Genomic DNA, 72,089 nt, shown 5'->3' with positions numbered 1-72,089 from the left:
CATCCCTTGTAGATTGTGAGCCTTCGCGGGCAGGGTCCTCACTCCTCCTGTACCAGTTGTAACTTGTATTGTTCAAGATTACTGTACTTGTTTTTATTATGTATACCCCTCCTCACATGTAAAGCGCCATGGAATAAATGGCGCTATAATAATAATAATAATAATAATAATAATAAATAATAATAATAATTATGGTAATGTTTTTCCATATTTTGCTTATGGCATTCACATAAATAAAAATATAAATTTATAGTATTGGTCAGTGTAATTATACCAGTGTATGGTGGTGGACAATTTATATAATTGTATTTACATTTTACTACTTTTGTACAAGAAAATGTTTAACTTTTGAGCAAAAAATATATTTTGTTTTTGCACCATGTTTCTATGAGCCATTACTTTTAGATGTTACCCTCAGGTAACAGTCTACCGCTGCAAAACATGCAGCCACGGGGACTCAAACATATTATCTGAGCATGCCCAAGAGACTCAGGCTGCTGTCACACTAGCATTATTTGGTCAGTATTTTACATCAGTATTTGTAAGCCAAAACCAGGAGTGGAACAATTAGAAGAAAAGTATAATAGAAACATATGCACCACTTCTGCATTTATCACCCACTCCTGGTTTTGGCTTACAAATACTGATGTAAAATACTGACCAAATACTGCTAGTGTGACGGCAGCCTCAGAAAATACCCGAGCATTCTCGGATAACACGTTATCCGAGCATGTTTGCTCATCACTGTTGCTAGATCCAAACCAAGTGCTTCCATACTGTTATATACTGTTTGTAACTACCAGCATTTCTCAGCATCTCAGATACCTGTCATGTCTTATGAAAAATCCTTACAGTTTGTTTTTATTTCACCACTACAATTAACAGTTTGGAAGTGTGACCATTAGGGTTGAGCGAAACGGGTCGAACATTTTCAAAAGTCGCCGACTTTTGGCTAAGTCGGGGTTTCATGAAACCCGATCCGACCCCTGTGCGGGGTCGGCCATGCGGTACGCGACTTTCGCGCCAAAGTCGCGTTTCAATGACGCGAAAAGCGCCATTTCTCAGCCAATGAAGGTAAACGCAGAGTGTGGGCAGCGTGATGACATAGGTCCTGGTCCCCACCATCTTAGAGAAGGGCATTGCAGTGATTGGCTTGCTGTCTGCGACGTCACAGGGGCTATAAAGAGGCGTTCCCGCCGACCGCCATCTTACTGCTGCTGATCTGAGCTTAGGGAGAGGTTGCTGCCGCTTTGTCAGAAGCAGGGATAGCGTTAGGCAGGGTCCATTAACCACAAAACCGCTTGTGCTGCAGCGATTTGCACTGTCCAACACCACCCTCGGTGTGCAGGGACAGTGGAAGTTTTTTTTTTTTTTTTTTTCCCCTCAGCGCTGTAGCTCATTGGGCTGCCCTAGAAGGCTCCCTGATAGCTGCATTGCTGTGTGTACGCCGCTGTGCAAACCAACTGCTTTTTTCAAAGCACAAATCCTCTTGTTCCTTCCTTTCTGCACAGCTATCTTTTTTGTTTGTCCACACTTTTTATTTCATTTGTGCATCAGTCCACTCCTTATTGCTGCCTGCCATACCTGGCTGAGATTACTGCAGGCAGGGAGATAGTAGCTGCCTGCCATACCTGGCTGAGATTACTGCAGGCAGGGAGATAGTAATTGTAGGACATTCCCTGTTTTTTTTTTTTTTTTTTTTTTGGTGGGAGATTAAGATTGGCAATTTGGCATTTCTGCTAGAGTGCCATCCCTGTGTGTGCCATCTCTCTCACATAGTGGGCCATAGAAAGCCTTTTCATTTTTCTGTATTTTTTTTTGTGGGGTGTATAAATTCTCCCTGATAAAAATACAGTGGGAGATTAATATTGGCCTTTGGGCTTGTGTGCCAGTCCTGAGTGTGCCATCTCTCTCACAAATAGTGGGCCATAGAAAGCCTATTTATTTTTTTTTTTGGTTTTATAAATTTTCCCAGAAAAAAAGGGAGATTAATATTGGCCTCTGGGCTTCTGTGCCAGTCCTGAGCGTGCCATCTGTGCCAGTCCTGAGCGTCCCATCTCTCTCACAAATAGTGGGCCATAGAAAGCCTATTTTATTTTTTTGGGGGGTTTTATAAATTCTCCCTGAAAAAAAGGGAGATTAATATTGGCCTCTGGGCTTGTGTGCCAGTCCTGAGCGTGCCATCTGTGCCAGCCCTGAGCGTGCCATCTCTCTCACAAATAGTGGGCCATAGAAAGCCTATTTAATTTTTTTTTTTGTTTTATAAATTTTCCCTGAAAAAAGGGAGATTAATATTGGCCTCTGGGCTTGTGTGCCAGTTGTGAGCGTGCCATCTGTGCCAGTCCTGAGCGTGCCATCTCTCTCACAAATAGTAGGCCATAGAAAGCCTATTTAAATATTTTTTTGGTTTTATAAATTCTCCCAGAAAAAAAGGGAGATTAATATTGGCCTCTGGGCTTGTGTGCCAGTCCTGAGCGTGCCATCTGTGCCAGCCAGCCCTGAGCGTGCCATCTCTCTCACAAATAGTGGGCCATAGAAAGCCTATTTAAATATTTTTTTGGTTTTATAAATTCTCCCAGAAAAAAAGGGAGATTAATATTGGCCTCTGGGCTTCTGTGCCAGTCCTGAGCGTGCCATCTGTGCCAGTCCTGAGCGTCCCATCTCTCTCACAAATAGTGGGCCATAGAAAGCCTATTTTATTTTTTTTTTTGTTTTATAAATTTTCCCTGAAAAAAGGGAGATTAATATTGGCCTCTGGGCTTGTGTGCCAGTTGTGAGCGTGCCATCTGTGCCAGTCCTGAGCGTGCCATCTCTCTCACAAATAGTGGGCCATAGAAAGCCTATTTAAATATTTTTTTGGTTTTATAAATTCTCCCAGAAAGAAAGGGAGATTAATATTGGCCTCTGGGCTTCTGTGCCAGTCCTGAGCGTGCCATCTGTGCCAGTCCTGAGCGTCCCATCTCTCTCACAAATAGTGGGCCATAGAAAGCCTATTTTATTTTTTTTTTTGTTTTATAAATTTTCCCTGAAAAAAGGGAGATTAATATTGGCCTCTGGGCTTGTGTGCCAGTTGTGAGCGTGCCATCTGTGCCAGTCCTGAGCGTGCCATCTCTCTCACAAATAGTGGGCCATAGAAAGCCTATTTAAATATTTTTTTGGTTTTATAAATTCTCCCAGAAAAAAAGGGAGATTAATATTGGCCTCTGGGCTTCTGTGCCAGTCCTGAGCGTGCCATCTGTGCCAGTCCTGAGCGTCCCATCTCTCTCACAAATAGTGGGCCATAGAAAGCCTATTTTATTTTTTTTTTTGTTTTATAAATTTTCCCTGAAAAAAGGGAGATTAATATTGGCCTCTGGGCTTGTGTGCCAGTTGTGAGCGTGCCATCTGTGCCAGTCCTGAGCGTGCCATCTCTCTCACAAATAGTGGGCCATAGAAAGCCTATTTAAATATTTTTTTGGTTTTATAAATTCTCCCAGAAAAAAAGGGAGATTAATATTGGCCTCTGGGCTTCTGTGCCAGTCCTGAGCGTGCCATCTGTGCCAGTCCTGAGCGTCCCATCTCTCTCACAAATAGTGGGCCATAGAAAGCCTATTTTATTTTTTTTTTGGGTTTCAGAAATTCTCCCTGGAAAAAAAAAGGGAGATTAATATTGCCCTTTGGGCTTGTGTGCCAGTACTAAGCGTTCCATCTCTCTCTCTCTCTCAGTCAGTGGGCCATAGAACGCATATTTTTGGTTTTATTTGTTTTCTAAATTCTCCCTGAAAAAATCATTTTATTTTATTTGGTTTCTAAATTCTTCCTGATAAAATCATATTTTTTTTATTATTTTTATTTCTAAAGTCTCCCTGAAAAAAAAAAAAAAACAACCAAAAAAACAGTGGGAGATTAATATTGGCCTTTCTGCTTGTGTGCCAGTCTTGACTCCTGGGTGTGCCATCTCTCTCTCTCTCTCTCTCTCTCTCTCTCTCTCTCTCTCCAATTGTGGTCCATAGAAAGCCTATATTTTTTTTCCTTGATTTGGGTTCTAAAATCTACCAGAGAAAATAACTACATCAATCATTGGTAGAAAAATATTGGCCTCTGGGTTTGTGTGCCACTCCTGACTCCTGTGTGCGTCATCTCTCAGTCAGTGGGCCATAGAACGCCTATTTTTGGTTTTATTTGTTTTCTAAATTCTCCCTGAAAAAATCATTTTATTTTATTTGGTTTCTAAATTCTTCCTGATAAAATCATATTTTTTTTATTATTTTTTTTTCTAAAGTCTCCCTGAAAAAAAAAAAAAAAAACAGTGGGAGATTAATATTGGCCTTTCTGCTTGTGTGCCAGTCTTGACTCCTGGGTGCGTCATCTCTCAGTCAGTGGGCCATAGAACGCCTATTTTTGGTTTTATTTGTTTTATAAATTCTCCCTGAAAAAATCATTTTATTTTATTTGGTTTCTAAATTCTTCCTGATAAAATCATATTTTTTTTATTATTTTTTTTTCTAAAGTCTCCCTGAAAAAAAAAAAAAAAAAACAACCAAAAAAAACAGTGGGAGATTAATATTGGCCTTTCTGCTTGTGTGCCAGTCTTGACTCCTGGGTGCGTCATCTCTCAGTCAGTGGGCCATAGAACGCCTATTTTTGGTTTTATTTGTTTTATAAATTCTCCCTGAAAAAATCATTTTATTTTATTTGGTTTCTAAATTCTTCCTGATAAAATCATATTTTTTTTATTATTTTTTTTTCTAAAGTCTCCCTGAAAAAAAAAAAAAAAAAAACAACCAAAAAAAACAGTGGGAGATTAATATTGGCCTTTCTGCTTGTGTGCCAGTCTTGACTCCTGGGTGTGCCATCTCTCTCTCTCTCTCTCTCTCTCTCTCTCTCTCTCTCTCTCCAATTGTGGTCCATAGAAAGCCTATATTTTTTTTCCTTGATTTGGGTTCTAAAATCTACCAGAGAAAATAACTACATCAATCATTGGTAGAAAAATATTGGCCTCTGGGTTTGTGTGCCACTCCTGACTCCTGTGTGCGTCATCTCTCAGTCAGTGGGCCATAGAACGCCTATTTTTGTTTTTATTTGTTTTATAAATTCTCCCTGAAAAAATCATTTTATTTTATTTGGTTTCTAAATTCTTCCTGATAAAATCATATTTTTTTTATTATTTTTTTTTCTAAAGTCTCCCTGAAAAAAAAAAAAAAAAAAAAAAAAACAGTGGGAGATTAATATTGGCCTTTCTGCTTGTGTGCCAGTCTTGACTCCTGGGTGTGCCATCTCTCTCTCTCTCTCTCTCCAATTGTGGTCCATAGAAAGCCTACATTTTTTTTCCTTGATTTGGGTTCCAAAATCTACCAGAGAAAATAACTCCATCAATCATTGGTAGAAAAATATTGGCCTCTGGGCTTGTGTGCCACTCCTGATTCCTGTGTGCGTCATCTCTCACTCAGTGGCCCATAGAAAGCATATAGTTTGTTACATTTGTTTTCTAAATTCTCCCTGCAAAAATCTATTTTTTTTTTTTTGGGGGGTTTCTAAAGTGTTCCTGAAAAAAATAAAAATAAAAAAAAAATAATAGTGTGACATTAATATTAACATTTGTGCTTCAGTGACAGTCCTGCGTGTGGGGCATCTCTCTAATTTGCAGCCACCAAAAAAAGAGTGTGTAACATTGGGCCTGATTTTCGCTGTGGTCTCACCAACCTGTAAAGGGGTAGCTAAATCATACTGAAGTTATAGCTCACCGTGTAAGTTGTGTGACTGCAACAAATAACGTTAGTTTGGTTACGTTTTTAAAACAATGAGGAAGTCTAGTGGAAGAGGTCGTGGCCGGGGGCGTTCATTGTCAGCTGGTAATGAGGGTAGTGGTAGTGGTGGAGCATCAGGTGGTCGTGGGGGAAAAAATATTGCACCTAAGTCTGGAGCTGTGGAGCCAGGTTCGTCGTCCGGCTACACAAGGCCTCGAACGCTCCCTTTTCTGGGATTAGGAAAACCGCTTTTAAAGCCGGAGCAGCAAGAGCAAGTTTTGGCTTATCTTGCTGACTCAGCCTCTAGCTCTTTTGCCTCATCTCGTGAAACTGGTAAAAGTAAAAGCAGCGCGTCGTTAGTGGATGTTCACGGTCAGGGACAAGTCACTTCCTTGTCCTCTTCAGCAAAAACAACAACAGAGAAGAATGCAGCAGGCGACACAACGGGTTACTCCATGGAGCTCTTTACACATACCGTCCCTGGCTTAGAAAGTGAAGCAGTTAACAGTCCATGCCCATTACAAATTGAATCTGACATGGAGTGCACTGACGCACAGCCACAGCCAGACTACTATGCTGGTCCTTTGACTCAGACCACAACATTGCCCTCGCAGGGTGCTGATCAAGAATCAGACCCTGATGAGACTATGTTGCCCCATCACGAACGCTATACCACCGAACGACACGGTGACACAGACGAAGTTGCGCAGGAGGTACAAGAAGAGTTATTAGATGACCCAGTTCTTGACCCCGATTGGCAGCCATTGGGGGAACAGGGTGCAGGCGGCAGCAGTTCTGAAGCAGAGGAGGAGGAGGGGCCGCAGCAGGCATCAACATCGCCACAGGTTCCATCTGCCGGGCCCGTATCTTGCCCAAAACGCGTGGCAAAGCCAAAACCTGGTGGAGGACAGCGTGGCCATCCGGTTAAAGCTCAGTCTGCAATGCCTGAAAAGGTATCCGATGCTAGAAAGAGTGCAGTCTGGCATTTTTTTAAACAACATCCAATTGATCAGCGCAAAGTCATCTGTCAAAAATGTTCTACTTCCTTAAGCAGAGGTCAGAATCTGAAAAGTCTCAATACTAGTTGCATGCATAGACATTTAACCACCATGCATTTGAAAGCTTGGACTAACTACCAAACGTCCCTTAAGGTTGTTGCACCCTCGGCCAATGAAGCTAGTCATCAACGCAACATCCCTTCCGGCAGTGTAGGACCACCATTTAGCGCACCACCTGCTGTATCTGTGCAGGTATCTTTGCCAGGCCAAAGCAGTCAGGGTCAGGGAATCACCAGTTTCGTAGTAGGAAACACTGCATCTAGGGCACCGGCGGCAACAATACCATCTCCCACCGTCTCTCAGTCTGCCATGTCCACCGGCACCCCCGCTAGTTCCACGATCTCCAGCTCTCCAGTCCAGCTCACCCTACATGAGACTATGGTTAGAAAAAGGAAATACTTAGCCTCGCATCCGCGTACACAGGGTTTGAACGCCCACATAGCTAGACTAATCTCGTTAGAGATGATGCCCTACCGGTTAGTTGAAAGCGAAGCTTTCAAAGACCTGATGGACTACGCTGTACCACGCTACGAGCTACCCAGTCGACACTTTTTTTCCAGAAAAGCCATCCCAGCCCTCCACCAGCATGTTAAAGAGCGCATCGTCCATGCACTCAGGCAATCTGTGAGCACAAAGGTGCACCTGACAACAGATGCATGGACCAGTAGGCATGGCCAGGGACGTTACGTGTCCATCACGGCACACTGGGTAAATGTGGTGGATTCAGGGTCCACAGGGGACAGCAAGTTTGGGACAGTTCTGCCTAGCCCACGGTCTAGTAAACAGTTGTCTGTAGCCGTTCGCACCCCCTCCTCCTCCTCCTCCTCGTCCTCCTGCAGAAGCAAGAGCTCGTCCACAGACCGCAGTCGCACAAACACTCCATCCGCACCTGCCACTGTTGCACACCAGGTCTCCCATTATGGGGCAGCTACTGGCATACGTCAGCAGGCTGTATTGGCTATGAAGTGTTTGGGCGACAATAGACACACCGCGGAAGTTCTGTCCGAGTTCTTGCAGCAAGAAACGCAGTCGTGGCTGGGCACTGTAGATCTTGAGGCAGGCAAGGTAGTGAGTGATAACGGAAGGAATTTCATGGCTGCCATCTCCCTTTCCCAACTGAAACACATTCCTTGCCTGGCTCACACCTTAAACCTGGTGGTGCAGTGCTTCCTGAAAAGTTATCCGGGGTTATCCGACCTGCTCCTCAAAGTGCGTGGACTTTGCGCACATATCCGCCGTTCGCCTGTACACTCCAGCCGTATGCAGACCTATCAGCGTTCTTTGAACCTTCCCCAGCATCGCCTAATCATAGACGTTGCAACAAGGTGGAACTCAACACTGCACATGCTTCAGAGACTGTGCGAACAGAGGCGGGCTGTTATGTTTTTGTGGGAGGATACACATACACGGGCAGGCAGTAGGATGGCAGACATGGAGTTGTCAGGTGTGCAGTGGTCGAAGATTCAAGACATGTGTCAAGTCCTTCAGTGTTTTGAGGAATGCACACGGCTGGTTAGTGCAGACAACGCCATAATAAGCATGAGCATCCCCCTAATGCGTCTGCTGATGCAAAGTTTGACGCACATAAAGGATCAGGCGTCTGCACCAGAGGAAGAGGAAAGCCTTGATGACAGTCAGCGATTGTCTGGTCAGGGCAGTGTACATGACGAGGTACCGGGCGAAGAGGAGGTGGAGGATGAGGAGGATGATGGGGATGAGTATATTTTTAATGAGGAAGCTTTCCCGGGGGCACGGGAAATTGGTGGCGTGGCAAGGCCGGGTTCTGGTTTTTTGAGGGACACAAGTGACGTAGATTTGCCTGCAACTGCCCCTCAACCAAGCACAACCGCAGATTTGACAACGGGAACTTTGGCCCACATGGCGGATTATGCCTTGCGTATCCTCAAAAGGGACACACGCATTACAAAAATGATGAACGATGACGATTACTGGTTGGCCTGCCTCCTTGATCCTCGCTATAAAGGCAAATTGCAAAATATTATGCCACATGAGAACTTGGAACTAATATTAGCAACAAAACAATCAACTCTTGTTGACCGTTTGCTTCTGGCATTCCCTGCACACAGCGCCCGTGATCGTTCTCACACGAGCTCCAGGGGCCAGCAGACCAGAGGTGTTAGAGGGGCAGAAATCAGAAGTGGCGTTGGACAGAGGGGTTTTCTGACCAGGTTGTGGAGTGATTTTTCTATGACCGCAGACAGGACAGGTACTGCAGCATCAATTCAAAGTGACAGGAGACAACATTTGTCCAGTATGGTTACAAACTATTTTTCATCCCTTATCGACGTTCTCCCTCAACCGTCATTCCCATTTGATTACTGGGCATCCAAATTAGACACCTGGCCAGAATTGGCAGAATATGCATTGCAGGAGCTTGCTTGCCCGGCAGCTAGTGTCCTATCAGAAAGAGTATTCAGTGCTGCAGGTTCAATACTAACAGAAAAAAGGACTCGTCTGGCTACCCAAAATGTAGATGATCTAACCTTCATTAAAATGAACCACAACTGGATTTCAAAATCTTTTGCCCCACCCTGCCCGGCTGACACCTAGCTTTCCTATGAAAAGGTCTTGCCTGTGGACTATTCTGAATGACTTTTCCAATCTCGTAATTTTCTTCACCTGATTGTCCAGCATACGACATGTTTCCACCTCACGAAATGGCCAAACTCCCCACACGGGGCCGTGCTATCGCCACTTTGCGCTTGGACCCTTGAGAGTGCTGTTTGTCTGAAGAGGTGGGTGTGGCCGCTTTTGGTCGACGGCACTGCCACTGGGTCCCTCATAGTACAATAAAGTGTCTCTGGCGGTGGTGGTGCGCACCCAACGTCAGACACACCATTGTAATATGAGGGGCCCTGTGCCTGTACCGCCGGCCACAAGACAGTTCCCCCCCCCAGCTCAAACAGTGCTCTACCACTAGCAAAATTATCTCTCACAGCTTCACCAATGTGTAGTCTAGCCGCTGACATCCTTCAATGCCTGGCACTGACAATACCATTGTTTTGACATTTTTGTTATGTTAGGCCTTCGAAGCCTGTCTGCGGTCCCTTCTTTCTACAACTACTACACTGACCAGGCCACTGCTGGCCGTGTTACCCTGGAACCAATTTAAAAGTGCCTACAGTCAGCCCAATTTTGTTATGTTAGGCCTTCGAAGACTGTCTGCCGTCACTCCTTCCACTAGACTTCCACTGACCATACACTGCTGCCCATGTACCCCTGGAACCAATTTAAAGTGCCTACAGCCAGCCCAATTTTGTTATGTTAGGCCTTCGAAGCCTGTCTGCGGTCACTCCTTCCACTAGACTTCCACTGACCAGACCACTGCTGCCCGTGTACCCCTGGAACCAATTTAAAAGTGCCTACAGCCAGCCCAAGTTTGTTATGTTAGGCCTTGGAAGCCTGTCTGCGGTCACTCCTTCCACTAGACTTCCACTGACCAGACCACTGCTGCCCGTGTACCCCTGGAACCAATTTAAAAGTGCCTACAGCCAGCCCAAGTTTGTTATGTTAGGCCTTGGAAGCCTGTCTGCGGTCACTCCTTCCACTAGACTTCCACTGACCAGACCACTGCTGCCCGTGTACCCCTGGAACCAATTTAAAAGTGCCTACAGCCAGCCTAAGTTTGTTATGTTAGGCCTTGGAAGCCTGTCTGCGGTCACTCCTTCCACTAGACTTCCACTGACCAGACCACTGCTGCCCGTGTACCCCTGGAACCAATTTAAAAGTGCCTACAGCCAGCCCAAGTTTGTTATGTTAGGCCTTGGAAGCCTGTCTGCGGTCACTCCTTCCACTAGACTTCCACTGACCAGACCACTGCTGCCCGTGTACCCCTGGAACCAATTTAAAAGTGCCTACAGCCAGCCCAAGTTTGTTATGTTAGGCCTTCTAAGCCTGTCTGCGGTCCATTCTTTCAACTACTACTACACTGACCAGGTCACTGCTGCCCGTGTACCCCTGGAACCAATTTAAAATTGCCTACAGCCAGCCCAATTTTTTTATTTTAGGCCTTCGATGCCTGTCTGCGGTCCATTCTTTCAACTACTACTACACTGACCAGGTCACTGCTGTCCGTGTACCCCTGGAACCAATTTAAAATTGCCTACAGCCATGTGTTATTATTTTAGGCCTTCGATGCCTGTCTGCGGTCACTCCTTCCACTAGGCCTCCACTGACCACACCACTGCTGTCCGTGTACCCCTGGAACCAATTTAAAATTGCCTACAGCCATGTGTTATTATTTTAGGCCTTCGATGCCTGTCTGCGGTCACTCCTTCCACTAGGCCTCCACTGACCACACCACTGCTGTCCGTGTACCCCTGGAACCAATTTAAAATTGCCTACAGCCAGCCCAATTTTTTTATTTTAGGCCTTCGATGCCTGTCTGCGGTCCATTCTTTCAACTACTACTACACTGACCAGGTCACTGCTGCCCGTGTACCCCTGGAACCAATTTAAAATTGCCTACAGCCATGTGTTATTATTTTAGGCATTCGATGCCTGTCTGCGGTCCATTTTTTCAACTACTACTACACTGACCAGGTCACTGCTGCCCGTGTACCCCTGGAACCAATTTAAAATTGCCTACAGCCATGTGTTATTATTTTAGGCCTTCGATGCCTGTCTGCGGTCACTCCTTCCACTAGGCCTCCACTGACCACACCACTGCTGTCCGTGTACCCCTGGAACCAATTTAAAATTGCCTACAGCCATGTGTTATTATTTTAGGCCTTCGATGCCTGTCTGCGGTCACTCCTTCCACTAGGCCTCCACTGACCACACCACTGCTGCCCGTGTACCCCTGGAACCAATTTAAAATTGCCTACAGCCAGCCCAATTTTTTTATTTTAGGCCTTCGATGCCTGTCTGCGGTCCATTCTTTCAACTACTACTACACTGACCAGGTCACTGCTGCCCGTGTACCCCTGGAACCAATTTAAAATTGCCTACAGCCATGTGTTATTATTTTAGGCCTTCGATGCCTGTCTGCGGTCACTCCTTCCACTAGGCCTCCACTGACCACACCACTGCTGTCCGTGTACCCCTGGAACCAATTTAAAATTGCCTACAGCCAGCCCAATTTTTTTATTTTAGGCCTTCGATGCCTGTCTGCGGTCCATTCTTTCAACTACTACTACACTGACCAGGTCACTGCTGCCCGTGTACCCCTGGAACCAATTTAAAATTGCCTACAGCCATGTGTTATTATTTTAGGCCTTCGATGCCTGTCTGCGGTCACTCCTTCCACTAGGCCTCCACTGACCACACCACTGCTGCCCGTGTACCCCTGGAACCAATTTAAAATTGCCTACAGCCAGCCCAATTTTTTTATTTTAGGCCTTCGATGCCTGTCTGCGGTCCATTCTTTCAACTACTACTACACTGACCAGGTCACTGCTGCCCGTGTACCCCTGGAACCAATTTAAAATTGCCTACAGCCATGTGTTATTATTTTAGGCCTTCGATGCCTGTCTGCGGTCACTCCTTCCACTAGGCCTCCACTGACCACACCACTGCTGTCCGTGTACCCCTGGAACCAATTTAAAATTGCCTACAGCCAGCCCAATTTTTTTATTTTAGGCCTTCGATGCCTGTCTGCGGTCCATTCTTTCAACTACTACTACACTGACCAGGTCACTGCTGCCCGTGTACCCCTGGAACCAATTTAAAATTGCCTACAGCCATGTGTTATTATTTTAGGCCTTCGATGCCTGTCTGCGGTCACTCCTTCCACTAGGCCTCCACTGACCACACCACTGCTGCCCGTGTACCCCTGGAACCAATTTAAAATTGCCTACAGCCAGCCCAATTTTTTTATTTTAGGCCTTCGATGCCTGTCTGCGGTCCATTCTTTCAACTACTACTACACTGACCAGGTCACTGCTGCCCGTGTACCCCTGGAACCAATTTAAAATTGCCTACAGCCATGTGTTATTATTTTAGGCCTTCGATGCCTGTCTGCGGTCACTCCTTCCACTAGGCCTCCACTGACCACACCACTGCTGTCCGTGTACCCCTGGAACCAATTTAAAATTGCCTACAGCCATGTGTTATTATTTTAGGCCTTCGATGCCTGTCTGCGGTCCATTCTTTCAACTACTAATACACTGACCAGGTCACTGCTGCCCGTGTACCCCTGGAACCAATTTAAAATTGCCTACAGCCATGTGTTATTATTTTAGGCCTTCGATGCCTGTCTGCGGTCACTCCTTCCACTAGGCCTCCACTGACCACACCACTGCTGTCCGTGTACCCCTGGAACCAATTTAAAATTGCCTACAGCCATGTGTTATTATTTTAGGCCTTCGATGCCTGTCTGCGGTCCATTCTTTCAACTACTACTACACTGACCAGGGCACTGCTGGCCGTGTACCCCTGGAACCAACATCAGAAAATATAAAAATAAGTATTTTGCTTATAAAAAAGAAAATACTGGTGAGATATCAAATGCAGACATTTTAACATTAAAAACAAACACACAACTAAAATCTGGTACAGTACTAAAAATGGCCACCAGCTACAATTACTTTCTCCTGCAAGTAGTTAACTGAAAGTTTTTTTAAATTGAAAACACACATATGGCATCCACCGAGTGTTGTCCTGTCGCGTCTTCTTTATATTATTGCCGAGAAGATGCAAAATAATGAAAATAATAAAATCATTAATTACCAAAATAATAGAGAAAGTCAACACCACATTGCAAATAAACATTCATTCCAAATAAAGAAGCAGGGCGCGTCCGAGGGTGAGTATATACCTAATAAGAATATAATCACCCTCGGACGCGCAATGCTTATTTCCAACAGCCTTCCTTCCTAAGAATCAGCCCTTCCGTCGTGTAGAGAGACGTTGTGTTACACTCCAAGGTGTTCCCCAGGTTGCCTTTCCTGAGCTTCGATCTTCCGGCTCTCGTTTAGTAGTTCTTGGAAACTACTCTGCATTAGGCCTTCAAATTGGGTATGGGGTGTAGAGAGATGGTGTGTTCCACTCCAAGGTGTTCCCCAGGTTGCCTTTCCTGAGCTTCGATCTTCCGGCTCTCGTTTAGTAGTTGTTGGAAACTACGCTGCATTAGGCCTTCAAATTGGGTATGGGGTGTAGCGAGAGGGTGTGTTACACTCCAAGGTGTTCCCCAGGTTGCCTTTCCTGAGCTTCGATCTTCCGGCTCTCGTTTAGTAGTTCTTGGAAACTACACTGCATTAGACCTTCAAATTGGGTATGGGGTGTAGAGAGAGGGTGTGTTACACTCTAAGGTGTTCCCCAGGTTTCCTTGCCATTGCTTCGGTCTTCCGACTCTCGTTTAGTAGTTGTAGAAAAGTACACTGCATTAGGCCATACAAAATGGGTATGGGGTGGAGAGAGATGGTGTGTTACACTCCAAGGTGTTCCCCAGGTTGCCTTTCCTGAGCTTCTATCTTCAGGCTCTCATTAAATTGTGGTTAAATGGAACAACTGCATTTGGCGTACTAGTTGGTTTGGGGCCTACTATCGGTGTCTGCCACTCCTTGCTGTTCTCCTCCACTGAACAAAGCTGTGCCGCCTGTTTACTACGGTTGCCAATTTTGAACTGCATTTCGACTACTTACTGATTTGGCCCTACTCTCTGTGTCAGCCTCTCATTCCAGTTGTCCTCCACTGCAATGCCCCCTGGTTATTCCTGTGTTACCAATTTTGAACTGCATTTAGCCCACTTTCTTCTTTGGGCCTATATCTGTGTTTCCACTTCATCGTGCCCATTGCCCAGCCAGTGATAGATGAGTCTGCTGGTACATTGACCCATAACGCAACATTCCCCGTGCACGCTACACAACAACATTGTGACCCTGCTGAAAGTCAGGTTGCTCTTCCCGCATACCATACCACCTTACACGGGGACAAAGAGGAAGGTGCAGATGAAAGTGCAGGTTCCTTCATCAGGTGGGGGGAGGAATACTAGTTGGCGACGTCACTGGCACAGGGCCTCTCATAGTACGCAAAAGTGTTGCTGCCGGTGGGAGGCGCCCCCGCCGTGCAAACACACCGCTGTACTTTGAGGGGCCCTGTGCCAGTGCCAATGCCAACGAGTGGGCCCCCCCTGCTTGCTCAGGTTCACAGCACTTGCAAAGTTGAAATACTTACCTCTCCCTGCTCCACTGCCGTGACGTGGTCCAGATTTCCTGGGCCCACTAATTACTTGAACCAGCCCTACCCCCCACAACTTTAGCCAAATGACCCCCAATTTCAAATGCCTTCCAATTATTATAAGGTAAATTACGCTTGACAAGCTTCATTAAGAAGAATGGATGGTTTTGACATTAAAATGGCCACTCTAGGTGTTTTCCTGGCCCCCACTCACTGCCGACTATGCTGCCCCATTGACTTGCATTGGGTTTCGTGTTTCGGTCGATCCCGACTTTACGTCATAATCGGCCGATTTCACTCGACCCGACTTTGGACATAGTCGGGTTTCGCAAAACCCGGCTCGACTCTAAAAAGGTCAAGGTCGCTCAACTCTAGTGACCATCGATAATGCTCTGAGGCACTGTCTATCTTCAGCCTAGAAATATTGAGTTAATAATCAGCATTTTTCCCACGCTGCGATGATCTGTCCTGCAGCAGTTGTTACATTACAAGTAATGAGCTCTCTATTTTACTGAGAGTGTAGAATTTCGATTGATGGTGTCAAATAAGCAATACTGCTGGCATAGCTGTTCCAACCACACTGGCATTGTGCATACGCAGAGCGCAGCAGGAAAGAATTGAAGACCTGTTTTTTTGTTTGCATGCCCCTTAGAAGAATATATACTGACATTGGAGCTAAGATGATAATCATCACATATCAATACGTATACGCAGCCACAGTACCGATGAGTGCTTTGTCAGTCATTTCTTGAGTACAGGCCACAGTGTAACCTTGAATACCTGTAGAAGTTGCTTTGTGAGCAGCAGATACAGCCCTCCCATGAGGACCGGCCACAGTGCCTCTCATACATAGGGCTCATGCAGAAGACTGTGTAGCTGAGACGAGTGCTATCTGTCATTTTTATGGATAGCACATGGTTAAGAGATGGATACAGTTGATCTAAACTAATTTCGTGGAGCTGAAAATGAATATGTGATGCTTTAATTTGCTGACTGACTCTAATTTTCAAGATCTAGAGAGCAGGATTTCCAGCAGTGCACATGACTTCAAAGGGAAGCTGTATAACCAGAGACAGTCTTATCTTCCGGGCAGCGTACACCCCATAGCCTGGAAAATCAAGGCTATGAAAGATGATTTTTACTGAACATGGCATCATCCAGTAAGCATACAAGTGCAGCACCCCAGGTTACCGGTTGCTGCAGTAATGTTGTTTTTCCTTTGGGAAAGGTGATGTCATGCTCAGAGGCAAAGGAGTTCTTTTCACCAGGTAAGGCTACGTTGACATTAGCGTTGTGCGGTGAAGCGTCGGGCGCAGCCGCGGCAACGCATGCGTCATGCGCCCCTATATTTAACATGGGGGCGCATGGACATGTGTTGTCTTGCGTTTTGTGACGCATGCGTCATTTTGGCGCAACTGTCAGGGCGCAGAGGACGCTGCATGATGCAGTTTTTCTGCTCCAAAAATCATGCAAAAAATGAACGCATGCGTCACAAAACCCTGCATTGTGCATGCGTTTTGCATGCTTTGTGCGTTGCGTTGCCGACACTGCGCCGCACAACACTAATGTGAACGTAGCCTAAGGCACACACATGCAACACATTCTGAATCCAGGCCAGGAGGGAGCAAGACCCAGATTCAGGGGAGCTTCCCTAAGCTTTTTGCTTCCTGACCTGGAGGAGGAGTGAATTAGTTGTTGAGAGACACAGAAGGAGAAGGACATCTGGAACTGAGAGCAGACAGAGAGGCCTGGCAGCCACATGGAGCTGCAGCCTCTGGGAAGGAGAAACCTGTTGGGTTGCATGTGGAGCAGCCGGAAGGGAAGAGCACAGGAGAGAGACAGAGATCAGAGGGGAACTGTGGCAGGGCACCCTCGGAGCTGAAGTGCAGTAGTCGGGAACCAGGAGCCCGAGGCTTTCGTGGACTCTAGGACACGGAGCAGAACCGGAGGGCATAACACTACACGTCACCTGTTGTGAATTCTGTTGTTGAACTCCCTCCTGTGGTCGTGAATGGTACTTCGGCGAGTTCTGTCCATGGACTCCCTCTGGTGGCTGTGAGTGAAGCTGCTGCTTCTGAGGTTCCTTACACAGGTGACGTGGTTTATCCTTTGGTTGGCTGCTCTATTTAACTCCACTCAGATCGTTACTCCAGGCCAGCTGTCAATGTTCCTGTGCTGGTTCAGTTTGATCTTGGATCTTCTGGAGACCTGTCTCTTCCTGCAAGAAGCTAAGTCCCCGTTTGTTATTTTCTGTTCATGGTTTTCTAGTCCAGCTTGCTTTCATGATTTTGTCTTGCTAGCTGGAAGCTCTGGGATGCAGGGTGGCGCCTCCGCACCGTGAGTCGGTGCGGGGGTCTTTTTGCACACTCTGCGTGGTCTTTTGTAGTTTTGTGCTGACCGCAAAGATACCTTTCCTATCCTCTGTCTATTTAGTTAGTCTGGCCTCCCTTTGCTAAACCTGTTTCATTTCTGTGTTTGTGACTTTCATCTTAACTCACAGTTAATATTTGTGGGGGGCTGCCTTTTCCTTTGGGGAAATTTCTCTGAGGCAAGGTAGGCTTTATTTTCGATCTCTAGGGCTAGCTAGTTCTTAGGCTGTGTCCGAGGCGTCTAGGCCTGTTAGGTACGCTCCATGGCTATTTCTAGTGTGTGTGATAGGATTAGGGATTGCGGTCAGCAAAGTTCCCACTTCCCAGAGCTTTTCCTGTGAGTTTAACCATCAGGTCATTCCTGGTGCTCCTAACCACCAGGTCATAACAGTCACCTGCCCACATCACACCTGAGACGCAGAAGCACTGGAGGAGCCTGGGGCATCTGAGAATCCCTGTAAAAAGGTTCAAGCTGCCCATCGTGCAGGTACCTGTCCCAGGACAGAGGGAAACTGAAGGACCTTGTAGGAAGCTTCAAGCAGCAGGGACCTCACTTAAAAAGGCGCAAGTAGGAAATGCTCATGGACCTCTACTGGGAAAGAGAACTCTAATTTGCCTCTGAGTCGGCCGGACCACCATCAATCCATGCCTGGCACCCTCGGACTGGGACCTGTCACCCACAAGTAAACCAGGTAAAGACTTATCACATGTCTCCTCCATTTATTCACTGGCTACACCATCTACTCCACACACCATAGGACCCCTGGGGACCCCGCTTCACTTGTGGAAAGTGTAACATCTGAGCTGCCGCATCATCCCCCAGGGGACCCCTTTAATGCAGAGTCGGTCCCACTACTGACCGAACTCCACAGGTGGCGTCACGACTAACTTTGAACACTTAACCCCCCTTTAACGTTGATGCCCAGGGCCACGAACCGGGTTGCAGCCACCGTGACATCCCCCTTTTGCGACCGGACCAGGTACCGAGTACCCCACTGCCCTGTGGGTGCATCACAGGTATGACTAGTTTTAGCTGTGTATAACCTGCACGCCCATATTAATAGTTCAATAGGGTGACATATTCCCTTTAACAATCAACAGTTTAATGTAAGCTCTGAAGATAATCATAAGTCAGCTGTTGAGGTGCCTGAATTATGACCAATATTTGTGGTCCCACTTTGGTGACTTAAAGGTAGTTGACCTCTTAGTTGATATCCAGGTTGGATACTAGAGATGAGGAGCACTAAAATGTTCGAGTGCTCGTTGCTTGAACTGAGCAATTCTTAATACTCGCATGGTTGTTTCAAGTAATGAGTATAATGGAAGATTGCCTTGCGCAGGCATGTACTACGGAGGACAGAGAATGAACTTCAATCCAATATTGTGGCCAGCATGCAGCCAGCGGGTAAGGAAAGGGTGAATCAAACACCGGAAAACTCCGCCCATATGACCGAAAACCAGTCCCGCCAAATTCAGGTGACAGGTTCCCTTTAAGTAGTAACAATAAAACATTCCAAATCGAAGAGAAATTGCATGTTGCAGGAAAAAAAGTAAGCAACATTTTCTCCTCTATAATGACTTGTACACAAGGCAACATTTAAAAAGCAATGAATTGTACAAAAAATTAAAAAGTGGCGCAAAGTGTCAAAAAAAGCCCAGTATTCTGCTGCGAATCCAACAATTTACCACCAAGGAATGTATTAAAAATAGAAACGTATACAGGTCCTTCTCAAAAAATTAGCATATAGTGTTAAATTTCATTATTTACCATAATGTAATGATTACAATTAAACTTTCATATATTATAGATTCATTATCCACCAACTGAAATTTGTCAGGTCTTTTATTGTTTTAATACTGATGATTTTGGCATACAACTCCTGATAACCCAAAAAACCTGTCTCAATAAATTAGCATATCAAGAAAAGGTTCTCTAAACGACCTATTACCCTAATCTTCTGAATCAACTAATTAACTCTAAACACATGCAAAAGATACCTGAGGCTTTTATAAACTCCCTGCCTGGTTCATTACTCAAAACCCCCATCATGGGTAAGACTAGCGACCTGACAGATGTCAAGAAGGCCATCATTGACACCCTCAAGCAAGAGGGTAAGACCCAGAAAGAAATTTCTCAACAAATAGGCTGTTCCCAGAGTGCTGTATCAAGGCACCTCAATGGTAAGTCTGTTGGAAGGAAACAATGTGGCAGAAAACGCTGTACAACGAGAAGAGGAGACCGGACCCTGAGGAAGATTGTGGAGAAGGACCGATTCCAGACTTTGGGGAACCTGAGGAAGCAGTGGACTGAGTCTGGTGTGGAAACATCCAGAGCCACCGTGCACAGGCGTGTGCAGGAAATGGGCTACAGGTGCCGCATTCCCCAGGTAAAGCCACTTTTGAACCATAAACAGCGGCAGAGGCGCCTGACCTGGGCTACAGAGAAGCAGCACTGGACTGTTGCTAAGTGGTCCCAAGTACTTTTTTCTGATGAAAGCAAATTTTGCATGTCATTCGGAAATCAAGGTGCCAGAGTCTGGAGGAAGACTGGGGAGAAGGAAATGCCAAAATGCCTGAAGTCCAGTGTCAAGTACCCACAGTCAGTGATGGTGTGGGGTGCCATGTCAGCTGCTGGTGTTGGTCCACTGTGTTTCATCAAGGGCAGGGTCAATGCAGCTAGCTATCAGGAGATTTTGGAGCACTTCATGCTTCCATCGGCTGAAATGCTTTATGGAGATGAAGATTTCATTTTTCAGCACGACCTGGCACCTGTTCACAGTGCCAAAACCACTGGTAAATGGTTTACTGACCATGGTATTACTGTGCTCAATTGGCCTGCCAACTCTCCTGACCTGAACCCCATAGAGAATCTGTGGGATATTGTGAAGAGAAAGTTGAGAGACGCAAGACCCAACACTCTGGATGAGCTTAAGGCCGCTATTGAAGCATCCTGGGCCTCCATAACATCTCAGCAGTGTCACAGGCTGATTGCCTCCATGCCACGCCGCATTGAAGCAGTCATTTCTGCCAAAGGATTCCCGACCAAGTATTGAGTGCATAACTGAACATTATTATTTGATGGTTTTTTTGTTTGTTATTAAAAAACACTTTTATTTGATTGGATGGGTGAAATATGCTAATTTATTGAGACAGGTTTTTTGGGTTATCAGGAGTTGTATGCCAAAATCATCAGTATTAAAACAATAAAAGACCTGACAAATTTCAGTTGGTGGATAATGAATCTATAATATATGAAAGTTTAATTGTAATCATTACATTATGGTAAATAATGAAATTTAACACTATATGCTAATTTTTTGAGAAGGACCTGTATATGTATATAGAGATTCGCACTGAAAACTGCCAATGGAGTATCCACAGATAAGGACAATAATAATATTCGTTAGTAGGGGTACAGTGGCCCGCTGAAAAAAAATGGCCCACCAATAGTTTTCAGAAGTTTAAATGCAGCGCACGAGTTATGAATATACGTTGTATGCAGTTAAAAAATGGATCAGTTCTTACCCCTGATGCTGGGACGATAGAAGAGCAAGATTTCCTGATACTCAGAGGTGAGATTAATAGAAATAAACAAAGTAGTTCAGATCACAGAGAACAGCCGCCCCGGCCGATGGCAGCCATTCCTTACACAGCTTTGGGTAGAGTGCGGGATCCAATTTGAGCAGACGCCGCGTGTGGTGCGAGCGGTGAGGGCGGCTCGTCTGCAGGACCTTTGTGACGTAGTGACTCACGTGACCACTAATGTGACCGAAGGGTGTGTACGGATCATGGTAAGGACCAATAACCAACGCGTTTCGGAGATGTCTGTCTCCTTCCTCAGCTCAAGGAAGGAGAGACAGGAAGGAGAGAGAGGAAGGAGACAGACGTCTCAAAAACGCATTAGTTATTGGTCCTTACCACAATCCGTACACACCCTTTGGTCACATTAGCGGTCACGTGAGTCACTGCTCAAATGAACCATGACCGCGTATAGCCCATATGGAACATTTTCCCCCCCCCCCACCCCCAGACCAAATTCTGCCACCCCGTCTCATGCTAAATATGCAAAAAGACATGACACATTAAATTATTTGGAAATTTTTGGCCACAGCGGCCAGTTTATTAACAAACAACAATTAAAAACATTATAATCATACAGAATTATCTGAAAACTTGAGGGGGAGGGTTCTTGGAGCTAAAAGATCTAGCATCATATATATATAGGCAAAAAACCAACACTTTTACCCTCAGCCGTAACCACCAGCTCGAGGGCACCATGTAACCCTTTTTCAGGGCAGACCAAAAACCCGAAAGCTCCCGAGGACAATCCCCGTCCAGAGCGCGTAACCACAAGCCAGATCCACCCCCATCTTTTTAATTGACCTTCCTCCAATAAACATCACCAACTCCAAGAACCCCACCCCCCCACCACACTTGCCACTGTGACAATGAGAACTCGTAAAATTATTAAAAACAACAACCTCACCCACTAACTAATCGTATTAAATACCCTAAACAACAGCCCTAATCGATGCCCCTGAAAACAAAGGGAGGGTGGGTGGGCTTTCTCTGCTGACTTCCTCCTCGTGACTGCACTTCTTCCAGCACTTTTTCCCCCTAGCCCGTGATACCCAGCCCCCCAGCTCCTCCCCCCCCTTTTCCCACAGCCAATCCCCTTCACTAAACTCAAAACATAATATGGGAAAAAACCCTCCCATGGCAACGCAGTCATGGGGGGCTTTTATCTAGCTCTGCCCATTCCAGCTTCCCCCTTGACCGCGTATAGCCCATATGGAACATTTTTTCCCCCCCCACCCCCAGACCAAATTCTGCCACCCTGTCTCATGCTAAATATGCAAAAAGACATGACACATGAAATTCTTTGGAAATTTTTGGCCACAGCGGCCAGTTTATTAACAAACAACAATTAAAAACATTATAATCATACAGAATTATCTGAAAACTTGAGGGGGAGGGTTCTTGGAGCTAAAAGATCTGGCATCATATATATATAGGCAAAAAAACCAACACTTTTACCCTCAGCTGTAACCACCAGCTCGAGGGCACCATGTAACCCTTTTTCAGGGCAGACCAAAAACCCGAAAGCTCCCGAGGACAATCCCCGTCCAGAGCACGTAACCACAAGCCAGATCCACCCCCATCCTTTTAATTGACCTTCCTCCAATAAACATCACCAACTCCAAGAACCCCGCCCCCCCCCGCCAACCACGAACAGCCCTGACCACCTCAGGCTCGTGAGTGCCCCACCACCACCAACGCCCTTTCCACACCCTCCTGTATGGCAAGCGCCCACAAGTCAATACCGATATCGTTTAAGTGCACGCCATACTCTCTCCAGAAGTTACCGCCCCCGGCCTCCAACTCAAAGTGCCTCACTGCAATTCCGCCATTCCTGGATACAAACTTCCCCACAGCCCTATTAAGTTTGATTCTGGCAGTATTAATGCCTGTCAAGGACCGAGCCAACCTCCACTGCTTCCTGGGCACAATGTCGGACCATACCGTCAGAACTCCCGGATAAGAGACCCACAATCTCAAAAAATCGAAGCGGATGTCCCTGATCAATTCCCTAACCGGCTTCGTACCCAAATCATTCCCCCCCATGTGCACCAGCAAGATATCTGGAGCTCTATCCAGACGCACCGCCCGGGAAAATTCGGGCAACACCCTGTTCCATAACATACCCCGGAACCCCAACCATCGAATCACTACCGTGTCGCGGCGAAAACCCAATTGTCTGCCGTCCGGCCTAGCGTCAGCCCGCGCCGCACCCCAATACACGAACGAATGTCTGAAAATCCATGTCAATAACGGGGGCCGACCTGAAAAACAGAACAATAATTAAATGAACCAGAAGGCTACATAGTCCCCAAACAAACTAATGCCGTATATAAGTCAAATAACGATTAGAACTCCATCGCCCGATTCGTTTAATCACATCAGTCCCTAAACCCAAACTATCCGCAACCGTGGCAGCCCCAATTCTAAATGAATGAGACCCATAGGACCCAGGATCCAGTCCCAACTCGACCAAAACCTTTTTCAAAACCGCCGAAAATTGAAAACGTGACAAGAAAGTCCCGTCTTGGTGGCAAAGTAACGGGCCCGACCTAACCGACCACAAACCCCAGTACTCCTCCAAACATCGCTGCGGACACATCAAACATCCATTTACCCTCCCTAATACCACCCGCTTACCCTTTCCGAACCTGTCAGTCTTCGACCGCCGAATCAAAAAGGAAATACCTCCTACCTAAAAATCAACATCCTCTGCCGACAAACCTCCCGCCTTAGCTTTGTTAGGGGACACCAGCTCGCCCAATCTCAAAGCCCCAAAAAACGCCCAAGAATATCTCAACCTAAACAAGGCAGCTTCAAACTGAGAACCACAAATTCTCCCAACTGCGTCTCCTAACCTAACTAACAAACTAAACGAAATGGGTCTACGCTTGTCAACACTAATGTTCCCGCTCCGAAAACCCCTGAGGGCCTGAACTACGAGAAAATTCTTGGCAACATCGACCGACCCCTGCAGCTTGAAACCAAAGGCCAAGCCCGCCATAAATTTGTTCACTTTCGATACAGACCAATTCCACTCAGCTACTTTGCCCACCAAAAACAATACCGCCATTGTCCTATCGCTGTCAGATTCAGCCACTCCCCATTGGCCAGACCAGCTCTCCCAGATTTCCCAAGCCGATTTGTAAGCAAGCCACGTCGACCTCGAGACTGAGGATTGAATCAACCTTCCTCCTCGTCCGCAACAATTTTCCACAAACGTGAAGGGCATACCACTCCTGAGGCATCCGCATCTGGGGCCAACTCCCGGAAACGTTCCAACTGTGAACGAGACAAAGCATCTGCTATAGAATTTTGTACACCCGGTACATGTACTGCAGAAATGTATGCATTTAACTCCAAGCAGCGCAACACCAGTTCCCTAACCAGCCTAATCATCGGGGAGAGGAAGAGGTTAAACTATTGATAATAGTGACCACACTTAAATTATCACAATGAAACCTGACCTTCCGATTTTGAAAAATGTCACCCCAAATCACAACCGACACCACAATTGGGAATAGTTCTAAGAGTGAAAGATTCTTAGTTAGACCCTGCTTCCGCCATCCATCTGGCCACACCTCCGCACTCCATCGACCTCCACAATACGCACCGTATCCAACCGAACCGGCCGCATCCGTGTAAATTTCACAATCAAAATCGTCCATGGCTTCCAAATGAATCAAGGAGCGACCATTATAATTTGACAAAAAACGCTGCCAAACCACCAAATCTTCTCTATGCTCCTTGGTTAAACGAACAAAATGATGTGCCGCCCTAACACCGGCAGTTGCCAACAACAACCTACGGCAAAAAATTCGGCCAATGGGCATAATATGGCATGCAAAATTAAAACGCCCCAAAAGGGACTGCAATTCCTTCAAAGTCACCTTACGCAAATGACCAATCCTGTGTACCTCTTGTACCAGCAAGTTTGTCCTCAGGTAACCTACACTCCATCTTCTCTGAATCGATAAGGATGCCCAAAAAACTCAGAAACTTACAGGGTCCCTCAGTCTTCTCCTTTGCCAACGGTACACCAAACAACCCAGCCATCCACTCCATAGTAGCCAACAAATTCCTGCATACGGCGGAATCAGGGGGGCCAATAAACAAAAAATCATCCAAATAGTGAATGGCGGAAGGAACACTGGAAACATCCCTAATCACCCATTCCAGAAACGTGCTAAACGTCTCAAACAGTGAACAAGAAATCGAACATCCCATAGGCAAACATCTGTCTAGATAAAAACCACCTTTCCAACAACAACCCAACAAAGGAATGCTATCCGGATGCACCGGGAGCAACCGAAAAGCCGATTCAATATCTGTCTTGGCCAGTAAAGACCCTTCGCCATACCGCTGTACCCATTGCACTGCCGTATCGAACGAGGTGTACACCACTGAACATAGCTCTCCATCTATGCCATCATTAACTGACCTCCCCTTTGGATACGACAAATGTTGGATCAACCGAAACTTATTCGGCTCCTTCTTGGGCACCACCCCCAAAGGTGAAACGACCATGCCTTCAATGGGCAATGAACTAAATGGCCCAGCCATCCTACCCAGTTCCACCTCCTTCGCCAACTTACTGCTGACTACCTCAGCATGTAAATCCGCTGACCTCAAATTCTTAGTAGTAAAGGGAACCGCATGAGTAGGCGCCGGAATCCGAAAACCCTCAGAAAAACCTCGTAAAAGAATTCCCGCCTTTTCTTGATCAGGGTATCTATTTAGATAAGGGGCCATCCCTTGAAGCCTCACCGGTGTCTCCCCCTTGACTACCACCCATTCCTGGCTTACCCTTGGCTTTTTTGAAACATTTTGACACTCCGTGGGAGCTCCCGTTGCAATGGGAACAAACGTGCTTAAATTTGCAGGAGTTCCCGTACTTACATTGGCCATCATTGAATTGCCAACAAGTACCAGACTTCTCTTTCCCGCCCTGTGCTCCCTGGCCTCCGCTGGCATGTCCTGATTGCTGAGTGCTGGCGCCCCCGCTACCTTGAAAGGACTGCCCATATCTCACTGGAGCCATGACTTTCAACCAAAGCCCGATATCCTTTTGGTCCCATTTAATTTCGGGCCTGACTGCCTTCCTCTGACGGAACTGCTCGTCATAACGGAGCCACGCCTGACCCCCATAAGTACGATATGCCTCACCTATCGAGTCAAAGTAACAAAACAGGCCCGAACAGTTATCTGGAAATTTCTCACCTATGACACTAGCCAGTATCGCAAAAGCCTGCTGCCAATTAACGAAGGTTTGCGGAATCAACCGCCACCTTCTCTTCTCCTCCTCCTCTTTTTTACTGTCCTCCTTCTTACTCTTGTCCAAATTAAATTTTTCCAAAGGGAGTAGGGAGAAAATCTCCACATACTCATCTTTCCAAATCCTCTCCTTCACCTCCTTCTTTAAATGCGCCCCCAGCGGGCCCTCAAAGCAAACGTACACCTCCCCCTTAGCCCTGTCGTCCAACTTTACTGTATCCCCCTTATCCTTCTCAGTCTGCACCGACACCGATATGCCGGCAGACGATGCCTGTGCTGACCCCCCAGAACTAGTTGTGTCACTTGCCAACCGCGACCCCGCCCTCACACCCTGTAACCAGGCTCCCAGGGGGGACCCCCCATCCCCCTCCGCAACTCCCCCTTCCAGACTTTTCAAAAAATGTGACACCCTGGCCAAAATATCACTAATTCCCGACATCCCAGAGCCCCCTACCCCCACCCCCGCCATAGTACTATTATCGGATGCCGTACCCCCGATACCCCCAACCCCCCCTAAACTACCACTTGACTGAGACAAACTAGACGTGGACGTATACTCACGGGGCTGCGCGGGTGCTGTGTCCCTGCCAGCCGGACATCCAGACTCCTGCCGCGTTCCGTCCTCCAATTGTTCGCTCTCCGACTCGCTCCTGGTGTCGTAGCCCTGCCGCTCCAGGCCCGCGCCCCTGGCCTCCTCGTCACCAGGGGGTCCGGAGCAGGGGATCCTTGGCGCTCCCTAGACCGTCTGCCGGACCTGGATCTGACATCAGCAGCCGTCTCCCGCAGCCTGCTGCCTCTTGCTGTGCCGCTGTTGTCCCCAGCCTGGGAGTCCTGAGGCTGCCTGCCCTGCAGCCTGCTCTGCCGGCCTCTCCATGTGTCGGGCGCCCATCCTCCTATAGCTCTGTGGGCACCTACATCCTCCGCAACCGCTCCGCTTCCCCCTGCAGCCATCGCAGCTGCCTGGCACCTCTGCTCCGCTGCTGACCGAGCCGTGCGCACCGGCGCCACGCCGCTCTGCTCTCTGCCCGGCTGCCCTGAACCCCGGCGCGCAGGCCGCACTTCCGGTACGGCCTGCAGTACAGGAGAAGCGTGCCCAGCCGCCGTGCTCCTGGTCTCCATAGTGCGGCGCCGCGCTGCGCCGGCAGGTCGGGGGCTAGGATTCCTGCCGGAGGCGGCGCCGCGCGAAGCAGCCGCGCCAGAGCACCGAGCCTCCGCAGGGTCCCAAGTGGGGCTCCGCGGCCTCCTCCTGCCGCGCGTACCCATCTCCAGCGACAGGCGCTCCGGGGGCCTGGTCCTCCTCGTCCTGGTGCCACGCGGCTCCGCGGTCCCCAGCAAGGAAGCCAGCTGCTCCTGCAGCCAATCGTCCCTGCGCGATCTCCCTAAGCCGGTCCATCATGCCTTCCACTGAGTCCATCTTCTCCAGGTAAACGAATTACAGTGAATAGAGGGGGTCTTTCTCTGCTGACTTCCTCCTCGTGACTGCACTTCTTCCCGCACTTTTTCCCCCTAGCCCGTGATACCCAGCCCCCCAGCTCCTCCCCCTCTTTTCCCACAGCCAATCCCCTTCACTAAACTCAAAACATAATATGGGAAAAAACCCTCCCATGGCAACGCAGTCATGAGGGGCTTTTATCTAGCTCTGCCCATTCCAGCCCCCCCCTGGAACATCATGGGGATCATTCCTGACTCTTAGGTCACAGCTGTAAGCAATGTTGTCAGAGTTTCACGCCATTTTTACAGATGCACCAAAGAACATACAAAGCCGAAACCAAAATGGATTTTGCTGGGAAATATGTTAAGGTACATCATTTCCAGGGTAATGACTTGTATATAAGGCAAAATAATTTACCCCACACCAAAATGTTCCTCCACCACTTGCGCTATGTTCACACACAGCATCTTTTATGTGTTTTTCAACTTTAACATTGTTTTCAACCAATAAAAACGCGGTGGAGGAGTTGGCCTGCTCCTGTCCGACACCTGCTCCTTCACTCCAATACCGCTACCACCCTCCGCTTCTCTTCCCTCATTTGAGGTGCACTCTGTCCGCATCTATTCCCCCTCCAACCTCCAGCTGGCTGTCATCTACCGCCCCCCAGAACTAGCCATCTCCACCTTTCTCGACCACTTCACCACCTGGCTACTTCATTTCCTCTCTGTTGACATCCCCACTATCATCATGGGTGATTTCAATGTCCCCATTGACACTTTGACCTCAGCTGCCTCTAAACTTTTATCACTGACTGCCTCCTTCAGCCTCACTCAATGGTCCTCTGAGGCCACTCACAAAGATGACCACACGCTGGACCTCTTCTTCACCCGCCTCTGCTCCCTTACTAATTTTACTAACACACCCCTCCCCCTGTCTGACCACAACCTACTGACATTCTCGTCCTTCTCTCCTAATGTGCAACCCCCACTCCACAAACTCACTCAGCCTCGCAGAAATCTCAAACATCTCAACTTACTATCACTCTCTGAGTCCCTTCTCCCTCTCACAGACATAGCTTCCCTTCATGACACAGATGCTGCTGCCACTTTTTATAACACCACAATAACAGCAACACTCGATTCGGCCGCCCCACTCATGCATAGTAAAACTCGTACAATTAATAGGCAGCCCTGGCTGACCAGCCTGACCAAAGAATTGAGACGGGCTTCCAGGATTGCTGAGCGGAGATAGAAGCGATCCCACTCTGCCGACCACTTCACTGCATACAAGCAGTCCCTCGCCAGCTTCAAGTCTGCGCTCACTGCCGCAAAACAAACTTACTTCTCATCTCTCATATCCTCCCTGTCCCACAACCCTAAACAGCTTTTCAACACTTTCAATTCTCTACTCCGTCCCCCCGCACCTCCTCCCTCCCCCCTCATTTCTGCTGATGACTTCGCCTCTTTCTTTAAACAGAAGATCGATACAATCAGAGAAAGCTTTGGCCCACAACGCCCACTACCCCACTTAGCTCCTCAACCCTGCTCCTCAAAAAACAGCTTCTCCACCATGACAGAAGATCAGCTCTCCACCCTCCTGTCAAGATCACACCTCACCACCTGCACGCTTGACCCGCTCCCATCCCACCTCATCCCTAACCTTTCCACGGTCTTCATCCCAACCCTAACGCACCTCTTCAACCTCTGACTCACAACAGGTGTCTTTCCCTCATCCTTCAAGCATGCCAAGATCACACCCATCCTCAAAAAGCCCTCCCTCGACCCATCCTCTGTGTCTAGCTATCGCCCGATATCTCTTCTCCCTTATGCCTCCAATTTGCTGGAGCAACACGTCCATTTTGAACTGTCCTCCCACTTCTCCTCCTGCTCCCTCTTTGATTGGTTACAATCCGGCTTACGTTCCCATCACTCAACTGAAACTGCCCTAACTAAAGTCACCAATGACCTACTAACTGCCAGGAGCAAGCGACACTACTCTGCCCTCCTTCTCCTGGACCTGTCTTCCGCCTTCGACACTGTAGACCACTCCCTTTTGCTACAAATCCTCTCATCTCTTGGCATCACTGACTTGGCCCTTTCCTGGATCTCGTCATATCTGACAGACCGAACATTCAGTGTCTCCCTCCCCCACACCACCTCCTCACTTCGCCCCTCGTCAGTCGGTGTTCCTCAAGGCTCTGTTCTAGGACCCCTACTCTTCTCCATCTACACTTTCGGCCTGGGACAGCTCATAGAATCCCACGGTTTGCAGTACCATCTCTACGCTGATGACACGCAGATCTACCTCTCCGGACCTGACCTCTCCTCCTTGCTTACCAAAATCCCGCACTGTCTGCCATTTCAGCCTTCTTTTCTGCTCGCTTTCTACAACTGAACATGGACAAAACAGAATTCATCATCTTTCCCCCATCTCACTCTACCCCTCCACCAGACCTATCCATCAATGTCAATGGCTGCTCACTATCCTCAGTCCCACACGCCCGGTGCCTTGTGGTGATCCTCGACTCTGCCCTCTCTTTCAAGCCACATATCCAAGCCTTTGCCTCCTCCTGTCGTCTCAAACTCAAAAATATTTCCCAGATCCGTGCTTTCCTTGACCGCAACACTGCAAAAACGCTAGTGCATGCCCTTATCATCTCACGCCTCGACTACTGCAGCCTCCTACTCTCTGGACTCCCCTCTAGCACTCTGGCACCACTCCAATCCATCCTACACTCTGCTGCCCGACTAATCCACCTGTCCCCCCGCTATTCCCCAGCCTCTCCTTTGTGTCAAGCCCTTCACTGGCTTCCTATCGCCCAGAGACTCCAGTTCAAAACCCTCACACTGACATACAAAGCCATCCACAACCTGTCTCCTCCATACATCTGTGACATGGTCTCCCGGTACCTACCTACACGCAACCTCCGATCCTCCCAAGACCTCCTTCTCTACTCCCCTCTCATCTCTTCTTCCCATAACCGCATCCAAGACTTCTCCCGTGCTTCCCCCATACTCTGGAATGCTCTACCCCAACACATCAGACTCACGCCTACCATAGAAACCTTCAAAAAGAACCTGAAGACTCATCTCTTCCGACAAGCCTACAGCCTGCAGTGATCCTCAACCTACTGAACAGCCGCACAGCCAGCTCTTCCCTCTCCTAGTGTATCCTCACCCACCCCCTGCAGACTGTGAGTCCTCGCGGGCAGGGTCCTCCCTCCTTATGTACTCGTGTGCCTTGTTATCTGCTCATGTTTAATGTTTTTGTCTATATTTGCCCCGTATTCACATGTAAAGCGCCATGGGATAAATGGCGCTATAAAAATGTATAATAATAAAAAATAATAATAATAATAAAAAAATGCATTCACAGGGAAATGTCATTGTAACATTTAACAACCCTAGCTGGCCATGTGGTGTATGACACATAAGGAGACACATCTTGTTTCATTTATGAAGGAGGGACTCTTAAAGTCACAGAGCCTATTTTTAAAGGGGCATCAGGCAGCATTAATATTCTTAAAGGGCCATTATTAAACAGTTGGACTCCTATGCTGTTATTGTATATGCAGTGAGTAGCTGGGCTGCCAAGAATTACAACGCACCCCAATACCCCTTTCACAAAAAGTACAGGAGGGCTTCCTGAAAAAATGTTGCATTGAATGCAAGGCCTGCCCTGCTATCAAGTCATATGCACCCCAATAAGCCTTTGAACCAAGATAATGGATGGCCACAGGAAAACCCACTTCACAGCCTTCAGTTGGTCCTGACATACAGTTTTCTTATGCATTGAATGCAAGGGCCGCCTTGACCCAAATTTGCATGCACCGCAATCCCCCTTGGAAGATACATGGAGGAGGGCCTCCTAAAAAAATGTCCTATTACAAAGGAGTGGTTCTCCACAGATAGATGAGGCATGTCACGGAACTACCACACTATAATATATGGGGTTTTTTGGGTTTTGCCAAAATAGTGTATTGACCTAGGGTATTATACTGACCAAAAATTGGAATGTATGCATGAAAAACAACTATTTTTAGACCACACATAGAATGGGCATCGGACAGAGATAACAGACTGTTTCAATATGTGGTCTGTATTTTTAAAAAATTTTAAAAGCTCAAAATACTGTATACAATAAGGGTATCAGACCAAAAACAGGAATGTATGGCTGAAAAGCTAAGGTTTGAAGATCACAGATAGACCAGACATGTGACTGAGATAACAGATTGTTTCAATATGTGGACTGTATTTTTAAAAAATTTTAAAACAAAAATTTCGGTATACATTAACCACTTTCTGACCTCGGACGGGATAGTTCGTCCAAGGTCAGATCCCCTGCTTTGATGCAGGGCTCCGCGGTGAGCCCGCATCAAAGCCGGGACATGTCAGCTGTTTTGAACAGCTGACATGTGCCCGTAATAGGCGCGGGCAGAATCGCGATCTGCCCGCACCTATTAACTAGTTAAATGCCGCTGTCAAACGCAGACAGCGGCATTTAACTACCGCTTCCGGCCGGGCGGCCGGAAATGATCACATCGCCGACCCCCGTCACATGATCGGAGGTCGTCGATGCTTCAGAATAGTAACCATAGAGGTCCTTAAGACCTCTATGGTTACTCTTCCCCGGCAGCTGTGAGCGCCACCCTGTGGTCGGCGATCACAGCACACCTGCAATTCTGCTACATAGCAGCGATCTGATGATCGCTGCTATGTAGCAGAGCCGATCGTGCTATGCCTGCTTCTAGCCTCCCATGGAGGCTATTGAAGCATGGCAAAAGTAAAAAAAAAAAAAAGTAAAAAAAAATGTGAAAAAAATAAAAAAAATATAAAAGTTTAAATCACCCCCCTTTCGCCCCAAACAAAATAAATGAATAAAAAAAAAATCAAAACTACACGTATTTGGTATTGCCGCTCTCAGAATCGCCCGATCTATCAAATAAAAAAAAGCATTAACCTGATCACTAAACGGCGTAGCGAGAAAAAAATGCGAAACGCCAGAATTACGTTTTTTTGGTCGCCGCGACATTGCATTAAAATGCAATAATGGGCGATCAAAAGAACGTATCTGCACGAAAATGCTATCATTAAAAACATCATCTCGGCACGCAAAAAATAAGCCCTCAACCGACCCCAGATCATGAAAAATGGAGAGGCCACGAGTATCGGAAAATGGCGCAATTTTTTTTTTTTTTTTAGCAAAGTTTGGAATTTTTTTTCACCACTTAGACAAAAAATAACCTAGTCATGTTAGGTGTCTATGAACTCGTACTGACCTGGAGAATCATAATGGCAGGTCAGTTTTAGCATTTAGTGAACCTAGCAAAAAAGCCAAACAAAAAACAAGTGTGGGATTGCACTTTTTTTGCAATTTCACCGCACTTGGAATTTCTTTCCCGTTTACTAGTACACGACATGCTAAAACCAATGATGTCGTTAAAAAGTACAACTCGTCCCGCAAAAAATAAGCCCTCACATGGCCAAATTGACGGAAAAATAAAAAAGTTCTGGCTCTAGGAAGGAGGGGAGTGAAAAACGAACACGGAAAAATGAAAAATCCCAAGGTCATGAAGGGGTTAAGGGTAGCAGACCAAAAAATGCAATGTATGCCTGCAAAGCAAGGATTTGGACACCACAGATACACTGTGCGTCTGACAGAGACAACAGAGTGACCAAAATGTGGCCTTGATTTTTTTGGGACCAGCAAAATTGTGTCAATAAGTAGGCTATGACACTAAAATAAAACATTTGAAGTACTAAAATTGTAGAATATTTAGTGCAATGATATGCGATTCGTGTGGCGTACAAATCACAGTGCTAAATACTGTTTAAGAACTATAGCTAAATATTTTTTAGCCAGCTAAAGATTTTTTGGTCATGAAAATGTTGTCCAAAAATGTTGTAAGACACTAAAAAAAAAATATAGTACACAAAAAAAAAGCCCAGAATATTATGCGCACTCCCATCTCATGCCTAGGACAAAAACAACCGTTTTAAAATGTTCGATTTTAATGCTCTTGTATTATAATTACCTGGTTATAGTCTGCCGTGTGACCAAGCCAAAAAACGTTGTAAAAAATGGGTCTCTCTATTGCTTTGTACTACAATTTGCAGGTATAAGGTGACCTAGTGGCGGAGAATGAGGAGACATAATAATGATCAATATGATCATTATATGATCCTCAACATAATAATGATCAATCATACTGAAATCAAACAAATGAATAAAGGATGTGAATCCACCCATGAAAGAAAATAACAAAAGGGAGGGGAGAACACAGGTTCATAGATGTGAAGCCAGAATGTGTCCAACAAGATATGTCAGTCCCTAGAAACAGCTCAGAGATAGGGATATAAATAAAAATATAATATAATAGTATTTCAATATTTTTGTATTGGAGACGTATACACTAGGTCATAAGAGGATGGTCCAGAGATAGGAAAAATGGAAAATTTAGGAACAAATGGTAAGACTATACGTACATGTCATTTTTATGACATTTCCCTTTGGGGGAGTAACATTTGTTTTTGTTTCAAATTAGTAACAGGCATCATAAAAACACCCTTGCACAAAATTGAGTGACTTTTGCATCACGGAATATGTTCACCCTGGTGTTCTACTGGTTGTGGATGATGAAGATGAGGATAAGGAGGAAGATAACACCAAACAGACAAAATCAGGAAGCGGATACCCATGTTTAGTTGTGAAGAGGTGCACGAGAATACACCTCCACAAAAAAGACAATGTATTTGAGGTTATGTTTCGCTATTTTTATGCGATGGTGTACAGAAGTCTTGCCCAGTCCAGCCTGTTGTGAATTCTGCTTTTGGGCTCCCTCCGGTGGTTGTAGGTGGTAATGCAGTTGTCCCTGGCCTGCAGTCCTGGACAGGTGTATCTGCTAATTGCAATTCTGACTGGGGTATTTAGGTTTGCAGGACTCATTAGTCCTTTCCAGTTGTCAATGTTTCTTGGGAAGTGTTGGATCCCTGTCTGGCTTCTCCTGCTTAGCTGCCAATTCAGCAAAGATAAGTGTCTGTTTCTTTTTCTATGGCACACAAGCTGTGTGCTTGTTTTTTGATTGTATTCCTGCTCTGAGTGTAGGAGTCTCTGGAGTTGCAGATATACGTTCCACGTCTTTAGTTAGATGGAGGTATTTTTTGTATAATCTGCTGTGGATATTTTTGGAAGGGTTTTAATACTGACCGCACAGGACTCTGTTCTATCCTTTCCTATTTTAGCTAGAGTGGCCTCATGTGCTAAATCCTGTTTTCTGCCTGTGTTTGTCTTTCCTCTCCTACTCACAGCCAATATTTGTGGGGGGCTGCCTATCCTTTGGGGTTCTGCTCTGAGGCAAGGTAGAATTCCTATTTCCATCTATAGGGGTATCTAGTCCTCCGGCTGTGACGAGGTGTCTAGGGTTTGTTAGGTACACCCCACGGCTACTTCTAGTTGCGGTGTTAAGATCAGGATTTGCGGTCAGTATAGTTACCACCTACTCCAGTGAAAGTTTTCATGCTGCTCCAAGGTCACCGAATCATAACAGTACAACTGGCCAATAATGAGTTAAATGCATCTCAGAAGAAGGGAAGAAAGGTGTTGAGCCATTTTTTTTCTTCAGTCTGCTTTATCTTCTCTTCCCTCTTTATCTCCGGGTGGCTGAGGAGCCTAGAGCTAGCATGAATGTTCAGGAATTGGCTTCTCGTGTAGACCAGATTGCTGCTAGGGTACAGGGTATTTCTGATTATATTGTTCAGACTCCTGTTTTAGAACCGAAGATTCCTACTCCTGATTTGTTTTTTGGTGACAGGTCTAAATTTTTGAGTTTTAAAAACAACTGTAAACTGTTTTTTGCTGTGAGACCTCGATCCTCCGGTGATTCCATTCAGCAGGTTAAAATCGTCATCTCCCTGCTGCGTGGCGACCCGCAGGATTGGGCGTTTTCCCTGGAATCTGGGGATCCGGCTTTGCTTAATGTAGATTCCTTTTTTCAGGCTTTAGGATTATTATATGATGAACCTAATTCTGTGGATCAAGCTGAAAAGACCTTGTTGGCCTTGTCTCAGGGTCAAGAGGCGGCAGAATTGTATTGTCAGAAATTCAGAAAATGGTCTGTGTTGACTAAATGGAGTAATGATGCTTTGGCGGCAATTTTCAGAAAGGGTCTTTCTGAATCCATTAAAGATGTTATGGTGGGGTTTCCCACGCCTTCCAATCTGAGTGATTCTATGTCTCTGGCCATTCAGATTGACCTTCGCTTGCGGGAGCGCAGAACTGTGCGCACTGTGGCGTTGTCCTCAGAGCAGATTCCTGAGCCAATGCAGTGTGATAGGATTCTGTCTAGAACGGAACAACAAGGATTCAGACGTCAGAATGGGTTGTGTTATTATTGTGGCCACGCTTCTCATGTCATTTCAGTCTGCCCTAAGCGGACAAAGAGGATTGCTAGTTCATTTACCATCAGTACTGTACAACCTAAATTTCTGTTATCTGTGTCCTTGATCTGCTCATTGTCATCATTTTCTGTCATGGTGTTTGTGGATTCAGGCGCCGCCTTGAACTTAATGGACTTTGAGTTTGCCAGGCATTGTGGTTTTCCCTTGCAGCCTTTGCAGAACCCTATTCCTTTAAGGGGCATTGATGCTACACCCTTGGCTAAAAATAAGCCCCAGTTTTGGACACAGGTGACCATGCGCATGGCGCCAGCCCATCAGGAAGATTGTCGATTTCTGGTGTTGCATAATTTGCATGATGCTATCGTGCTGGGTTTTCCGTGGTTGCAGGTACATAATACTGTGTTGGATTGGAAGTCCATGTCTGTGACTAGTTGGGGTTGTCAGGGGGTTCATAATGATGTTCCTTTGATGTCAATCTCCTCTTTTTCACCTTCTGAAATTCCAGAGTTTTTGTCTGATTTTCAGGATGTATTCGATGAGCCCAAGTCCAGTTTCCTCCCACCGCACAGGGACTGCGATTGTGCTATTGACTTGATTCCAGGCTGTAAGTTTCCTAAGGGTCAACTTTTTAATCTATCTGTGCCTGAACATACCGCCATGCAGAGCTATATTAAGGAGTCTTTGGAGAAAGGGCATATTCGGCCATCTTCTTCACCGTTGGGAGCGGGGTTCTTTTTTGTTGATAAAAAAGATGGTTCCTTGAGACCCTGTATAGATTATCGCCTCTTGAATAAAATCACGGTCAAGTTTCAATACCCTTTACCTTTGCTTACCGATTTGTTTGCTAGGATTAAGGGAGCTAGTTGGTTTACGAAGATTGACCTTCGGGGGGCATATAATCTTGTTCGTATTAAGCATAGTGATGAATGGAAAACTGCGTTTAACACGCCCGAAGGCCATTTTGAATACCTTGTGATGCCATTCGGGCTCACTAATGCTCCATCTGTTTTTCAGTCCTTCATGCATGATATTTTCCGGACTTATATTGATAAGTTCTTGATTGTATATTTGGACGGTATTTTGATTTTTTCCGATGATTGGGAGTCTCATGTGGAACAGGTCAGGATGGTATTTCAGATCCTTTGTGACAATGCCCTGTTTGTGAAAGGGTCTAAGTGTCTCTTTGGGGTGCAGAAGGTTTCCTTTTTGGGCTTTATTTTTTCTCCCTCGTCTATAGAGATGGATCCGGTTAAGGTTCAGGCCATTCATGATTAGATTCAGCCCACATCCGTGAAGAGCCTTCAGAAATTTTTGGGTTTTGCAAATTTTTATCGCCGTTTCATTGCTAATTTTTCCAGCGTGGTTAAACCCTTGACCGATTTGACGAATAAAGGCGCTGATGTGGCGAATTGGTCCTTTGCGGCTGTCTCTGCCTTTCAAGAGCTTAAACGTCGATTTACTTCTGCTCCGGTGTTGCGCCAACCGGATGTTTCTCTTCCGTTTCAGGTTGAGGTTGACGCTTCTAAGATTGGGGCAGGGGCCGTTTTGTCTCAGAGGGATCCTGTTGGTTCCTTAATGAAACCGTGTGCCTTCTTTTCCCGTAAGTTTTCACCTGCTGAACGCAATTATGATGTCGGCAATCAGGAGTTGTTGGCTATGAAGTGGGCGTTTGAGGAGTGGCGACATTGGCTTGAGGGAGCTAAGCACCATATTGTGGTCTTGACCGATCATAAGAATTTGATTTACCTCGAGTCTGCCAAACGGCTGAATCCTAGACAGGCTCGATGGTCATTGTTTTTTCCCCGTTTTGATTTCATGGTCTCGTACCTTCCGGGTTCTAAGAACATTAAGGCTGATGCCCTCTCTAGGAGTTTTTTGCCTGATTCTCCTGAGGTCTTAGAACCGGTCGGTATTCTGAAAAAAGGGGTGGTCCTTTCTGCCATTTCCCCTGATTTACAACTGGTTCTTCAGGAATTTCAGGCTGACAAACCTGACCGCTGTCCTGTGGGGAAACTGTTTGTTCCTGACAGATGGACTAGTAGAGTGATTTCTGAGGTTCACTGTTCCGTGTTGGCTGGTCATCCTGGCATTTTTGGTACCAGAGACTTGGTTGGTAGGTCCTTTTGGTGGCCTTCTTTGTCGCGTGATGTGCGTTCTTTTGTGCAGTCCTGTGGGACTTGTGCGCAGGCCAAGCCTTGTTGTTCCCGTGCTAGTGGGTTGCTTTTGCCATTGCCGGTCCCTGAGAGGCCCTGGACGCATATTTCTATGGATTTTATTTCCGATCTTCCGGTTTCCCAGAGGATGTCGGTTATCTGGGTTGTTTGTGATCGGTTCTCTAAGATGGTTCATTTGGTGCCTTTGCCTAAATTGCCTTCCTCTTTGGATTTGGTTCCGTTGTTTTTTCAGCATGTGGTCCGTTTGCATGGTATTCTGGAGAATATTGTGTCCGACAGAGGTTCCTAGTTTGTTTCTAGATTTTGGCGGGCCTTTTGTGCTAGGCTGGGCATTGATTTGTCTTTTTCTTCTGCGTTTCATCCTCAGACAAATGGTCAGACCGAGCGAACTAATCAGACTTTGGAGACTTATTTGAGATGCTTTGTGTCTGCTGATCAGGGTGATTGGGTGGCTTTCTTGCCATTGGCCGAGTTTGCCCTTAATAATCGGGCTAGTTTGGCTACTTTGGTTTCGCCTTTCTTTTGTAATTTTGGTTTTCATCCTCGTTTTTCTTCTGGGCAGGTTGAGCCTTCTGACTGTCCTGGTGTGGATTATGTGGTTGACAGGTTGCAGCAGATTTGGGCTCATGTGGTGGGCAATTTGGTGTTGTCTCAGGAGGAGGCTCAACGTTTTGCTAACCGTCGTCGGTGTGTTGGTTCCCGGCTTTGGGTTGGGGATCCTGGTCTGGTTGTCTTCCCGTCATGTTCCTATGAAGGTTTCTTCTCCTAAGTTTAAGCCGCGGTTTATTGGTCCTTATAGGATTTCTGAGATTATTAATCTAGTGTCTTTTCGACTGGCGCTTCTGGCCTCTTTTGCGATCCATAATGTCTTCCATAGATCTTTATTGCGGAAATATGTGGAGCCCGTTGTTCCCTCTGTTGATCCTCCGGCCCCTGTGTTCGTTGATGGGGAGTTGGAATATGTTGTTGAGAAGATTTTGGATTCCCGTTTTTCAAGGCGGAAGCTTCAGTACCTTGTCAAATGGAAGGGTTATGGCCAGGAGGATAATTCATAGGTTTTTGCCTCTGATGTCCATGTCGCTGATTTGGTTCGTGCCTTTCATCTGGCTCATCCTGATCGGCCTGGGGGCTCTGGTGAGGGTTCGGTGACCCCTCCTCAAGGGGGGGGGTACTGTTGTGAATTCTGCTTTTGGGCTCCCTCCGGTGGTTGTAGGTGGTAATGCAGTTGTCCCTGGCCTGCAGTCCTGGACAGGTGTATCTGCTAATTGCAATTCTGACTGGGGTATTTAGGTTTGCAGGACTCATTAGTCCTTGCCAGTTGTCAATGTTTCTTGGGAAGTGTTGGATCCCTGTCTGGCTTCTCCTGCTTAGCTGCCAATTCAGCAAAGATAAGTGTCTGTTTCTTTTTCTATGGCACACAAGCTGTGTGCTTGTTTTTTGATTGTATTACTGCTCTGAGTGTAGGAGTCTCTGGAGTTGCAGATATATGTTCCACGTCTTTAGTTAGATGGAGGAATTTTTTGTATAATCTGCTGTGGATATTTTTGGAAGGGTTTTAATACTGACCGCACAGGACTCTGTTCTATCCTTTCCTATTTTAGCTAGAGTGGCCTCATGTGCTAAATCCTGTTTTCTGCCTGTGTTTGTCTTTCCTCTCCTACTCACAGCCAATATTTGTGGGGGGCTGCCTATCCTTTGGGGTTCTGCTCTGAGGCAAGGTAGAATTCCTATTTCCATCTATAGGGGTATCTAGTCCTCCGGCTGTGACGAGGTGTCTAGGGTTTGTTAGGTACACCCCACGGCTACTTCTAGTTGTGGTGTTAAGATCAGGATTTGCGGTCAGTATAGTTACCACCTACTCCAGTGAAAGTTTTCATGCTGCTCCAAGGTCACCGAATCATAACACCAGCCCTTGTTCATTTTTATAAGAGTCAGCCTGTTATCATTTTCAGTTGACAAGCGGATGAGCTTATCTGTTATAATTCCACCAGTGGCACTAAAAACCCGCTCTGTCAGAAAACTAGCAGCAGGGCAGGCCAGGACCTCCAAGGCGTAGAGAGCCAGTTCATGCCACGTGTCCAGCTTGGCAGGGGCTGGCTGGCACTTTTCAGCCTGGTGGGCAATCACAAGGCAGTGGCCCACGAGTTGCGGTGGGCCACTCCTGCCCTGCTTATCTCTGGTTGCTGCATTAAAGCAGTAGAGATAATAGGCTTTGAAAACATGATGGTACATAGATATGGGAACAGAACGGAGCTTGCTGCATAGATATGGGAACAGAAGCAAGCTTACTACCTACATAGATACTGCAGAAGAAGCAAGCTGACTGCATAGACATGAGAATGGAACTAAGATTACTATGTAACTATGTAACTATGTAACATATATACGGGAAAGATTTATATCTTGGTAACGTGTTAGCCAGTAGATAGAAAAATATTTAGAATTGAGAGACCTCAGTGGTTGTCACCTGTCTTATCCATGTTTTTTTTGTGTGTGTGCTATGTTGTGCATAAATATGTGATTCTTCAGAATTTCTTTTAGTCTTTGCCTGATGAAGAGACCTGTGTAGTCTCGAAAGCTTGCAATTTGTTACCATCTTTTCAGTTAGCCATTAAAAGGTATCAACCACTGAGGTCTCTCAATTCTAAATATTTGTTTACATATATATGTGAACTGAAAGGAGCTTATTAAAGAGATGTGTAAGCAGAACCAAGCTTACTACACAGCTATAGGAAAATAACGGAGCTTACTACAGAGATAACGGAGCAGAGCCAAGCTTTCGCTTACTAAGTCTACTACATAGGCAGAGCAACAAAACCAAGCCTCCTATGTAGATATTGGACCAGAACCAAGCTTACCGCATACATATGGTACCAGAATCTAGATTACTACATTGATAGAGTACCAGAACCAAGTTTACTGCTTACATATGATACCATAACTGAGCTTGCTTACAAACATACATACAACTCCTAGAAACACGGACATGTAGAACAAACAGTATGGCAGGGGCATTGCTAGGGTCATAAAAGATCAGGGGCCCAAGCCCAAAAGTGCATGCCTTCCCATATGACCCCCCATATGGCCATTTAAAATAGCATCTATACATGTATAATTACAGTATATACTGTTGCTGACCAAAAACACACAATACAATGACCAATATTATACAATTTCTGCTATAAAGTGCCAAAATAATATGGCTACACAATGTCTACTACCAATGTCTACTACACAGCGAATACATAATATTATATTACCATTACCTCTAAATAACAAAACACTTTATAAAAAGACCAATGATACCACCATACACCTTCTACTACATAATGACTGAAACACATTAAACTGTTACTAAATAAAAAAGAAGAAAAAAAAACGTTACTAAAGATATATAATACCACCTTATAGTAACGGTATATTGGTAGATCCCAGCCCTGCACATACATGTGATTACAATACAGTCATATATAGCAACTTACAGATGACGTTCTTTCTGATTCGGGTGCCCCTTTGAAAACTATTAATGTCCCCATTTATAACAAATAATGTCCTCTGAGTGCCCACCCAGCTCTGTATACAGTGGGTACGGAAAGAATTCAGACCCCTTTACATTTTTCACTCTTTTGTTTCATTGCAGCCATTTGGTAAATTCAAAAAAGTTCATTTTTTTCTTATTAATGTACACTCTGCACCCCATCTTGACTGAAAAAATAACAGAAATGTAGTAATTTTTGCAAATTGATTAAAAAAGAAAAACTGAAATCTCACATGGTTATAAGTATTCAGACCCTTTGCTCAGTATTGAGTAGAAGCACCTTCTCAGCTTGTACAGCCATGAGTTTTCTTGGGACTGATGCAACAAGTTTTCGACACCTGGATTTGGGGATCCTTGGCCATTCTTCCTTGCAGATCCTCTCCAGTTCCGTCAAGTTGGATGGTGAACATTGGTGGACAGTAGGGTTGAGCGAAACGGGTCGAACATTTTCAAAAGTCGCCGACTTTTGGCTAAGTCGGGGTTTCATGAAACCCGATCCGACCCCTGTGCGGGGTCGGCCATGCGGTACGCGACTTTCGCGCCAAAGTCGCGTTTCAATGACGCGAAAAGCGCCATTTCTCAGCCAATGAAGGTAAACGCAGAGTGTGGGCAGCGTGATGACATAGGTCCTGGTCCCCACCATCTTAGAGAAGGGCATTGCAGTGATTGGCTTGCTGTCTGCGACGTCACAGGGGCTATAAAGAGGCGTTCCCGCCGACCGCCATCTTACTGCTGCTGATCTGAGCTTAGGGAGAGGTTGCTGCCGCTTTGTCAGAAGCAGGGATAGCGTTAGGCAGGGTCCATTAACCACAAAACCGCTTGTGCTGCAGCGATTTGCACTGTCCAACACCACCCTCGGTGTGCAGGGACAGTGGAAGTTTTTTTTTTTTTTTTTTTCCCCTCAGCGCTGTAGCTCATTGGGCTGCCCTAGAAGGCTCCCTGATAGCTGCATTGCTGTGTGTACGCCGCTGTGCAAACCAACTGCTTTTTTCAAAGCACAAATCCTCTTGTTCCTTCCTTTCTGCACAGCTATCTTTTTTGTTTGTCCACACTTTTTATTTCATTTGTGCATCAGTCCACTCCTTATTGCTGCCTGCCATACCTGGCTGAGATTACTGCAGGCAGGGAGATAGTAGCTGCCTGCCATACCTGGCTGAGATTACTGCAGGCAGGGAGATAGTAATTGTAGGACATTCCCTGTTTTTTTTTTTTTTGGTGGGAGATTAAGATTGGCAATTTGGCATTTCTGCTAGAGTGCCATCCCTGTGTGTGCCATCTCTCTCACATAGTGGGCCATAGAAAGCCTTTTCATTTTTCTGTATTTTTTTTTGTGGGGTGTATAAATTCTCCCTGATAAAAATACAGTGGGAGATTAATATTGGCCTTTGGGCTTGTGTGCCAGTCCTGAGTGTGCCATCTCTCTCACAAATAGTGGGCCATAGAAAGCCTATTTATTTTTTTTTTTGGTTTTATAAATTCTCCCAGAAAAAAAGGGAGATTAATATTGGCCTCTGGGCTTGTGTGCCAGTCCTGAGCGTGCCATCTGTGCCAGCCAGCCCTGAGCGTGCCATCTCTCTCACAAATAGTGGGCCATAGAAAGCCTATTTAATTTTTTTTTTTGTTTTATCAATTTTCCCTGAAAAAAGGGAGATTAATATTGGCCTCTGGGCTTGTGTGCCAGTTGTGAGCGTGCCATCTGTGCCAGTCCTGAGCGTGCCATCTCTCTCACAAATAGTGGGCCATAGAAAGCCTATTTAAATATTTTTTTGGTTTTATAAATTCTCCCAGAAAAAAAGGGAGATTAATATTGGCCTCTGGGCTTGTGTGCCAGTCCTGAGCGTGCCATCTGTGCCAGCCAGCCCTGAGCGTGCCATCTCTCTCACAAATAGTGGGCCATAGAAAGCCTATTTAATTTTTTTTTTGTTTTATCAATTTTCCCTGAAAAAAGGGAGATTAATATTGGCCTCTGGGCTTGTGTGCCAGTTGTGAGCGTGCCATCTGTGCCAGTCCTGAGCGTGCCATCTCTCTCACAAATAGTGGGCCATAGAAAGCCTATTTAAATATTTTTTTGGTTTTATAAATTCTCCCAGAAAAAAAGGGAGATTAATATTGGCCTCTGGGCTTGTGTGCCAGTCCTGAGCGTGCCATCTGTGCCAGCCAGCCCTGAGCGTGCCATCTCTCTCACAAATAGTGGGCCATAGAAAGCCTATTTAATTTTTTTTTTTGTTTTATCAATTTTCCCTGAAAAAAGGGAGATTAATATTGGCCTCTGGGCTTGTGTGCCAGTTGTGAGCGTGCCATCTGTGCCAGTCCTGAGCGTGCCATCTCTCTCACAAATAGTGGGCCATAGAAAGCCTATTTAAATATTTTTTTGGTTTTATAAATTCTCCCAGAAAAAAAGGGAGATTAATATTGGCCTCTGGGCTTGTGTGCCAGTCCTGAGCGTGCCATCTGTGCCAGCCAGCCCTGAGCGTGCCATCTCTCTCACAAATAGTGGGCCATAGAAAGCCTATTTAATTTTTTTTTTTGTTTTATCAATTTTCCCTGAAAAAAGGGAGATTAATATTGGCCTCTGGGCTTGTGTGCCAGTTGTGAGCGTGCCATCTGTGCCAGTCCTGAGCGTGCCATCTCTCTCACAAATAGTGGGCCATAGAAAGCCTATTTAAATATTTTTTTGGTTTTATAAATTCTCCCAGAAAAAAAGGGAGATTAATATTGGCCTCTGGGCTTCTGTGCCAGTCCTGAGCGTGCCATCTGTGCCAGTCCTGAGCGTCCCATCTCTCTCACAAATAGTGGGCCATAGAAAGCCTATTTTATTTTTTTTTTGGGTTTTAGAAATTCTCCCTGAAAAAAGGGAGATTAATATTGGCCTCTGGGCTTGTGTGCCAGTTGTGAGCGTGCCATCTGTGCCAGTCCTGAGCGTGCCATCTCTCTCACAAATAGTGGGCCATAGAAAGCCTATTTAAATATTTTTTTGGTTTTATAAATTCTCCCAGAAAAAAAGGGAGATTAATATTGGCCTCTGGGCTTGTGTGCCAGTCCTGAGCGTGCCATCTGTGCCAGCCAGCCCTGAGCGTGCCATCTCTCTCACAAATAGTGGGCCATAGAAAGCCTATTTAATTTTTTTTTTTGTTTTATCAATTTTCCCTGAAAAAAGGGAGATTAATATTGGCCTCTGGGCTTGTGTGCCAGTTGTGAGCGTGCCATCTGTGCCAGTCCTGAGCGTGCCATCTCTCTCACAAATAGTGGGCCATAGAAAGCCTATTTAAATATTTTTTTGGTTTTATAAATTCTCCCAGAAAAAAAGGGAGATTAATATTGGCCTCTGGGCTTCTGTGCCAGTCCTGAGCGTGCCATCTGTGCCAGTCCTGAGCGTCCCATCTCTCTCACAAATAGTGGGCCATAGAAAGCCTATTTTATTTTTTTTTTGGGTTTTAGAAATTCTCCCTGAAAAAAGGGAGATTAATATTGGCCTCTGGGCTTGTGTGCCAGTTGTGAGCGTGCCATCTGTGCCAGTCCTGAGCGTGCCATCTCTCTCACAAATAGTGGGCCATAGAAAGCCTATTTAAATATTTTTTTGGTTTTATAAATTCTCCCAGAAAAAAAGGGAGATTAATATTGGCCTCTGGGCTTCTGTGCCAGTCCTGAGCGTGCCATCTGTGCCAGTCCTGAGCGTCCCATCTCTCTCACAAATAGTGGGCCATAGAAAGCCTATTTTATTTTTTTTTTGGGTTTTAGAAATTCTCCCTGAAAAAAGGGAGATTAATATTGGCCTCTGGGCTTGTGTGCCAGTTGTGAGCGTGCCATCTGTGCCAGTCCTGAGCGTGCCATCTCTCTCACAAATAGTGGGCCATAGAAAGCCTATTTAAATATTTTTTTGGTTTTATAAATTCTCCCAGAAAAAAAGGGAGATTAATATTGGCCTCTGGGCTTCTGTGCCAGTCCTGAGCGTGCCATCTGTGCCAGTCCTGAGCGTCCCATCTCTCTCACAAATAGTGGGCCATAGAAAGCCTATTTTATTTTTTTTTTGGGTTTCAGAAATTCTCCCTGGAAAAAAAAAGGGAGATTAATATTGCCCTTTGGGCTTGTGTGCCAGTACTAAGCGTTCCATCTCTCTCTCTCTCTCAGTCAGTGGGCCATAGAACGCATATTTTTGGTTTTATTTGTTTTCTAAATTCTCCCTGAAAAAATCATTTTATTTTATTTGGTTTCTAAATTCTTCCTGATAAAATCATATTTTTTTTATTATTTTTATTTCTAAAGTCTCCCTGAAAAAAAAAAAAAAAAAAACAACCAAAAAAACAGTGGGAGATTAATATTGGCCTTTCTGCTTGTGTGCCAGTCTTGACTCCTGGGTGTGCCATCTCTCTCTCTCTCTCTCTCTCTCTCTCTCTCTCTCCAATTGTGGTCCATAGAAAGCCTATATTTTTTTTCCTTGATTTGGGTTCTAAAATCTACCAGAGAAAATAACTACATCAATCATTGGTAGAAAAATATTGGCCTCTGGGTTTGTGTGCCACTCCTGACTCCTGTGTGCGTCATCTCTCAGTCAGTGGGCCATAGAACGCCTATTTTTGGTTTTATTTGTTTTCTAAATTCTCCCTGAAAAAATCATTTTATTTTATTTGGTTTCTAAATTCTTCCTGATAAAATCATATTTTTTTTATTATTTTTTTTTCTAAAGTCTCCCTGAAAAAAAAAAAAAAAAACAGTGGGAGATTAATATTGGCCTTTCTGCTTGTGTGCCAGTCTTGACTCCTGGGTGCGTCATCTCTCAGTCAGTGGGCCATAGAACGCCTATTTTTGGTTTTATTTGTTTTATAAATTCTCCCTGAAAAAATCATTTTATTTTATTTGGTTTCTAAATTCTTCCTGATAAAATCATATTTTTTTTATTATTTTTTTTTCTAAAGTCTCCCTGAAAAAAAAAAAAAAAAAACAACCAAAAAAAACAGTGGGAGATTAATATTGGCCTTTCTGCTTGTGTGCCAGTCTTGACTCCTGGGTGCGTCATCTCTCAGTCAGTGGGCCATAGAACGCCTATTTTTGGTTTTATTTGTTTTATAAATTCTCCCTGAAAAAATCATTTTATTTTATTTGGTTTCTAAATTCTTCCTGATAAAATCATATTTTTTTTATTATTTTTTTTTCTAAAGTCTCCCTGAAAAAAAAAAAAAAAAAAACAACCAAAAAAAACAGTGGGAGATTAATATTGGCCTTTCTGCTTGTGTGCCAGTCTTGACTCCTGGGTGTGCCATCTCTCTCTCTCTCTCTCTCTCTCTCTCTCTCTCTCTCTCTCTCTCTCCAATTGTGGTCCATAGAAAGCCTATATTTTTTTTCCTTGATTTGGGTTCTAAAATCTACCAGAGAAAATAACTACATCAATCATTGGTAGAAAAATATTGGCCTCTGGGTTTGTGTGCCACTCCTGACTCCTGTGTGCGTCATCTCTCAGTCAGTGGGCCATAGAACGCCTATTTTTGTTTTTATTTGTTTTATAAATTCTCCCTGAAAAAATCATTTTATTTTATTTGGTTTCTAAATTCTTCCTGATAAAATCATATTTTTTTTATTATTTTTTTTTCTAAAGTCTCCCTGAAAAAAAAAAAAAAAAAAAAAAAAAAAAAAAAACAGTGGGAGATTAATATTGGCCTTTCTGCTTGTGTGCCAGTCTTGACTCCTGGGTGTGCCATCTCTCTCTCTCTCTCTCTCCAATTGTGGTCCATAGAAAGCCTACATTTTTTTTCCTTGATTTGGGTTCCAAAATCTACCAGAGAAAATAACTCCATCAATCATTGGTAGAAAAATATTGGCCTCTGGGCTTGTGTGCCACTCCTGATTCCTGTGTGCGTCATCTCTCACTCAGTGGCCCATAGAAAGCATATAGTTTGTTACATTTGTTTTCTAAATTCTCCCTGCAAAAATCTATTTTTTTTTTTTTGGGGGGTTTCTAAAGTGTTCCTGAAAAAAATAAAAATAAAAAAAAAATAATAGTGTGACATTAATATTAACATTTGTGCTTCAGTGACAGTCCTGCGTGTGGGGCATCTCTCTAATTTGCAGCCACCAAAAAAAGAGTGTGTAACATTGGGCCTGATTTTCGCTGTGGTCTCACCAACCTGTAAAGGGGTAGCTAAATCATACTGAAGTTATAGCTCACCGTGTAAGTTGTGTGACTGCAACAAATAACGTTAGTTTGGTTACGTTTTTAAAACAATGAGGAAGTCTAGTGGAAGAGGTCGTGGCCGGGGGCGTTCATTGTCAGCTGGTAATGAGGGTAGTGGTAGTGGTGGAGCATCAGGTGGTCGTGGGGGAAAAAATATTGCACCTAAGTCTGGAGCTGTGGAGCCAGGTTCGTCGTCCGGCTACACAAGGCCTCGAACGCTCCCTTTTCTGGGATTAGGAAAACCGCTTTTAAAGCCGGAGCAGCAAGAGCAAGTTTTGGCTTATCTTGCTGACTCAGCCTCTAGCTCTTTTGCCTCATCTCGTGAAACTGGTAAAAGTAAAAGCAGCGCGTCGTTAGTGGATGTTCACGGTCAGGGACAAGTCACTTCCTTGTCCTCTTCAGCAAAAACAACAACAGAGAAGAATGCAGCAGGCGACACAACGGGTTACTCCATGGAGCTCTTTACACATACCGTCCCTGGCTTAGAAAGTGAAGCAGTTAACAGTCCATGCCCATTACAAATTGAATCTGACATGGAGTGCACTGACGCACAGCCACAGCCAGACTACTATGCTGGTCCTTTGACTCAGACCACAACATTGCCCTCGCAGGGTGCTGATCAAGAATCAGACCCTGATGAGACTATGTTGCCCCATCACGAACGCTATACCACCGAACGACACGGTGACACAGACGAAGTTGCGCAGGAGGTACAAGAAGAGTTATTAGATGACCCAGTTCTTGACCCCGATTGGCAGCCATTGGGGGAACAGGGTGCAGGCGGCAGCAGTTCTGAAGCAGAGGAGGAGGAGGGGCCGCAGCAGGCATCAACATCGCCACAGGTTCCATCTGCCGGGCCCGTATCTTGCCCAAAACGCGTGGCAAAGCCAAAACCTGGTGGAGGACAGCGTGGCCATCCGGTTAAAGCTCAGTCTGCAATGCCTGAAAAGGTATCCGATGCTAGAAAGAGTGCAGTCTGGCATTTTTTTAAACAACATCCAATTGATCAGCGCAAAGTCATCTGTCAAAAATGTTCTACTTCCTTAAGCAGAGGTCAGAATCTGAAAAGTCTCAATACTAGTTGCATGCATAGACATTTAACCACCATGCATTTGAAAGCTTGGACTAACTACCAAACGTCCCTTAAGGTTGTTGCACCCTCGGCCAATGAAGCTAGTCATCAACGCAACATCCCTTCCGGCAGTGTAGGACCACCATTTAGCGCACCACCTGCTGTATCTGTGCAGGTATCTTTGCCAGGCCAAAGCAGTCAGGGTCAGGGAATCACCAGTTTCGTAGTAGGAAACACTGCATCTAGGGCACCGGCGGCAACAATACCATCTCCCACCGTCTCTCAGTCTGCCATGTCCACCGGCACCCCCGCTAGTTCCACGATCTCCAGCTCTCCAGTCCAGCTCACCCTACATGAGACTATGGTTAGAAAAAGGAAATACTTAGCCTCGCATCCGCGTACACAGGGTTTGAACGCCCACATAGCTAGACTAATCTCGTTAGAGATGATGCCCTACCGGTTAGTTGAAAGCGAAGCTTTCAAAGACCTGATGGACTACGCTGTACCACGCTACGAGCTACCCAGTCGACACTTTTTTTCCAGAAAAGCCATCCCAGCCCTCCACCAGCATGTTAAAGAGCGCATCGTCCATGCACTCAGGCAATCTGTGAGCACAAAGGTGCACCTGACAACAGATGCATGGACCAGTAGGCATGGCCAGGGACGTTACGTGTCCATCACGGCACACTGGGTAAATGTGGTGGATTCAGGGTCCACAGGGGACAGCAAGTTTGGGACAGTTCTGCCTAGCCCACGGTCTAGTAAACAGTTGTCTGTAGCCGTTCGCACCCCCTCCTCCTCCTCCTCCTCGTCCTCCTGCAGAAGCAAGAGCTCGTCCACAGACCGCAGTCGCACAAACACTCCATCCGCACCTGCCACTGTTGCACACCAGGTCTCCCATTATGGGGCAGCTACTGGCATACGTCAGCAGGCTGTATTGGCTATGAAGTGTTTGGGCGACAATAGACACACCGCGGAAGTTCTGTCCGAGTTCTTGCAGCAAGAAACGCAGTCGTGGCTGGGCACTGTAGATCTTGAGGCAGGCAAGGTAGTGAGTGATAACGGAAGGAATTTCATGGCTGCCATCTCCCTTTCCCAACTTAAACACATTCCTTGCCTGGCTCACACCTTAAACCTGGTGGTGCAGTGCTTCCTGAAAAGTTATCCGGGGTTATCCGACCTGCTCCTCAAAGTGCGTGGACTTTGCGCACATATCCGCCGTTCGCCTGTACACTCCAGCCGTATGCAGACCTATCAGCGTTCTTTGAACCTTCCCCAGCATCGCCTAATCATAGACGTTGCAACAAGGTGGAACTCAACACTGCACATGCTTCAGAGACTGTGCGAACAGAGGCGGGCTGTTATGTTTTTGTGGGAGGATACACATACACGGGCAGGCAGTAGGATGGCAGACATGGAGTTGTCAGGTGTGCAGTGGTCGAAGATTCAAGACATGTGTCAAGTCCTTCAGTGTTTTGAGGAATGCACACGGCTGGTTAGTGCAGACAACGCCATAATAAGCATGAGCATCCCCCTAATGCGTCTGCTGATGCAAAGTTTGACGCACATAAAGGATCAGGCGTCTGCACCAGAGGAAGAGGAAAGCCTTGATGACAGTCAGCGATTGTCTGGTCAGGGCAGTGTACATGACGAGGTACCGGGCGAAGAGGAGGTGGAGGATGAGGAGGATGATGGGGATGAGTATATTTTTAATGAGGAAGCTTTCCCGGGGGCACGGGAAATTGGTGGCGTGGCAAGGCCGGGTTCTGGTTTTTTGAGGGACACAAGTGACGTAGATTTGCCTGCAACTGCCCCTCAACCAAGCACAACCGCAGATTTGACAACGGGAACTTTGGCCCACATGGCGGATTATGCCTTGCGTATCCTCAAAAGGGACACACGCATTACAAAAATGATGAACGATGACGATTACTGGTTGGCCTGCCTCCTTGATCCTCGCTATAAAGGCAAATTGCAAAATATTATGCCACATGAGAACTTGGAACTAATATTAGCAACAAAACAATCAACTCTTGTTGACCGTTTGCTTCTGGCATTCCCTGCACACAGCGCCCGTGATCGTTCTCACACGAGCTCCAGGGGCCAGCAGACCAGAGGTGTTAGAGGGGCAGAAATCAGAAGTGGCGTTGGACAGAGGGGTTTTCTGACCAGGTTGTGGAGTGATTTTTCTATGACCGCAGACAGGACAGGTACTGCAGCATCAATTCAAAGTGACAGGAGACAACATTTGTCCAGTATGGTTACAAACTATTTTTCATCCCTTATCGACGTTCTCCCTCAACCGTCATTCCCATTTGATTACTGGGCATCCAAATTAGACACCTGGCCAGAATTGGCAGAATATGCATTGCAGGAGCTTGCTTGCCCGGCAGCTAGTGTCCTATCAGAAAGAGTATTCAGTGCTGCAGGTTCAATACTAACAGAAAAAAGGACTCGTCTGGCTACCCAAAATGTAGATGATCTAACCTTCATTAAAATGAACCACAACTGGATTTCAAAATCTTTTGCCCCACCCTGCCCGGCTGACACCTAGCTTTCCTATGAAAAGGTCTTGCCTGTGGACTATTCTGAATGACTTTTCCAATCTCGTAATTTTCTTCACCTGATTGTCCAGCATACGACATGTTTCCACCTCATGAAATGGCCAAACTCCCCACACGGGGCCGTGCTATCGCCACTTTGCGCTTGGACCCTTGAGAGTGCTGTTTGTCTGAAGAGGTGGGTGTGGCCGCTTTTGGTCGACGGCACTGCCACTGGGTCCCTCATAGTACAATAAAGTGTCTCTGGCGGTGGTGGTGCGCACCCAACGTCAGACACACCGTTGTAATATGAGGGGCCCTGTGCCTGTACCGCCGGCCACAAGACAGTTCCCCCCCCCAGCTCAAACAGTGCTCTACCACTAGCAAAATTATCTCTCACAGCTTCACCAATGTGTAGTCTAGCCGCTGACATCCTTCAATGCCTGGCACTGACAATACCATTGTTTTGACATTTTTGTTATGTTAGGCCTTCGAAGCCTGTCTGCGGTCCCTTCTTTCTACAACTACTACACTGACCAGGCCACTGCTGGCCGTGTTACCCTGGAACCAATTTAAAAGTGCCTACAGTCAGCCCAATTTTGTTATGTTAGGCCTTCGAAGACTGTCTGCCGTCACTCCTTCCACTAGACTTCCACTGACCATACACTGCTGCCCATGTACCCCTGGAACCAATTTAAAGTGCCTACAGCCAGCCCAATTTTGTTATGTTAGGCCTTCGAAGCCTGTCTGCGGTCACTCCTTCCACTAGACTTCCACTGACCAGACCACTGCTGCCCGTGTACCCCTGGAACCAATTTAAAAGTGCCTACAGCCAGCCCAAGTTTGTTATGTTAGGCCTTGGAAGCCTGTCTGCGGTCACTCCTTCCACTAGACTTCCACTGACCAGACCACTGCTGCCCGTGTACCCCTGGAACCAATTTAAAAGTGCCTACAGCCAGCCCAAGTTTGTTATGTTAGGCCTTGGAAGCCTGTCTGCGGTCACTCCTTCCACTAGACTTCCACTGACCAGACCACTGCTGCCCGTGTACCCCTGGAACCAATTTAAAAGTGCCTACAGCCAGCCCAAGTTTGTTATGTTAGGCCTTGGAAGCCTGTCTGCGGTCACTCCTTCCACTAGACTTCCACTGACCAGACCACTGCTGCCCGTGTACCCCTGGAACCAATTTAAAAGTGCCTACAGCCAGCCCAAGTTTGTTATGTTAGGCCTTCTAAGCCTGTCTGCGGTCCATTCTTTCAACTACTACTACACTGACCAGGTCACTGCTGCCCGTGTACCCCTGGAACCAATTTAAAATTGCCTACAGGCAGCCCAATTTTTTTATTTTAGGCCTTCGATGCCTGTCTGCGGTCCATTCTTTCAACTACTACTACACTGACCAGGTCACTGCTGTCCGTGTACCCCTGGAACCAATTTAAAATTGCCTACAGCCATGTGTTATTATTTTAGGCCTTCGATGCCTGTCTGCGGTCACTCCTTCCACTAGGCCTCCACTGACCACACCACTGCTGTCCGTGTACCCCTGGAACCAATTTAAAATTGCCTACAGCCAGCCCAATTTTTTTATTTTAGGCCTTCGATGCCTGTCTGCGGTCCATTCTTTCAACTACTACTACACTGACCAGGTCACTGCTGCCCGTGTACCCCTGGAACCAATTTAAAATTGCCTACAGCCATGTGTTATTATTTTAGGCATTCGATGCCTGTCTGCGGTCCATTTTTTCAACTACTACTACACTGACCAGGTCACTGCTGCCCGTGTACCCCTGGAACCAATTTAAAATTGCCTACAGCCATGTGTTATTATTTTAGGCCTTCGATGCCTGTCTGCGGTCACTCCTTCCACTAGGCCTCCACTGACCACACCACTGCTGTCCGTGTACCCCTGGAACCAATTTAAAATTGCCTACAGCCAGCCCAATTTTTTTATTTTAGGCCTTCGATGCCTGTCTGCGGTCCATTCTTTCAACTACTACTACACTGACCAGGTCACTGCTGTCCGTGTACCCCTGGAACCAATTTAAAATTGCCTACAGCCATGTGTTATTATTTTAGGCCTTCGATGCCTGTCTGCGGTCACTCCTTCCACTAGGCCTCCACTGACCACACCACTGCTGTCCGTGTACCCCTGGAACCAATTTAAAATTGCCTACAGCCATGTGTTATTATTTTAGGCCTTCGATGCCTGTCTGCGGTCACTCCTTCCACTAGGCCTCCACTGACCACACCACTGCTGTCCGTGTACCCCTGGAACCAATTTAAAATTGCCTACAGCCATGTGTTATTATTTTAGGCCTTCGATGCCTGTCTGCGGTCCATTCTTTCAACTACTACTACACTGACCAGGGCACTGCTGGCCGTGTACCCCTGGAACCAACATCAGAAAATATAAAAATAAGTATTTTGCTTATAAAAAAGAAAATACTGGTGAGATATCAAATGCAGACATTTTAACATTAAAAACAAACACACAACTCTAATCTGGTACAGTACTAAAAATGGCCACCAGCTACAATTACTTTCTCCTGCAAGTAGTTAACTGAAAGTTTTTTTAAATTGAAAACACACATATGGCATCCACCGAGTGTTGTCCTGTCGCGTCTTCTTTATATTATTGCCGAGAAGATGCAAAATAATGAAAATAATAAAATCATTAATTACCAAAATAATAGAGAAAGTCAACACCACATTGCAAATAAACATTCATTCCAAATAAAGAAGCAGGGCGCGTCCGAGGGTGAGTATATACCTAATAAGAATATAATCACCCTCGGACGCGCAATGCTTATTTCCAACAGCCTTCCTTCCTAAGAATCAGCCCTTCCGTCGTGTAGAGAGACGTTGTGTTACACTCCAAGGTGTTCCCCAGGTTGCCTTTCCTGAGCTTCGATCTTCCGGCTCTCGTTTAGTAGTTCTTGGAAACTACTCTGCATTAGGCCTTCAAATTGGGTATGGGGTGTAGAGAGATGGTGTGTTCCACTCCAAGGTGTTCCCCAGGTTGCCTTTCCTGAGCTTCGATCTTCCGGCTCTCGTTTAGTAGTTGTTGGAAACTACGCTGCATTAGGCCTTCAAATTGGGTATGGGGTGTAGCGAGAGGGTGTGTTACACTCCAAGGTGTTCCCCAGGTTGCCTTTCCTGAGCTTCGATCTTCCGGCTCTCGTTTAGTAGTTCTTGGAAACTACACTGCATTAGGCCTTCAAATTGGGTATGGGGTGTAGAGAGAGGGTGTGTTACACTCCAAGGTGTTCCCCAGGTTGCCTTTCCTGAGCTTCGATATTCCGGCTCTCGTTTAGTAGTTGTCGGAAACTACGCTGCATTAGGCCTACAAATTGGGTATGGGGCGTAGAGAGAGGGTGTGTTACACTCCAAGGTGTTCCCCAGGTTGCCTTTCCTGAGCTTCGATATTCCGGCTCTCGTTTAGTAGTTGTCGGAAACTACGCTGCATTAGGCCTACAAATTGGGTATGGGGTGTAGAGAGAGGGTGTGTTACACTCCAAGGTGTTCCCCAGGTTGCCTTTCCTGAGCTTCGATCTTCATGCTCTCGTTTAGTAGTTGTCGGAAACTACGCTGCATTAGGCCTACAAATTGGGTATGGGGTGTAGAGAGAGGGTTTGTTACACTCCAAGGTGTTCCCCAGGTTGCCTTTCCTGAGCTTCGATCTTCCGGCTCTCGTTTAGTAGTTGTTGGAAACTACGCTGCATTAGGCCTTCAAATTGGGTATGGGGTGTAGAGAGAGGGTGTGTTACACTCTAAGGTGTTCCCCAGGTTTCCTTGCCATTGCTTCGGTCTTCCGACTCTCGTTTAGTAGTTGTAGAAAAGTACACTGCATTAGGCCATACAAAATGGGTATGGGGTGGAGAGAGATGGTGTGTTACACTCCAAGGTGTTCCCCAGGTTGCCTTTCCTGAGCTTCTATCTTCAGGCTCTCATTAAATTGTGGTTAAATGGAACAACTGCATTTGGCGTACTAGTTGGTTTGGGGCCTACTATCGGTGTCTGCCACTCCTTGCTGTTCTCCTCCACTGAACAAAGCTGTGCCGCCTGTTTACTACGGTTGCCAATTTTGAACTGCATTTCGACTACTTACTGATTTGGCCCTACTCTCTGTGTCAGCCTCTCATTCCAGTTGTCCTCCACTGCAATGCCCCCTGGTTATTCCTGTGTTACCAATTTTGAACTGCATTTAGCCCACTTTCTTCTTTGGGCCTATATCTGTGTTTCCACTTCATCGTGCCCATTGCCCAGCCAGTGATAGATGAGTCTGCTGGTACATTGACCCATAACGTAACATTCCCCGTGCACGCTACACAACAACATTGTGACCCTGCTGAAAGTCAGGTTGCTCTTCCCGCATACCATACCACCTTACACGGGGACAAAGAGGAAGGTGCAGATGAAAGTGCAGGTTCCTTCATCAGGTGGGGGGAGGAATACTAGTTGGCGACGTCACTGGCACAGGGCCTCTCATAGTACGCAAAAGTGTTGCTGCCGGTGGGAGGCGCCCCCGCCGTGCAAACACACCGCTGTACTTTGAGGGGCCCTGTGCCAGTGCCAATGCCAACGAGTGGGCCCCCCCTGCTTGCTCAGGTTCACAGCACTTGCAAAGTTGAAATACTTACCTCTCCCTGCTCCACTGCCGTGACGTGGTCCAGATTTCCTGGGCCCACTAATTACTTGAACCAGCCCTACCCCCCACAACTTTAGCCAAATGACCCCCAATTTCAAATGCCTTCCAATTATTATAAGGTAAATTACGCTTGACAAGCTTCATTAAGAAGAATGGATGGTTTTGACATTAAAATGGCCACTCTAGGTGTTTTCCTGGCCCCCACTCACTGCCGACTATGCTGCCCCATTGACTTGCATTGGGTTTCGTGTTTCGGTCGATCCCGACTTTACGTCATAATCGGCCGATTTCACTCGACCCGACTTTGGACATAGTCGGGTTTCGCAAAACCCGGCTCGACTCTAAAAAGGTCAAGGTCGCTCAACTCTAGTGGACAGCCATTTCCAGGTCTCTCCAGAGATGCTCAATTGAGTTTAGGTCAGGGCTCTGACTGGGCCAGACAAGAATGGTCACAGAGTTGTTTTGAAGCCACTCCTTTGTTCTTTTAGCTGTGTGATTAGGGCCATTGTCTTGTTGGAAGGTGAACCTTCAGCCAAGTCTGAGGTCCAGAGCACTCTGGAAGTGGTTTTCATCCAGGATATCTCTGTGATTGGCCGCATTTATGTTTCCTTCAATGACAACCAGTTGCCTGTCCCTGCAGCTGAAAAACACTCCCATAGCATGATACTGCCACCACCATGTTTCACTGATGGGATTGTATTGGGTAGGTGATGAGCAGTGCCTGGTTTTCTCCACACATACCAATTAGAATTATCACCAAAAATGACTATCTTCGTCTCATCTGACCAGAGAATCTTATCTCATAGTCTGGGAGTCGTTCATGTGTTTTGTAGCAAACTCTATGGGGGCTTTCATATGTCTTGCACTGAGGAAAGGCTTCCGTCTGCCCACTCTGCCATAAAGGCCCGACTGGTGGAGGGCTGCAGTGATAGTTGACTTTTGGAACTTTCTCGCATCTCCCTACTGCATCTCTGGGGCTCAGCCACAGTGATCTTGGGGTTCTTCTTTACCTCTCTCACCAAGGCTTTTCTCCCACGATTGCTCAGTTTGGCTGGACTGCCAGTTCTAGGAAGACTTCTGGAGGTCCGCAACTTCTTCCAGTAAAGGAATATGGAGGCCACTGTGCTCCTAGGAACCTTGAGTACTGCAGAAACTCTCTAATCTTGGCCAGATCTGTGCCTTGCCACAATTCTGTCTCTGAGCTCCTTGGCCAGTTCCTTTGACCTCATGATTCTCATTTGGTCTGACATGCACTGAGAGCTGTGAGGTCCTATATAGACAGGTGTGTGTCTTTACAAATCAAGTCCTCTCAGTTTAATTAAACACAGCTGGACTCCAATGAAGGAGTAGAACCATCTCATGGCGGATCACGAGAAAATGGACAGCATGTGACGTAAATATGAGTGTCTGAGCAATGGGTCTGTATACTTATAACTAGGGTTGAGCGAAACGGATCGGTCATTTTCAAAAGTCGCCGACTTTTGGCACAGTCGGGTTTCATGAAACCCGACCCGATCCCTGTGTGGGGTCGGCCATGCGGTACGCGACTTTCGCGCCAAAGTCGCGTTTCAATGACGTGAAAAGCGCCATTTCTCAGCCAATGAAGGTGGACGCAGAGTGTGGGCAGCGTGATGACATAGGTCCTGGTCCCCACCATCTTGAAAGAGAAGGAGATCCAGCTCAACGAAATAGTGAAAAATCCATAGTTTATTTCACTTAAAATATAGTGAAAGGACAAAACATCAGCATACAAAAAAATATTTTAAAACCAAGGTCAACGCGTTTCCGGTGACTAAGCACCCTTAATCATGATTAAGGGTGCTTAGTCACCGGAAACGCGTTGACCTTGGTTTTAAAATATTTTTTTGTATGCTGATGTTTTGTCCTTTCACTATATTTTAAGTGAAATAAACTATGGATTTTTCACTATTTCGTTGAGCTGGATCTCCTTCTCTTTCCTGTTCGTCTACGCCCTGACACAGCGGTTCCGTGCTCCGAGCTCTTGGGAATGTCGGTATGGTGAGCTGGATTTTGGTTTTCCCCACCATCTTACAGAAGGGCATTGCAGTGATTGGCTTGCTGTCTGTGGCATCACAGGGGCTATAAGGAGGCGTTCCCGCCGACCGCCATCTTATTGCTGCTGATCTGAGCATAGGGAGAGGTTGCTGCCGCTTCGTCAGAAGCAGGGATAGCGTTAGGCAGGGTACATTAACCCCCAAACCGCCTGTGCTCTAGCGATTTCCACTGTCCAACACCACCTTTTGTTTGCAGGGACAGTGGAAGCTACATTTTTTTTCCTCAGCGCTGTAGCTCATTGAGCTGCCCTAGAAGGCTCCCTGATAGCTGCATTGCTGTGTGTACGCCGCTGTGCAAACCAACTGCTTTTTTCAAAGCACAAATCCTGTTGTTCCTTCCTTTCTGCACAGCTATCTTTTTTGTTTGTCCACACTTTTGATTTAATTTGTGCAGCAGTCCACTCCTTGTTTTTGCTGCCTGCCATACCTGGCTGAGATTACTGCAGGCAGATAGTAATTGTAGGACAGTCCCTGTTTTTTTTTTTTTTTTTTTATTCTCCCTGAAAAAAAATCAATAGTGGGAGATTGATCTTGGCATTTGTGCTTGAGTGCCAGTCGTGTGTGCCATCTCTCTCCAATTGTGGGGCACAGAAAGCCTAGTGTCTATAATCCTTTTTTTTTTTTTTTTTTTTTAATTCTCCCTAAAAAAAAAAGTAGTGTGAGATTAAGATTGGCATTTCTGCTAGAGTGCCAGTCCTGTGTGTGCCATCTCTCTCCAATTATGGGGCACAGAAAGCCTAGTGTGTATTACTGGCCCTGATTTCTTGGCAATTCTCCCTAACCTAAAAAAGCAGTGGGAGATTAAGATTGGCATTTCTGCTAGAGTGCCAGTCCTGTGTGTGCCATCTCTCTCCAATTTTGGGGCACATAATGCCTAGTGTGTAATACTGGCCCTGATTTCTTGGCAATTCTCCCTAACAAAAAAAAGGAGTGGGAGATTAAGATTGGCATTTCTGCTTGTGTGCCAGTCCTGTGTGCCATCTCTCTCAAATAGTGGGCCACAGAAAGCCTAGTGTCTGTTTTGGGTTTTTAAATTCTCCCTGAAAAAAAAAATAAACTGTGGGAGATTAATATTGGCCTTTGTGCTTGTGTGCCAGTCCTGTGTGCCATCTCTCTCAAAAGTGGGCCACAGAAAGCCTAGTGTCTGTTTTTGGTTTTTAAATTCTCCCTGAAAACAAAAATAAACAGTGGGAGATTAATATTGGCCTTTGTGCTTGTGTGCCAGTCCTGTGTGCCATCTCTCTCAAATAGTGGGCCACAGAAAGCCTAGTGTCTGTTTGGGTTTTTAAATTCTCCCTGAAAAAAAAAATAAACAGTGGGAGATTAATATTGGCCTTTGTGCTTGTGTGCCAGTCCTGTATGCCATCTCTCTCAAATAGTGGGCCACAGAAAGCCTAGTGTCTGTTTTGTTTGTTTTTTGTTTTGTTTTTAAATTCTCGCTGAAAAAAAAAATAAACTGTGGGAGATTAATATTGGCCTTTGTGCTTGTGTGCCAGTCCTGTGTGCCATCTCTCTCAAAAGTGGGCCACAGAAAGCCTATTGTCTGTTTTGGGTTTTTAAATTCTCCCTGAAAACAAAAATAAACAGTGGGAGATTAATATTGGCCTTTGTGCTTGTGTGCCAGTCCTGTGTGCCATATCTCTCAAATAGTGTGCCACAGAAAGCCTAGTGTCTGTTTTTGGTTTTTAAATTCTCCCTGAAAACAAAAAAATAAACAGTGGGAGATTAATATTGGCCTTTGTGCTTGTGTGCCAGTCCTGTGTGCCATCTCTCTCAAATAGTGGGCCACAGAAAGCCTAGTGTCTGTTTTTGGTTTTTAAATTCTCCCTGAAAAAAAAAAAATAAACAGTGGGAGATTAATATTGGCCTTTGTGCTTGTGTGCCAGTCCTGTGTGCCATCTCTCTCAAATAGTGGGCCACAGAAAGCCTAGTGTCTGTTTTAGGTTTTTAAATTCTCCCTGAAAAAAAAATAAACAGTGGGAGATTAATATTGGCCTTTGTGCTTGTGTGCCAGTCCTGTGTGCCATCTCTCTCAAATAGTGGGCCACAGAAAGCCTAGTGTCTGTTTTTTTTTTTTTTTTGTTTTTAAATTCTCCCTGAAAAAAAAAAATAAACAGTGGGAGATTAATATTGGCCTTTGTGCTTGTGTGCCAGTCCTGTGTGCCATCTCTCTCAAATAGTGGGCCACAGAAAGCCTAGTGTCTGTTTTGGGTTGTTAAATTCTCCCTGAAAAAAAAAATAAACAGTGGGAGATTAATATTGGCCTTTGTGCTTGTGTGCCAGTCCTGTGTGCCATCTCTCTCAAATAGTGGGCCACAGAAAGCCTAGTGTCTGTTTTTTTTTTTTTTTTTTTTTTTTTTTTAAATTCTCCCTGAAAAAAAAAATAAACAGTGGGAGATTAATATTGGCATTTGTGCTTGAGTGACAGTCCTGCGTGTGTGGCATCTCTCTCATTTGGTGCCACAGAAAAACGAGTGTGTAACATTGTGCCTGATTTTCCTTGCAGTCTCACCCACCTATAAAGGGATATCTAAATCCTACAGAAGTTTGAGTTCACCTTGTAAGTTGTTTTACAGTAACAAATACCGTTACTTTGGTTACGTTTTTAAAACAATGAGGAAGTCTGGTGGAAGAGGTCGTGGCCATGGGCGTTCATTGCCAGCTGGTAATGATGGTAGTGGTGGTGGAGCATCAGGTGGTCGTGGGAAAAACAATATAGCACCTAAGTCTCGAGCTGTGGAGCCAGGTTCGTCGTCTAGCTACACAAGGCCTCGAACGCTCACTTTTCTGGGAGTAGGAAAACCACTTTTAAAGCCGGAGCAGCAAGAGCAAGTTTTGGCTTACCTTGCTGACTCAGCCTCTAGCTCTTTTGCCTCCTCTTCTGAAACTGGTAAATGTAAAAGCAGCGCGTCGTTAGTGGATGTTCACGGTCAGGGACAGGGACAAGTCGCTTCCTTGTCCTCTTCTGCAAAAACAACAACAGAGAAGGATGCGTCAGGCGACACAACGGGTTACTCCATGGAGCTCTTTACACATACCGTCCCTGGGTTAAAAAGTGAAACAGTTAACAGGCCATGCCCATTACAAGTTGAATCGGACATGGAGTGCACTGATGCACAGCCACAGCCAGATTACTATGCTGTTCCTTTGACTCAGACCACAACATTGCCCTCGCAGTGTACTGATCCAGAATCAGACCCTGATGAGACTATGGTGCCCCGTCAGAAACGCTATACCACCGACTTACACGGTGACACAGACGAAGTTGCACACGAGATAGAAGAGGAGGTCATAGATGACCCAGTTGTTGACCCCGATTGGCACCCATTGGGGGAACAGGGTGCAGGCGGCAGTAGTTCTGAAGCGGAGGAGGAGGGGCCGCAGCAGGCATCAACATCGCAACAGGTTCCATCTGCCGGGCCCGTATCTGGCCCAAAACGCGTGGCAAAGCCAAAACCTGTTGGAGGACAGCGTGGCCATCCGGTTAAAGCTCAGTCTGCAATGCCTGAAAAGGTATCCGATGCTAGAAAGAGTGCAGTATGGCATTTTTTTAAACAACATCCAATTGATCAGCGCAAAGTCATCTGTCAAAAATGTTCAACTACCTTAAGCAGAGGTCAGAATCTGAAAAGTCTAAATACAATTGCATGCATAGACATTTAACCACCATACATTTGCAAGCCTGGACTAACTACCAAACGTCCCTTAAGGTTGTAGCACCCTCGGCCAATGAAGCTAGTCAGCAACGCAACATCCCTTTCGTCACTGTAAGGCCACCATTTTCCGCACCACCTGCAGTATCTGTGCAGGTTTCGTTGCCAGGCCAAAGCAGTCAAGGTCAGGGAATTTTCAGTTTCGTAGTAGGAAACACTGCATCTAGGGCACCGGTGGCAACAATACCGTCTCCAACCGTCTCTCAGTCTGCCATGTCCACCGGCACCCCCGCTAGTTCCACGATCTCCAGCTCTCCAGTCCAGCTCACCCTACATGAGACTCTCGTTAGAAAAAGGAAGTACTTAGCCTCGCATCCGCGTACACAGGGTTTGAACGCCCACATAGCTAGACTAATCTAGTTAGAGATGATGCCCTACCGGTTAGTTGAAAGCGAAGCTTTCAAAGCCCTGATGGACTACGCTGTACCACGCTACGAGCTACCCAGTCGACACTTCTTTTCGAGAAAAGCCATCCCAGCCCTCCTCCAGCATGTTAAAGAGCGCATCGTCCATGCACTCAGGCAGTCTGTGAGTACAAAGGTGCACCTGAGAACAGATGCATGGACCAGTAGGCATGGCCAGGGACGTTACGTGTCCATCACGGCACACTGGGTGAATGTGGTGGATGCAGGGTCCACAGGGGACATCAATTTTGGGACAGTTCTGCCTAGCCCACGGTCTAGGAAACAGTTGGCTGTAGCCGTTCGCACCCCCTCCTCGTCCTCCTCGTCCTCCTGCAGAAGCGAGAGCTCGTCCACAGACCGCAGTCGCACAACCACTCCATCCGCAGCTGCCACTGTTGCACACCAGGTGTCCCATTATGGGGCAGCTACTGCCAAGCATCAGCAGGCTGTATTGGCTATGAAGTGTTTGGGCGACAACAGACACACCGCGGAAGTTCTGTCCGAATTCTTGCAGAAAGAAACGCAGTCGTGGCTGGGCACTGTAGATCTTGAGGCAGGCAAGGTAATGAGTGATAACGGAAGGAATTTCATGGCTGCCATCGCCCTTTCCCAACTGAAACACATTCCTTGCCTGGCTCACACCTTAAACCTGGTGGTGCAATGCTTCCTGAAAAGTTATCCGGGGTTATCCGACCTGCTCCTCAAAGTGCGCGGACTTTGCTCGCATATCCGCCGTTCGCCCGTACACTCCAGCCGTATGCAGACCTATCAGCGGTCTTTGAACCTTCCCCAGCATCGACTAATCATCGATGTTGCAACAAGGTGGAACTCAACACTGCACATGCTTCAGAGACTGTGCGAACAGAGGCATGCTGTTATGTATTTGTGGGAGGATACACATACACGGGCAGGCAGTAGGATGGCAGACATGGAGTTGTCAGGTGTGCAGTGGTCGAAGATACAAGACATGTGTCAAGTCCTTCAGTGTTTTGAGGAATGCACACGGCTGGTTAGTGCAGACAACGCCATAATAAGCATGAGCATCTCCCTAATGCGTCTGCTGATGCAAAGTTTGACGCACATAAAGGAGCAGGCGGCTGCAGCAGAGGAAGAGGAAAGCCTTGATGACAGTCAGCCATTGTCTGGTCAGGGCAGTGTACAGGACGAGGTAGCGGGCGAACAGGAGGACGAGGAGGACGAGGAGGATGATGGGGATGATTATTTTTGTAATGAGGAAGCTTCTCCGGGGCCAATAGCAACTGGTGGCGTTGCAAGGCCGGGGTCAGGTTTTTTTAGGGAGAAAGTGACTTAGATGTGCCTGAAACTGCCCCTCAACCCAGCACAACCACAGATTTGACAACTGGAACTTTGGCCCACATGGCGGATTATGCCTTACGTATCCTCAAAAGGGACACACGTATTTGTAAAATGATGGCCGATGACGATTACTGGTTGGCCTGCCTCCTTGATCCTCGCTATAAAGGCAAATTGCAAAATATTATGCCACATGAAAACCTGGAACAAATATTACCAACCAAACAATCAACTCTTGTTGACCGTTTGATTCAGGCATTCCCAGCACACAGCACCGGTGATCGTTATCACACGAGCTGCAGGGGCAGCAGGCCAGAGGTGTTAGAGGTGCACAAATCAGAAGTGGCGTTGGACAGAGGGGTTTTCTGACCAGGTTGTGGAGTGATTTTGCTATGACCGCAGACAGGACAGGTACTGCAGCATCAATTCAAAGTGACAGGAGACAACATTTGTCCAGTATGGTTACTAACTATTTTTCATCCCTTATCGACTTTCTCCCTCAACCGTCATTCCCATTTGATTACTGGGCATCCAAATTAGACACCTGGCCAGAATTGGCAGAATATGCATTGCAGGAGCTTGCTTGCCCAGCAGCTAGTGTCCTATTAGAAAGAGTATTCAGTGCTGCAGGTTCAATATTAACCGAAAAAAGGACTCGTCTGGCTACCCAAAATGTTGATGATCTAACCTTCATTAAAATGAACCACAACTGGATTTCGAATTCTTTTGCCCCACCTTGCCCGGCTGACACCTAGCTTTCCTATGAAAAGGTCTTGCTTGTGGACTGCTCTGACTGACTTTTCCAATCTCGTAATTTGCAGCAGCTGTTTGTCCAGCATACGACATGTTTACACCTCCCACTTGGCGGAAGCACCTGTGAGAGTGCCGTTTGTCTGAAGAGGTGGGTGTGCACGCTTTTGGTCGACGGCACTGCCACTGGGTCCCTCATAGTACAATAAAGTGTCTCTGGCGGTGGTGGTGCGCACCCAACGTCAGACACACCGTTGTAACATGAGGGTCCCTGGGCCTGTACCGCCGGCCACAGGAGAGTTCCCCCCCCAGCTCAAACAGTGCTCTACCACTTGCAAAATTATCTCTCACAGTTCCACCAATGTTTAGTCTATGTGCTGACATCCTTCAATGCCTGGCACTGACAATACCAATGTGTTGACATGTATGATGGTACTTAAAATAGTCAGGGGCAGTGTCCTATATTTACACCAGTAAATACTTAGCTCCAAATTACTAGGTCTGAAACTCAGCAGAGGAGCCCACCCCTGTACCTTATTATTCCACCCTTTTGTGTTTTGGTTTTGTTGTATTGCGAGACATTAACATCTATTTATTTTTTGTGAGTACTAACTGTCAGAAACTCATTACAATCGGCCTCTGCTCACAACACCAATGCTGCCTGTGTACCCCTGCAAGAGAATTCCAAGTGTCTACAGCCCACTTTTGTTATGTTAGGCCTACTAAGCCTGTCTGCGGTCCCTCCTTCCAATAGTCCTCCACTGACCAGACCACTGCTGCCCGTGTACCCCTGGAACCTATTTTAAAGTGCCTACAGCCTAATTTTGTTATGTTAGGCCTACTAAGCCTGTCTGCGGTCCCTCCTTCCAATAATACTCCACTGACCAGACCACTGCTGCCCGTGTACCCCTGGAACCTATTTTAAAGTGCCTACAGCCTAATTTTGTTATGTTAGGCCTACTAAGCCTGTCTGCGGTCCCTCCTTCCGATAGTCCTCCACTGACCAGACCACTGCTGCCCGTGTACCCCTGGAACCTATTTTAAAGTGCCTACAGCCTAATTTTGTTATGTTAGGCCTACTATGCCTGTCTACGGTCCCTCCTTCCACTAGTCCTCCACTGACCAGACCACTGCTGCCCGTGTACCCCTGGAACCTATTTTAAAGTGCCTACAGCCTAATTTTGATATGTTAGGCCTACTATGCCTGTCTGCGGTCCCTCCTTCCACTAAACCTCCACTGACCAGACCACTGCTGCCCGTGTACCCCTAGAACTTATTTTAAAGTGCCTACAGACTAATTTTGTTATGTTAGGCCTACTATGCCTGTCTGCGGTCCCTCCTTCCACTAAACCTCCACTGACCAGACCACTGCTGCCCGTGAACCCCTAGAACTTATTTTAAAGTGCCTACAGCCTAATTTTGTTATGTTAGGCCTTCTATGCCTGTCTGCGGTCCCTCCTTCCACTAAACCTCCACTGACCAGACCACTGCTGCCCGTGTACCCCTAGAACTTATTTTAAAGTGCCTACAGCCTAATTTTGTTATGTTAGGCCTACTATGCCTGTCTGCGGTCCCTCCTTCCAATAGTCCTCCACTGACCAGACCACTGCTGCCCGTGTACCCCTAGAACTTATTTTAAAGTGCCTACAGCCTAATTTTGTTATGTTAGGCCTACTATGCCTGTCTGCGGTCCCTCCTTCCAATAGTTCTCCACTGACCAGACCACTGCTGCCCGTGTACCCCTGGAACCTATTTTAAAGTGCCTACAGCCTAATTTTGTTATGTTAGGCCTACTATGCCTGTCTGCGGTCCCTCCTTCCAATAGTCCTCCACTGACCAGACCACTGCTGCCCGTGTACCCCTGGAACCTATTTTAAAGTGCCTACAGCCTAATTTTGTTATGTTAGGCCTACTAAGCCTGTCTGCGGTCCCTCCTTCCAATAGTCCTCCACTGACCAGACCACTGCTGCCCGTGTACCCCTGGAACCTATTTTAAAGTGCCTACAGCCTAATTTTGTTATGTTAGGCCTACTAAGCCTGTCTGCGGTCCCTCCTTCCAATAGTCCTCCACTGACCAAACCACTGCTGCCCGTGTACCCCTGGAACCTATTTTAAAGTGCCTACAGCCTAATTTTGTTATGTTAGGCCTACTAAGCCTGTCTGCGGTCCCTCCTTCCAATAGTCCTCCACTGACCAGACCACTGCTGCCCGTGTACCCCTGGAACCTATTTTAAAGTGCCTACAGCCTAATTTTGTTATGTTAGGCCTACTAAGCCTGTCTGCGGTCCCTCCTTCCAATAATACTCCACTGACCAGACCACTGCTGCCCGTGTACCCCTGGAACCTATTTTAAAGTGCCTACAGCCTAATTTTGTTATGTTAGGCCTACTAAGCCTGTCTGCGGTCCCTCCTTCCGATAGTCCTCCACTGACCAGACCACTGCTGCCCGTGTACCCCTGGAACCTATTTTAAAGTGCCTACAGCCTAATTTTGTTATGTTAGGCCTACTATGCCTGTCTACGGTCCCTCCTTCCACTAGTCCTCCACTGACCAGACCACTGCTGCCCGTGTACCCCTGGAACCTATTTTAAAGTGCCTACAGCCTAATTTTGATATGTTAGGCCTACTATGCCTGTCTGCGGTCCCTCCTTCCACTAAACCTCCACTGACCAGACCACTGCTGCCCGTGTACCCCTAGAACTTATTTTAAAGTGCCTACAGACTAATTTTGTTATGTTAGGCCTACTATGCCTGTCTGCGGTCCCTCCTTCCACTAAACCTCCACTGACCAGACCACTGCTGCCCGTGTACCCCTAGAACTTATTTTAAAGTGCCTACAGCCTAATTTTGTTATGTTAGGCCTTCTATGCCTGTCTGCGGTCCCTCCTTCCACTAAACCTCCACTGACCAGACCACTGCTGCCCGTGTACCCCTAGAACTTATTTTAAAGTGCCTACAGCCTAATTTTGTTATGTTAGGCCTACTATGCCTGTCTGCGGTCCCTCCTTCCAATAGTCCTCCACTGACCAGACCACTGCTGCCCGTGTACCCCTAGAACTTATTTTAAAGTGCCTACAGCCTAATTTTGTTATGTTAGGCCTACTATGCCTGTCTGCGGTCCCTCCTTCCAATAGTTCTCCACTGACCAGACCACTGCTGCCCGTGTACCCCTGGAACCTATTTTAAAGTGCCTACAGCCTAATTTTGTTATGTTAGGCCTACTATGCCTGTCTGCGGTCCCTCCTTCCAATAGTCCTCCACTGACCAGACCACTGCTGCCCGTGTACCCCTGGAACCTATTTTAAAGTGCCTACAGCCTAATTTTGTTATGTTAGGCCTACTAAGCCTGTCTGCGGTCCCTCCTTCCAATAGTCCTCCACTGACCAGACCACTGCTGCCCGTGTACCCCTGGAACCTATTTTAAAGTGCCTACAGCCTAATTTTGTTATGTTAGGCCTACTATGCCTGTCTGCGGTCCCTCCTTCCACTAGTCCTCCACTGACCAGACCACTGCTGCCCGTGTACCCCTGGAACCTATTTTAAAGTGCCTACAGCCTAATTTTGTTATGTTAGGCCTACTATGCCTGTCTGCGGTCCCTCCTTTCACTAGTCCTCCACTGACCAGACCACTGCTGCCCGTGTACCCCTGGAACCTATTTTATATTGCATAGAGCATCCTTTTTTTAATAGTAGGCGTACAAACTCTGTCTGCGGTCCATAATTGAAATTGTCCTCCACTGAAGAGACCAATGCTGCCTGTGTACCCCTGTAACCTTTTTTAAACTGCATTGAGCCAAATTTTGTGTTTAAGGCCTACTTCCTGTGTCTGTCTGCGCCACTCAATACAGCTGTCCTCCTTTTAAAAAAGCTGAGCGTCAATAGTCTGGTTTTCAGCCTATAGGAATTTGAAAACTGCATTGGGGCTACTACTACTACTTCGGTAGGGCCTACTAACGGTGTCTGCCGCTCCAAGGTGTTCCCCAGATTGCCTCTCCATAGCTTTGATCTTCTAGCTCTCGTTTAGTAGTTGTTGAAAACAACACTGCATTAGGCCTACAAGTTGGGTCTGGGTTGTAGAGACGGTGTCTTCCACTCCAAGGTGTTCCCCAGGTTTCCTCTCCATAGCTTCGAGCTTCTAGCTCTCGTTTAGTAGTTGTTGTAAACAACACTGCATTAGGCCTACAAGTTGGGTCTGGGTTGTAGAGACGGTGTCTTCCACTCCAAGGTGTTCCCCAGGTTTCCTCTCCATAGCTTCGAGCTTCTCGCTCTCGTTTAGTAGTTGTTGAAAACAACACTGCATTAGGCCTACAAGTTGGGTCTGGGTTGTAGAGACGGTGTCTTCCACTCCAAGGTGTTACCCAGGTTTCCTCTCCATAGCTTCGAGCTTCTAGCTCTCGTTTAGTAGTTGTTGAAACAACACTACATTAGGCCTACAAGTTGGGTCTGGGTCGTAGAGACGGTGTCTGCCGCTCCAAGGTGTTCTCCAGGTTGCCACATAATCGAAGCTGCATAGAGCCTATTTTGTAATTTTACGCCTACAAAGTCTCTCTGCGGTCCCTCCGAGTACCCATGTAACCTTTATTAAACCTGCGTCGAGCCAACTTTGTGGTTTAAGGCCTACTTGTAGTGTCTGGCTGCGCCACTCAATACAGCCGTCCTCTTTACAAAAAATGACCTACAATTATCTGGTTTTCAGCCTATTGGAATTTTAAAAATGCAGTGGGCCTACTAGTTGGGTTGGGGCCTTCTATCGGTGTCTGCCGCTCCTTGATGTTCTCCTCCAGTGAACAAAGCTGTGCCGCCTGTTTACTACTGTTGCCAATTTTGAACTGCATTTAGACTACTTACTGATTTGGGCCTACTCTCTGTGTCAGCCTCTCATTCCAGTTGTCCTCCACTGAACAAAGCAATGCCCCCTGGTTAGTCCTGTTACCAATTTTGAACTGCATTTAGCCCACTTTATTCTTTGGGCCCATATCTGTTTCCCCCTCATCCTGCCCATTGCCCAGCCAGTGATAGATGAGTCTGCTGGTACATTGACCCATAACGCAACATTCCCCGTGCACGCTACACTGCAAGATTGTGACCCTGCTGAAAGTCAGGTTCCTCTTCCCGCATACCATACCACCTTACACAGGGACAAAGAGGAAGGTGCAGATGAAGGTGCAGGTTCCTTCATCAGGTGGGGGGAGGAATACTCGTTGGCGACGTCACTGGCACAGGGCCCCTCATAGTACGCAAAAGTGTTGCTGCCGGTGGGAGGCGCCCCCGCCGTGCAAACACACCGCTGTACTTTGAGGGGCCCTGTGCCAGTGCCAATGCCAACGAGTGGGCCCCCCCTGCTTGCTCAGGATCACAGCACTTGCAAAGTTGAAATACTTACCTCTCCCTGCTCCACTGCCGTGACGTGGTCCAGATTTCCTGGGCCCACTAAATACTTGAACCAGCCCTACCACAACTTTAGCCAAATGACCCCCAATTTCCAATGCCTTACTATTATTATAAGGTAAATTTAGATTGACAAGCTTCAGTAACAAGAATGTATGTTTTTTGCCATTAAAATGGGCACTGTAGGTATTTTCCTGGCCTCCACTCACTGCCGACTATGCTCCCCCATTGACCTGCATTGGGTTTCGTGTTTCGGTCGATCCCCGAATTTTCGCGATAATCGGCCGATTCCACTCGACTCGACTTTTGAGATAGTCGGGTTTCGCGAAACCCGACTCGACTCTAAAAAAGTCAAGGTCGCTCAACCCTACTTATAACCATGTGATATTTCAGTTTTTATTTTTTAATAAATTTGCCAAAATGTCTACATTTCTGTTTTTTTCACTCAAGATGGGGTGCAGAGTGTACATTAATGAGAAAAAAATTAACTTTTTTGAATTTACCAAATGGCTGCAATGAAACAAAGAGTGAAAAATGTAAAGGGGTCTGAAGACTTTCCCTACCCACTGTGTATACAGGATAGTATGTGACTGGTGTATATTATACAATGACTACAGACATCAGCTATTACACCAGTCACATATCCAGCATATAACATCAAATATCTGTGCATGTAGCATACACAGGCAATAATGTATACACCTCAGAGGACTGATAATTTTCAAAAATAATCAATACAATCCAAACATGAGTATATAGCAATAAAATTATATAGTCCTCCCCTAATGCAACAAAGAAAGAAGTGGAAACCACTCAACTATTAGTGTAAAACCAATCACCAGAGATATGGAGCAGAACCCAAGAAAGTACTAGCAATGATATAGAATTTCCGCACCACTGACCACATCTATACTCTGCACAGTCTCATTCAGAGACACATCTACAATACAAAGAATGGGAAGATATACGCCTGCTTTGTGGACTTTACAAAGGCCTTTGATTCAGTGTGGCACCCGGGGTTATTCCTGAAACTTCTGGAGAGCGGAAAAGGAGGAAAGACCTACGATGTCATCACAAGCTCCTACACCGAGAACCGCTGCAGCGTGAGTATGAACGGCAGAAGAACGGCTTATTTCCAGCAGAGCCGCGGAGTCAGACAAGGCTGCAGCCTAAGTCCAACGCTCTTCAACATTTACATCAACGAGCTGGCTACCGCCCTGGAATCCTCCTCAGCACCAGGTTTCACCCTCCACGACGCTCAGGTGAAATTCCTGCTGTATGCAGATGACCTGCTGCTGCTGTCACCAACCGAGAAAGGCCTCCAGGACAACCTGAAAGTCCTAGAGAAATTCAGCTCAACCAGGGCTCTACCGGTCAACCCAAAGAAAACCAACACCATGGTGTTCCAGAGGAGAAAAAGAAGATCAGACCAGCACCCATCATTTGTCCTCAACAACTGTGACCTCACAGGAATGGACAAATATACCTACCTGGGCTTAGAGATTCACCGGTCAGGGAGCTTTAAACAAGCCATAGAGACCCTGAAAGACAAGGCCTGCAAAACCTTCTATGCCATCCAAAGGAAACTCTACCATCTGAAGCCACCAGTGAGGGTCTGGCTAAAAATCTTCGACTCCATCATCGCCCCAATCCTCCTGTATGGCAGCGAAGTCTGGGGTCCTCACACCTACCCAGACTGGTCAAGGTGGGATTCCAGTCCAACAGAAATATTCCACCTGGAATTCTGCAAGCACCTTCTCCAGGTCCATCGGATCACCTCCAACAGTGCTTGTCGGGCCGAGCTGGGCAGATTCCCTCTACACCTGACAGTTCTAAAGAGGGCGCTGTCATTCCGGGCTCACCTGCATAGGAGCAATCCAAGCTCCCATCACCATAAAGCCCTGATACATGTAGGTGAAACAGAAAAACCAGACCCCTCGGAACAGCCCAGCCAAACCCAACCGGACCAGAACACCAATCACAACATCCTGACAAAAGCCGGAATCAGGAAGATGGTAGACGAAGGCCAGGAGAGGTATGTCAGTGACTGGAAGAATGATATCAACAGCTCACAGAAACTGACCATGTACCGGAGCCTACAGAGAGACTATAGACTGGCCCCATATCTGGAGAAACTCCCAGACCCCAGAGATCGCAAGATCCTGAGCCGATATAGACTCAGTTCCCACAGTCTGGCCATCGAATGTGGCCGACACAGGCAGAACTACAAGCCCAGGGAGGAAAGACTGTGCCAACACTGTGATCAGGAGTAGGGTTGAGCGACTTTTACTTTTTCAGGATCGAGTCGGGTTTCGCGAAACCCGACTTTGTCAAAA

The sequence above is a fragment of the Ranitomeya imitator genome, chromosome 9 (genome assembly GCF_032444005.1).
Source record: "Ranitomeya imitator isolate aRanImi1 chromosome 9, aRanImi1.pri, whole genome shotgun sequence".
In the NCBI taxonomy this organism is placed as follows: Eukaryota; Metazoa; Chordata; class Amphibia; order Anura; family Dendrobatidae; genus Ranitomeya; species Ranitomeya imitator.
The sequence above is the reverse complement of the archived record's forward strand: the minus strand, read 5'-3'. Positions refer to the sequence as shown.